Source organism: Syzygium oleosum, unplaced genomic scaffold (genome assembly GCF_021117445.2).
Source record: "Syzygium oleosum isolate NSW1041296 unplaced genomic scaffold, Sole_v2.1 Sole_v2.40, whole genome shotgun sequence".
NCBI lineage: Eukaryota > Viridiplantae > Streptophyta > Magnoliopsida > Myrtales > Myrtaceae > Syzygium > Syzygium oleosum.
The window spans coordinates 1007401-1078486 of NW_026607524.1; the positions used below are offsets into that span (position 1 = coordinate 1007401).

A 71086-nucleotide genomic window follows, 5' to 3' on the forward strand; every position below is an offset into this window, starting at 1 on the left:
TCACATTGTGAAAGTTCTTCGACCACAGTCTTACATTTGGTTTAAGTATTCGTAAGATAGTTTGTCTGTATGGCTTAATGCCATGTCTTTGGGACTGGGGTATTTTTAGACACTGCTCAGATTCTGCCCTAATGTCGCTGCTGAGGTAAAACAGCTTATTGATACTGAAATGGAAATATGAACCTGCCTCTTTGCTCAGGATGCTTCTGGATCTTGTGACCTCGTATTAATTTGTATGAATTCTCCACTCCTCCTCCAGGATTGTTCTATCATCCGTTTTTGGCCATCTGACTTGTAATTGCCTTGTCAATATCAGATGCTCCATTCAGAGATCAAGCAGTTTCCTGTGTTTCTTCAGTCATCTTTCTTTTTGTACTTTTCCGTTTTTCAGAGGTCACCAATGCAGATCACAACCTGCAGCCTCGAGAGGAATGGAACTTTAAATTCTTAAGAAGAGTTGTCCAACAACTTGAAATCCATATTAGTTGCTAAAGTTCAAGGACCTTGTTACTCTAGATGAATAGGAACTTGAAAACTCTCACTCATATTATCATGACATTGAAAGCAGACTAGAAGGGGAGTTCTTTCTGTAACAGGAGATGAAAAACATCCGTTTTCTTAATTGGATCTTTTAAAATGTTTTGGTCCGGCCAGCACATTCTGTGTGCATTTTGTATTGGAACTTGAATCTGATTATATAGAGTTGATATTTTCTAATATATCGTACGTCTCTGTCTCTGAATGCTCATAGGTTCTGCACAACTGGCCTTCCTAGCGATCTTGTTGTTGAGGTTGGAGAAATGTCCTTTCATCTTCACAAGGTGACGGTCCTTGCCGATATGATTATCTATTCAGTATTTCATTAGATGTGTGGACTGCATATTTAGTGCAAGGAACTCATGAAATGAGCATATAAGTAAGAAATACTAGTCAATAAGTTTTATGTTAAAAATTTGCCCATCATTTCTGTAAAGAACATGTTCAGCATTAATTTTTACCTGGTATGATGTACAAGCCTTTACCTCTCCTTTTGGTTTTTCAACATGCATCTGTTGATTCAGTCATCTGAAAGAAGAGACGATAAGCACGATTTCTTATACAATTATAGTTGGTCTTATTCATTCTATACGAGGTTTTATTCTTGTTGAGGTCATGAATAGGCAAACCGAGAGGGTGTGAGATCTTGTCTGGAATAAAACCGCCGCAAGCTTCTAGCATACCATTGAAATATGAGGCACCAATAAGGGCCTCTGTGAAGGGTGCCTATGTATGATATAGCAACGCTCTTCAGAATTCATGATGGGATTGGGTTCTGACTTCTTGGCGCAAGATTTTACCTTGTTCTGACCGAAAACAAGGAAATTGGCGTAACTGTGCTTTAAATTCACTGCAAAGAGTAGGCAACACAATGATTTAGCTCGTCCTTGTCTTCCTTTCTGTAGCTTTACTTGAGCGCTATTTTGACATATTCTCTCACATAATGAATGGATAAAATAATGCAGAAGTTCCACATAGCTCATGTTGTCTACGGTGGAAGTATATGGGACTTCAGAGGGATACCATCCGAGTAGTCTAGGAAATGTCTTGTTAGCAATTTACGTAACTCTGCTTCAAACAGGCCTTTTCCATTATGTTTAACTACATTCTTTCTATATCTTGATTATGTTTCAAGAACAACTTCTTAAACCTCTTATTTGCAGTTTCCACTGCTCTCTAGAAGTGCGGTCATGGAAAGAATGATTACAGAGGCATCTGAAGAGGGGGAAGAAAAATGTTCCCTAGTCCTTTCGGATATTCCTGGTGGTGCCAAGACATTCGAACTTATAGCTAAATTCTGTTACGGGATGAAACTTGAACTTACTGCCTCGAATGTCGTGCACCTCAGATGTGCAGCCGAGCATCTTGAAATGACCGAGGAGCTTGGGGAGGGTAATCTTATTATGAAGACTGACAATTTCCTTAACCAAGTAGTCCTTAGAAGCTGGAAAGATTCCCTAAAGGCACTCCTGACCTGTGTTGATCTTATTTCTTATGCTGACGAACTCAACATCACTAAACGCTGCATTGAGTCACTGGCCATCAAAGCATCGACTGACCCTAATCTATTTGGATGGCCTATCATGGAGCATGGCGGACCTTTGCAGAGTCCAGGTGGCGGTCTTTTATGGAACGGGATAAGCACTGGCGCGAGGCCTAAGAATCTAAGTTCAGATTGGTGGTACGAGGATGTGACGGTTTTGAGTTTTGCTCTGTACAAAATGTTGATTTCAGTAATGGAATCTCGTGGCATCAAACCAGAAATAATCGCCGGATCACTTTCTTTCTATGCCAAAAAGTACCTCCCTGGCCTGAACAGGCGTCGGGGTATTACCGAGTCTAGTTCTAACCTGTCTGCTGTTGGTCCGGCGGCTCTACCTTCCGAAGTGGACCAGAAGAGCTTAGTGGAAGATATTGATCGGTTACTTCCTATGCAGAAAAGCCTAGTATCAACTAAGTTCTTGTTTGGTCTACTCCGAACCGGTGTGATTCTTCAAGTAAGCCCCTCTTGCGTATCAAATTTGGAGAGAAGAATCGGGATGCAGCTTGATGAAGCTACTCTTGAAGATCTTTTAATGCCCAATCTATGTCATTCGACAGAGACACTCTATAACGTGGACTGCGTGCAGCGGATTCTTGAACACTTCCTCGTCATGGATCAAGCTACTGGTGGGGCCTCTCCATGTTCGGAGGACAATGGCGAGCTGATTGGATCGCCTTCACTGACTCCTATTACAATTGTCGCGAAACTTATCGATGGCTATCTCGCAGAGGTTGCCCCTGACATTAACTTGAAGCTCCCCAAGTTCCAGGCTCTTGCTGCTGCTGTTCCTGATTTTGCCAGACCCTTAGATGATGGTCTTTATCGTGCAATAGATATCTACCTCAAGGTAAGTCTGTCTAATAAAGAGTTGGAAGTTATTCTTGTCTTGTCTTCTCTAGCTGCATGTCGATGAAGAGAACAGAAGATGGATAGTGACTGACTATTGATAAGAATCTTAAAGAGTTTCCGACTAATCATAATGCCCTCAACAAATATTAATATTTGGTTCTGGTCTCGTAGAACCTGCACCCTAGTATGCGGGTCTACTTGTGTGAACCTGGTATGGACCGGTCTGAATTAAAGTGTTTGTTTTTGTCCATAGTTTCCAGGGTTTCCTTTTCGCTTTCGTCCTCTTTCTTTTTGCGTTTATTTATTTGTTGATAGTGGACCAACTTATCTCGTATTTCCTTTTCATATGATGACGAAATATGCTCTTGGGTCGTAAAATCCAGATGGCATTTCCACGCACTACATCTTCATTATTGCTATATAGTCTTTTCGTTTATGTTTCTTATGCAATGTTCCCATTCTGCAGTCACATCCATGGCTAGCAGAGTCCGATAAGGAGGAACTTTGCAGGCTGATGGACTGCCAGAAGTTGTCCCTTGAAGCTTGCACTCACGCCGCACAGAATGAAAGGTTGCCTTTAAGAATAGTGGTCCAAGTACTATTCTTCGAGCAGCTTCAGCTTAGGACTTCGATCGCCGGGTGCTTTTTAGTATCAGAAAATCTTGAGGGATCAAGGCAGTTGAGGGGTGGGTTTGGTGGGCCAGCCGAAGGAGGGTGGGATACAGCCGTGAGCGAAAACCAGGTCCTGAAAATCGGGATGGACAGCATGAGAATGCGGGTGTTTGAGCTCGAGAAGGAATGCTCTGAGATGAAACGGGAGATCGAGAAGTTGGGTCAGGCGAAGAGTTCAAGCATGTGGACGAAGAAATTCGGGTTCAAGATAAAGTCTCAGATGTGCAGCGCCGAAGAGAAATCTGTCAGCCGGAACAATGGAAATTCAACCGGTAAGATCGAGAAGCTGAAGGAAAGGCGTGGTTAACACAAGAAAAACTTATCTTTGGACGGATAAAGACCCTTTGCTTTCGTTACAGCCTTTTCCCATAAAATTCTTGCCTTTGGTTGTTCCACTTCAATCAATTTTACATGGTTTATCTAAAGCTCAATCTCCTCAACAGTGTACCAGATTTGACAACTTTGCTCATTTGTAGCCTTCCCATACTCGCTATGTATTGAACATAGCAAGAAACTTCGCCATTCAAATTGCGCCCATGGGCAGATAAATCCGTGCTTTTTGGTATGTTTATCTATCCTAATGCCTGTTAATGCAACTCTCCCATCTTCCTCAGGCTTCTATATTCTGGCTTCTGTAGTGTGGTCACGAACCCGTATCGATCGCGTATCTTTGCTCGTATGGCAATGTAGATGCTTCATCTCAGTGTGGAATTTCTCTTCTTCACCGCTTCTTGCTAGTGCTATTAGGATCGGACTGGTGCGAAAACTTGCTAGAAACGGCAATTCATGATCCAGACGCGGTCAATCAAACCGGTTAGGTCATAATCGACGGGCGGGGACAGACCGCTAGTATCTGTAGTATAGTACACAAGCGGACAGGATGGTCGCCTTGATGGAATGTTATCACTCGTATGGTGATCGACGGTGTATTCGAAGCACAATAGATATCACATGCCTAGATGGAATATGGCATGATGGTCGAGAATGCACCGGCTTCACCAAAGGCAGCCGATTATTGGACGTTGGTCTAACAATTTCACAATCGTTGCACATGCAACATGTCTAGGATCATGGTTCAAGTTAATTTTTCCATAAGTCGTAAAACTTCTACAAGAAATGTTGATCCAAATGTTTTTTGCTTTCCTGATCATTGTCATATATCTCTCTGTAAATAATCACAAAACACTTCTCAGATATTATTTTATCAAACAGTTATCCGAGAAATGAACAATACAACGGATGCCACCTACATAATCTCTAGAAAAGAAACCATGAATCAATATGAAGTAAACTTAGAACTTTCTTTCAAATGTACACCCAAACTGCAGTGCATCTTGTCTCAAATTCCTTCTTCAATCCTCTTCACCTGCATTTCCCCCTGATCCTTTCTCTCCGCAGCTTCCTTGGCGGTGTCATACGTTGCATGTAACCCGAACAGGAAGTAGTACAGCAACAGAAAGCCAGTCCAGATCGCGAACCGCATGAACGAATCCTTGTCGATGGATCCGAGTAGGAAGATGTTGATGGCGATGGAGGCCGACGGCAACCACGGGACTAAAGGCACTCCCCACAGTTTCGGATTGCGGGCATGAGGAACGAACAACCTCAATGCCACGGTCCCTATTAACCATAGGGGCACCGTGATCACGTATCCTATCCAACCTTCACTTAGGCCCCAGTAAGTGGCCGTTGCAATAGAAGACCCAATTATGAGGACGAGGCAGGCAACGAGCTTGTTGCGGTCTGCAGTTGTGGTCGTGCCACTGACGTAGTAGCGGCGGACGAGGAGCGCGACCGCCACAACCATGAAGATGAACAGGGTGGAGATGGAAAGGAGGTTGGACAGGATATCAAGCTTGGTAAAGAAGGCTATGACCGCTGTCGCAGAGAGCATGGTGACAGTGGCGTTCACCGGGGTCCCCGTCCTTTCGTTAACATGAGCGAACCAGGGCGGCATCATGTGGGTCCGGGCCATGTGCGTAAGGTACCGAGCCTGTCCGACAGCACTGACTAGCAGTACGGTCGTCATGCCCTTCAGCGCGCCGGCGGCGACAATGTACTTGGCCCAGTTCCACCCGACAGCCTGGAACGCAACTGAGAACGGCGCGTTCTCGTCGATCTCTTTGTAAGGCTGCATGAGGCAGAGTGTTACAGCCATCAGGCAATAGCAAGCGGTTGTGATGACCATTGAGCCTACTAAGCCAATGGGTATGTCCCGGGCTGGGTTCTTGGTCTCCTCGGCCATCGTCGAGACTGCGTCAAACCCAACATAGGCGAAGAAGAGCACTGCCGAAGCCTGGAAGATGCCGCGCGGTCCATTAGGAGCGAAATCAGAGTAGTTCTTCGGGTCGGCTTTGGTCAGGCCCGCGATGATGATGAAGAGAATGACCGCGACGTGGATGACCGAGGCGATGGAGTTAAAGATGGACGAGCCCTTGGTGCTTAGTACCGCGATGACACAGATCGCGGCGCAGACGGCAACAGCTATGGGGTCGAGCTGGTTGTAGCCCTCGGCGAGGCCGTGCGCCTTGATCAGGAAATCTGTGGGCTTGTGGTTGAAAAGGGTGGCGCAGTAGGACGTCCAGGAGCGCGAGACGGCGGCGCCGCCAATCACGTACTCAAGGAGGATGTTGCCCGCAGCAATGAACGCCACAAAGTCGCCGAGCTCCACTCTCAGGTATGCAAATGATCCACCTGAATATACCAATCTCAGGTTTATTGTCAGTGGCATAAAAATAAAACAAAAAAGTATGAAGTTCCGGTTCAAAACATGCATGGAATATCTCATCTTTTAGTCAAAGATCATATTTTTCTTCGAATTTTTATTCCTGGGACGCCCTCAAGAACTGGACAGTCCACATCAATGTTGATGGGTCTCTCTCCAGAAAAACTACATAAAAATTCAACCGTTTTCAATGGAAACAGTGCGTCCTCACTAGACATCATGAAGCTCATCTTAGAGATTTAGTGACAGTCGTTGTCAAGGAAGCGTGGAAACAATGATGATGGAATCGTTCGTTTTCGACACTCACCGGCCGAGGGTATCTCCACGGCGAACTCGGTGTAGCAGAAGACGGAGAGCAGGGCGGAGATGCCGGAGACGACGTAGGAGATCACCACGGCCGGGCCGGCGGTCTCCTTCGCCTCGAGGCCCGTGAGGACGAAGATGCCGGCGCCGATGACGGCCCCGATGCCGAACCAGATGAGGTCCCACCAGTTGAGGGTCCGCTTCATCTCGTGCTGGCTCCGCGCCCTGACCTCGTGGAGCTCCGTCGCGTCCAGCGACCGCGACACCACCCGGTCCCTCAGCCTGGCCGGCGTCTCCCGGAGGGCCCTCATGTAGTTCCCGAAGCTCGCGAAGGACTCCTCGGGGAGGAAGTCCTGCTTCGAGCAGCACCCTCTCCGGCGTACGGCCTCCCCCGCCATTTTTCGACCTGGACCATCAGGAAACACGACAGACGGAACCCGTCATGACCTCGTAAAAACAACAAACAAGGGAAAAACAAGACGCACGGATCATCGTACACACACACACACACCGATGACAACACGGAACACGTCCACGAGCGGGACCGCTTCACGACCCACCAACGAAACCGGATCGAAAGAACGCGAAAGGATCAAGAAAAAACGACGACGAGATCTGCCAAACGGAAGCGAATCTCTCGTGCCGCATCGCCGAAGGAGGGCAACCTCTCTCGCGAGGAACAAGAAACTAGGGCAAGAAAGAGAGAGAGAGAGAGAGAGAGAGAGTTCGAACGAACCATCGTGAACGGTACCTGGGTCAGGTGAGAACGGCGGCGTGGGCGGCGGCGGCGGCGGCGGGCGGCGGCGGAGAGGTGGACGGGGGAGGGCGGCGGGAGAAGCGATGCGGTTCCTCAAGAATCTGAGTGAATCTTGGGGATCTCCTCGGAAATATAAATAGTGGAATCGCGAGTGTAAATATAGGCACGTAAGCAAAAAAAAAAAAAGGAAAATTCAATGCATGGTCTGGAACGTTCGTGAGCTCACAGTGAATCCGACCCGTCGAATCACGGGGACCCGAGCGATCGGACGGCCGCTATCGGCTGGGAATCTGCCGACTCGGGGAGCGTTGACCAGCTGGCCGGCTGAGCTGGCGGTTGCGGGGGCCCGCCAGATTTAGGCAGGTTTACCCCAACGCATTTCCCCTTTTTTGGCCCCTTTTTTTGGGTGAATCTTAAATTACCAAAATTGATATTTCTCCCCCTTTTTTTGAAATTGATTAATTAATTAGTTAGTTAATATTTTGGTAAATTCGTGTGGCCTAGCTTTTTATGAACTTAGGTAATTGAGGGGTTGCGTTTTTTTTTTCATTCTGTCCTCCGTCGCTAATTAAAGGAAATTTCTTTTTCCGACGAGAATTTCTAATTGGTGAATTACCCGTGCAGGTAGCGCCAACATTTATTTAAATTATTGTAGACACTTTTCGTAAGAGTCCCTGATTTTTTTGCCATATCCGGACGTGAGATCTGAGTATAGCATTTTTATAATAATCCTTGCTAAAAAGAGGGATTTTCATGAGAATGGTATTTTATATGGTAATGATTTTATAATAATTTTATATTAATTGGATGGAATTATTCATAATTTGTATGCAAAAAAGGGCTTTTTTTTCCCTTGGAAATATCTTTCTTTCTATATTAGTGAGAAAGTTGGGGTTGGGGATCTTATTCATGGTGAATCGGAAAAAGTGCAAAAGCGTTCACATTTTTGTTCCCTTATTTTTATTTGCGTGCGCGGTTACTTCTGGCTTTTGGTTGGTTTTCATTTTTTAGGCTAGAAAATTAATTATTTGGAAGATATCTTTTTAAAATAATTACTCGTTTCGCTTAAAATAATTAGTAACTGAAAAATATTTTGATTATCGACAACAAGTTAGGACTCAACATTTACATGAATGATGAAATTTTTTTAATTAATTTTTATTTTTATAAGCAATACAAGCGATCATTTTTAGGAAAGTATTTTTTAAATCATTTATTTTCTACGAAACAAACACATTGGCTTTGAGAGGGCAACTTGTTAGGGTGCGTAGAACAATATCTGTTTAGAAATAATTTTTTCTATTACTATTCATTAGACGAGTTTCTGAGCAAAAGAACGCGTTTAGTAATTGCACAAAATTTGTATTCTAAAAATAGAAAAAGAACATAAATGTGTTTGGTACGACCTTAAAATTTTATATTTCCAATTTTTTCATTTAATTATAAAAATGTCAATGGAGACTTAACAATTCAGGATTGGATAAAAGTTGACTTTTGTAAGGACTTATTGATCAAGATATTCTAAGATAGCCTCAAAAAATCCAACGTAATAGTTAGTCAAATATGGATGACTAGAAATGGCAGTAGAGAGTTCCATAAGTTTATAACTTACAATATGAGGAGGTTGACACTAAATTTCTAGGCATTAAAATAAACTAGTGCATAGACCTTTATAGGGTGTAGGGTTTAGGATTTAAAAGTTTAGGGTGACAATAATTGAACAAAAGATGAGAATTGGTGTCTTTTATGGGTTTGCATGAAAAAAAAATGAGATTAAAAAGTTAAGATTATTGCAGGATTAAGTTAGCTATTTATCTATTAAAACTATGATTTTGCCTTTTTTTTATAATATTTGATGATAACTTAATTAATAGCGTTTGCATGGACTATTGGGCTCAAATTCCAATTCTACCTAACACTTTTTTCGTCTAAAAAAATTCAACTTTCACTCTAGTTCCAAATCTGCCCATACGACCAAAAATCGTCATTGATTTCTTCAAGATTATAAACATCGAGGCTAGTTAGAGGTTCATCATCAAAACTCATATCTTCATCAACACACACTTTTGTATGGAACAACAGCAGCCTTCCGATGTTAATAATTTTGACGAAATTAGTGGTGATTTTTGGACACTCGGCAAATTTGGGACTAGAGTGAAAGTTGTGATTTTTTTTTTCGACAAAACTAAAAGTTCGAGGCACAATTGGGATTGGACTTAAAGTCGAGATTTTCTTTTAGGGAATTAGGCCATAGGCTATCAAACTAGTTTCCATAAAAGTTTTTTATTAATGGGCATTTTGTTTTTAAAAAATTTCTACGCTCTATGTAAAATGATATGCATCATCAATAGATCGAAAAATCAGACAGAAATGTACCTCCGAAGTTACAAAGAAGGCTTCTAAGCTGACCATGATAGAACGAAAAATTAATTTAAAACGGTAAATTTCTTCACCTACTAAACAGGTCACATATTCTTATAGCGAAAAAATTTTATGCTTGTGCGAATATGTATTACACAGTAAATGTTACTTGTATTGCAGTAGAAATTTTAATTGAAAAGGAAAAATAATATCAAGAAAACTAAGAAACCGAACAAAAAGTCAATAATGTAAGTTTTTCTAAAAAGGTAGAATTACATATGTAAATTTTTAAGAAATAAAGATGGATAATAAATTACATATGTAACTCGTAAACACTAGCTTTTTACCAAGAACTTTCATTCACCGAAAACAACTTTCATGTACTAAGAACGACTTGCATTTACTGAGAACAAGGTATATTTAGGTTAGTAATAAATCTCGCGAAATACTACAAAGGGTCACGAAATTTTGTCGTAATATAATATAAAAATGTCTTGCTATTTATTATTTTAATTTTTGAATTTCAATGTTTTACAAAGACAAATGACTTGTTGCTGTAATCTAGTATTAAATGTTATGAATATTTAAATATCTAAATTTTTAATGTTGCACGACGTTTTGTAGAAGTTATGATATCACCTCGAGTGCGAACCATCATAAATGTTCAACTTTAATTATAATTTTACGGTATTACACTTGCAAATAGTATAGTTTTAAAGATGATTTTTTTTTGTGTTATCTTTTTTTTTTTGGTTATGTTGACAATATAAAGGTTTCACTTTTAATAGTTTTTCATACACACGTGTTGTATTTCATTTTAAATTTTAGCATCTGCTTACATTCATAAAATTTTGCACACGTAAAACAAACAACTTGCTAATGTATTATATGTCCAAAATAAAATTAAACTATTCTAAAAAATTTAGATTCATATATTTTTCGTTTGGATAATCGTGTAAAAGATCCTTGCCGTTTATTATGGCAAAGCATTAAAAAATAAACAGAGAATAAAAAAGAAGACAGCTTTTAAAAAAAGGCAACTTGTTATTATAGGTTAAGGTGAACGAGAACACGATTCACAGGAAATACTTTAACCTCATTTGCTTTTTTTTCTTTTTGGCTGACAATATTGAAAACGTCCCGTTTATGTAATACAAAAAAAAATATGATTACGAAAAAAGCCGGAATATGACGTGACATAATAATGCTTTTAACTCCGTATACAACAAGAATTGATACGAATTAACATGTTTCCATCGTAAGTTAATTTAACCCATCTCAATCTTTTTTTTCTTCCCCAAAATATCATCAATTAGCTATTTTATAAATATCGTATCATTGGACAAATGTTTAAATTAATCCTTCCATTCTATCTTTTATGTATTCCAGTTTTAAAATTTGAATCTTTTCTATTTTATAAACAATCTCATCAAGCAAAAAAAAATTTAAATATCAATTTTTCACCTGCACACAAAGCGATTATACTTTTATTACTGACATATATAATGAAAATTATGACATTTTCTGTAAGCACAGAGTATGAACATGCTTATGACAATTCGACAAAAATTGTCTCCCTATTTTCTAATTTAGTGTATAAAACAAAAAGACTCAGCCTGTTTCCCGAAGTGAGAGTTCCGAATATGAATAGTTGACTTTCATTTTGTCTGAAAACTTTTTGACGTGCTAAAACTTAGGGTGACCATGACTTTTCCATAAAGTAAGCATCCTCAGATTTTTACAAACATATCAATTTGCACGATAAGGGGTGAAAGGGTGTTGCACGGGGAAAAGTGTCAAAAAAGTCCTAAATCTTTTGTATTTGTGTCAATTTAGTCCTAAATCTTTTTTTGGTGCAAATTTAGTCCTAAACCTTTTACATTTGTGCCAATTTAGTCATAAACCTTTTTTTGGTGCCAATTAAGTCATAAACCTTTTGCATTGGTGCCAATTCAGTCATAAACCTTTTGCATTAGTGTCAATTGAGTCCTAAACCTTTTTTTGGTGCCAATTGAGTTCTAAACCTTTTGCATTTGTGCCAATTCAATCCTAAACCTTTTGCACGAGGACTATGGGTCGGAGAAGCGATTTGGTAAATAGGTGGAAGAGGATTATGGGTCGGAGATGCGAGTTGAAATCTAGCAAACAAAACTCATTAGAGGCTTTCATAAGTGAATATGCAGATTGATGTATCTGCACAAACATTAGGACATTCCCTTTAATAATTATTCGATCCATCTAAAGGAGCAAAAGGGTGATAACAATAGTCAAATTTGGATCAAGGGGGATCCTCTTTAAGATGGGTGGTTGGACCGAGACTAAGCCATATATAGTATGGACAGCTTTTGGTGGGTGGGTGATGTATACTACTATTGTAGGAGAGATTTTGCAGACGGATGAGGAGATGATGCAGTCAACCGCCTGGACCACACGTTTTAATATTTGCTTCGAATTGCGATAGTGTTAACAAATGGAACGTGCTAAGTCAAAACACCATCTTTTGATTGGATCTGGCACCAAAAGATTTGACCAAATATAGAGGCCACATGTGGTCATGTGGGTAAGATGCCTAAGCTTGCGTAAGGGAAAAAGGAGAACGGAATATACGCATTAAAGCATGCATAGTTCATAGGCTTCGTGACTTTTGTGATGGAATTGAACAAATTTGCTCTGCCAACATGACCCCATGTGATATGACCTGCATACACACCGCCATATAAAGGCAATGTCGAATTCACAAACCGCCCGATAAGCTGAATTGGACAAAAAGGAACCGGTATGATTTTTCATTTTAGGAGGGACACAACCAAATCTAATCATGGGTCTAGTGGTTCAGGACCCACAAGCGACCAAAGGCATCTTTGGGCAGGCCTGCACCCGAGCTAGACTCACCTGGCCCGCAACTCATCAAATGTACTTTTTATTGATGGGCAGACTGATGGGCTGTAATTTTGGTTCGACCGAAAGGCCAACGAGAATCTCATTTAGTATGCTTAATCAGTTACTTGACAAGCACTCGTTAAGAGAACTTTGACCTAAATCCATCTTCTCCTTTTAGCAAACTAGATCAAATTCGTGTCGGTAGCTAAGATTGACGAGACATTAATACCTTGTGACATGACTTCAAAATATATAATCATGAATACATCTCTCCGACAAAAGCATGCACCCCTCACCATAACAAACAAACAAAATAGGTTTCAAAGATAATGCCAATCTCCACAGTGCCGACAAAAGAACATCCGACATTCCCTCGGGTCATATGTATCACCACCGTACGTCACCATCAGAAATGAAAGAATATGAAAGCAGGGCAACGACCAATCAAAGTCAGCAGAAGAGCCACCAATCAAAAGGCAAACAAAAAGTCTCCCAAAGACACAGCTCCTTTAGGTACAGGCGAAATGATGGAATTCGTTCTCGGCGCTTGGCTTCCGGCGCCCCCGGAAGAACAGAAAGTCTTGTGCAGAAGGAAGGAAGGAACCGTTCGGAAAATTGAGCGAGACCCACAGGAGATCTTAATGGGATCTACGTATTGTAAATGGCGCGAATGCGTATTGGTAAACGTACTAGATTAGCTGAAGTTATCGCTCGGATTCGTGTCGCTAATGGAACTGAAAAAGATGGACAGAGAATGAGAACAAGCCATGCACTTCCTTTTTAGCCGTTCGTATGTTTTCCATCCCGTCCCCCTGATTGAAGCGCCGCCACACGATACACCGCGAGGCGATTGAAGATCATATATTGAAGAGAGAGACAGAGAGAGAAAGGGAGAGAGTGCTCTGGTAGCTAAATGTAAAGAATTATTGCTTCCAAAACTATGGTAAACCTTTAAATAAAGAAGTACAATGTGGCTAGAGCTGAGTACCTCAGTACATGAGGGCATAGTACAGGCATACAAGGGAAGTACGCTAATGTGAAGTAGCCGGTGAACGTACCGCATATGCATGCATGGCGAAGAATGGACGACGAGGACTTTGAACAGGACTCGGAGACTTCAGCTAACAGCCAAACCCAGCACCCACATGCACACTACTTTTCACTTGGTTTTAGATAGGAGAATAACTTAGGGGAGTGGCTTGGCTTACTATACTTTCAACCATCCCATTTTGCACCAGAGGAAGATTAGGCTGCTGCAACCACCTCTCAAACGTTCTGGTTTTGTTCCAACGGCAGATGAGAGATCCACGCTTATAAATGCCGAAGAGGCCCATGTACAAATCATTCTCGTCGTCGGCACCGTGATGTCTTCTCGTTTGCTTTTCATGGTGGTGCCGTTCTCGTCCCTTCTTCCGGTGGAAGGCCTCTTGCTCAAATGAGTATTCCATTTTATCATGACATGGCGGTGTTTCCCTAACGTCGTCGGAAATCAAAAATGGGATGCTCATTAGGGCACGATGCTTTGCATGGGAAGCCTCGCTTCGGCCATCAAGTCGCGACGTCCGCTTGTCGAGGACTTGAGGAGGTGATCTGCCCTTGAACTTGTCGAGCATTGTCTGCAAAACAGTTGTATATTTGCTGTGTGTTCGTGTGTGCACGTGACTTTCATCCATCTCAAACTTCAACTGTTCATCATCTGCTTTTCCCCATCCCGTCTCTCTGATTCATGGGAAATTTCACCGACCGCTCACTGTTTTTCCACCATTTCTTCTTCAATAACAATGATTTTTTTAAACTAGTCTACAAGAAGAGAATCTTGGCTTCCATCATGCTAAAAAATTGAAGACATCACCTACTTTGGCAAGTCCTGACTACTCTTTGACTGTACGTGCGCAATAAACAATCGATTTCTTTGATCTTTTTCTCTAGTTATTTTTATGATGTTGCTGCAAATTCGATTCCAAATACTGGGTAACGGATTCGGCGATCATACAGCCGAAATGGCAAAAAAATCATAAATCGGAGAAACGCATATGAGATCATGTAGCCCTTTTATTTGCACTCCCTGGTATGGGGTTGTGCTGAGATGTAGTCCACTTGCATCGCATTTGTTTTGAACAACGAAATGAAGCTTATATATCGACAAACATGAAAAAAAAAATTATGTGGGTCTATCATATCTTGCACACATATTACACGATTGACGAAGTGGAACTAATCAACCGCAATGTCAGCTTGATATGCATTCCAACTAACTATGCATCTGAATTTTAACTAAAAGCTCCCACCTGTAATGATTTGCTTGTTTCTTCACATGTGCTATTGTGACGGACCGGAGGTTTCAAGACCCGAGCGACAGAAGAGATGGTCGAAATGATCGGCAAGACTTGAAGTGTCTTGGGCTCCAAGGTTTTCATTAGAATCTTAAATTACTCTTAAGGACGGTATGGGAAATGTATATATGTATTCAAGATATTTCTTGTATTTAATGGTGTAGATAGCAATCTTGAATTTAACAGAGTAGACGGTAGTTGAGGAGAGTGGATCTCCACCGTTTGATCAAGGGATGATCAACAGTAGTAAGTGGAAGGCCTCATGTATAAATAGGAATGTTCTACCCCTCATTTATATCATCCAACCTTGAATAATACAAGTTATTCTCTCACAAAGCTTCTCTCTCTAAATACTTTCTCTCTCTACGATCCGGGTGAGTTAGTGAGCAAGCGAGCGATTGATCCATGGGAAAAAGGATTATAGCTTAGGCGACCCAACGAACCAAAGGCTTATAGCTTAGGCGAACCGTCTCAATTTCAAGTATCAACCCGTGGCACTATCATATGAGCTGTATCCGATGCTCAAAGCACCTTTGCATTATGCACACCACGTCGATGTTGGGAGCGCAGCAAAATTCCAGCAAGGAGTCAAAAGAGGAAACACAATCCCTAATCACACCCGTGTGACCTTTCATGATGTACAGCCCTTACATCTCAATGAAGATTATGTCAAAAACTCAATCCTCCGATTTGATTTGCAAGCACATACATCTATTGCGCTCGTACCAATTTGTACTTGTTTTTACATTCGGGTGATGTCCATATTGTAATTCGCCAATTAGAAACAAGGAAGTTTGGAAAATACAGCCATCTCTCTGCTTAGCCGAAATGTTGATGTTTATACATGTTCAGTGAAAAATGGGTTCATATTCTAAGAGCAGGGTTCGAGCTTATTATTTATAATAAACAAAAGGCTCGAGGATTTCTTAGATATGAATCTTTATCATCCTACTTCACTAATTTTTTTTACACATCGACTAATCTTGTTTAACATAAGTAGATAAATTTCTATAATCTGAAGTTCCTAAACACCTCAAAACTTTCTGAAATTTCTTACTCTCCATCTTAATTGTTAAATAGAAATCCACTGTTGCTATGATCTGCAGAATATTTGAAGCTGAAATCATTCATGTTTGAATCATGCAAACTAATTTTAAAAGCAAAAACATTCTAGTTGTTTCCTTTTGCGATTGCATTGTTCTCATCAATTATAAATTCAATACCGGAACTTAAGAAAAATCACGTGATTCCCTCTAGACAGCTCATATGATCATGTCTTGACTAACAAGACTCCATAGTGTAATTTCCATCGTTAAACTTGTGACCCAAGAAAAAGGAGAACCAAATCACTTCGTCTCATTTCGAAACTAGTTGACCCGACCCAAGCCGAAAGTTTTGGAGCCATATGGGAGTGATCTTATTTTACTTTTGTCAAAATTAAGTAAAGTCCGCCGGTACACTTTCCCTGAGTGGGTTCGGCCGAGTTCTCAAGATTTGGTTTTATCTTTGCCGAGTCATACTCAAAACCACAAAACAAATCAAATTCCAATGATATCTCCCGATGCAGATTGCAGAAGCAAAATGGAAGCAGTTGTCCACACAATGATAGAAATCAGCAAATAACTATTACTGTGAATCTTGTTGGAAAGATACACACCGACGTTCAGCAAATAACTTTTAATATGTGATCACTGTCACCAAATATACAACAGGGAGACCCTCACTCTTTAGTCAGTGCAAGACTACTAACACTAATTATAGACTCAAACGGCGATGCCAAGAAAATGGTAGGACATGAGAAGAAGAATTTTCACTCGAGCAAGACAGTTTTGCAAGTAACCTGACAATTTCTAAAGTCCAGCTAGATGTCACACCAAAGCAATGAACACTATACAGTCGTCCCTTACACTCATGTTTCTATTTTGAGTAGGGAGTTGAGAGATGTACTGTTGAAACGCTGCGCAAGACCCCGGATGACAAGGACTACTATATCTCGCAAGTGTCTGGACTGCACCATCAAATCTACTTCATGCTCACTATCAACTACGATCCTAAGACTATGTTGGTCACTGCGGAAAAGCTCCACCTGTCACAGAAAATGATGCCCTTAGTTATACAAGCAGAAGCATTGAGAAATCTAACATGCATGTGAGGAGGGAAAGCGATGTGACGGGTCTTTAATATTTTTTAATGAACTCGAAACTATTTCTTAATCTAAAGTATTAGAGAATCTAGAGATGGTATCTATCTATCATATGACAGTAATATGATTTGGATCATACTCTGTTGGTCTCTACTGTTTGGATGACTATATAGTCCGCATAGGGCTTTTACCTTGTTTTACGGAAAGAAACAAGATTTCACAAAATAGGTCAGTCTGGTGCGGCTGCTTAAAGAAAGACAGGAACCACAGCAAAGTATGGGCACTTCACTTGTTTCACAAGACAAATTGTGTTGAATACGACGTTAGGACACCACCTAAAACATTTTTTATAGCTGGATTAGCCTGGTCAGGGGAGTCAGAACTACACATGTTTACATATTCCACTATTACATTTCCAAGCAAATTTCAAGCGCCATATAACTTATTTATCATAAGCATCTCAGACCAATAGTGAACAGAAATCATTAAAATGGTACTCCCAGCAAATCGCAAACTGAAATTATCAATTCATTAGTGAGTGAAGGGTCACAAGCTGGTGGGTGGAAGGAATTATGTGATGAGATTTATGGGCCAGTTCTGATGCGAATATATGCTGTTACTCCATACTAGCATTCACACACTGAGACTTACGTGGAAAGGAGGAGCATAGCTTCCACGAATTTCTGTGGTTGGAAAAGAAGTCTTTGAACCAGGCTTAACAACTTTGACTCTTTTTCTATTGATCTCCAGTATTCTTCTCTCAAGATTTCCCTCACCAGGAACCTGTAACCGACAATCAAATAAGCGTCTAGCTTGAAAAATCTCTTTCCCATGAGAGACATCACATAAAAGCAAATATGATAACCTTTTTCGGGTTTCGGTCCTTGTCGCAGAGAACCTGCTTGCAAAGAGCTTAGTGTTATATCACCAAGATAAAGTGCAAAATGACAGTTCAATTATCAAGAGAAAACAGGGAGAGAAACGGCAGGGTTCTATGTTGTTTCACTTTGGATGGGTATCAGCTTGTCCCCAAACACATTTAACATGGCCATACTTAAAAAAGATGCATGCTGTTGTCAAATTAAGCACTAAAAACAAATTTATCACACTGAAATTTGAAATAAGAGGAAAGAGATGAAAATAAGAGAACATATGGTACACAATAGAAGTATGATGTTATCCTCATATAGATAGTATTTTCAAGCGCCAAACTGATACTTAATATGCTACTTAAAAAGCTACTACGAAAAATCTCGGTGACATCCAAGTTACAAATCATGATAACCTTTTGCCATACCATCAGACTTACACGAACTACAAGATTGAGGCAAAATGTTGCAGAACATTAACGAATTATAATTAGTTACTCTTTTTAGTAGAAGTTATGCTTTTGAGTTAGATAGACATGATTCTCAATTTGCTAAATGAATTCCATCAGTGAACTAAGTTCTAAGAAAGAACTGTTGCTCATCAATGCCCCGTAGCCAAAATGAACAGTACCTAGAATCTGGGACTAGGATGATGTTTTCAATACAAAAGGACCAATGAGCATTTACCCCAGTAGGACTGAGGTAAGTTTACAAGTCATGAATCATCATAAAGCTACAAGCATCACCTCAAATTTCACTGATCCAAGATCAAGCTTCTGCTTAACTTCTTTAAGGACATCAGGCTCTGCAATACAAAAGATATGGAAAATTCAGTATCAATTTGTAAACCAGATAGATAATAACTTTTGAAGATATTCTTAAAGACAGAAACCAAATGGCAACAAGCCAAAAGGAGACAAGGACGGATGTGAGGGGACCTGGGCCTCATCTTGTAGGCACATTACCTTTGTAAAAGTGCAAGAGTAATGATAGACATACTAAGACCAGTCTCATGAACTAATGTGCTAAGTGATGTGGCAGATTTTATCGGATGTTAAAAACGGATCACCTGCTCAAAGGCTCGATTATAGCTTGTCACATCACTTCGTATACAGTATGTGTAGTGTCTCAAAGTGTTATTATTAGTGAGCTTTCAAATAAAGCTTTTTAGAAGTCAAGGTTTTTTGGCCACCCAATTCTAATTTACTAAACAAGGAATATAATTCTTTATTAAACATGCATTTGGTATGCCATATGTCTTTATATCTTCACTAGCTAGGTCCATAGAGAAGTTCAGACGTTATATGAGGGGAACATGATACTCAAATTCAACTATGTTCTTTCATCTTTGGTTCTATGAGGGGAAAATCAGTAACGCTATCTAAATTTTGTCAAATGGTAATCCAATGGTTTTATATAGTGACATAGACTGTGATTAAAAGGACATAAGTAAGTAGGAGAATTTAGTTACTTTTGATAGATCACTCGAGAAAGGAAAACAATTAAAGTGCAGATGATCCAACCATATACAACTAACTCCAATGAAGGAAATATTATAACTTAGCCGCCACTTGCCATAACTCAAAACATCCCTGCATTAGCCATAATCTTCCTTGGATAAATTTTCTTTTTTCATTTTTCCCTGTTCCATGCCCTGAAGCAACGATTTAAAATCCATGTTCTTTGTTTCCACATAGACAAACTAATACACCACACTCTATAATCTTTCTTGCTTCCTAGGTAATAATCTCAACAGCAAAGTGAGGAATGGTGTCTATCTTCATATCTCCCTAATATGACTTTAATAGCTTTTTAGAGTCACTGTCATGTTTTATCTCATTTAAGTAGTTTCCTTTCTTAGTCATAAGCTCAATTATAATAGTTACTGAACTGTATGTATTCAAACCTTTACATTCATATGCCACAAATTACAAACTCAGTCAGCTATAATCTAGCGATTAGGACATCCGAATGAAGAAAAATCATGGTAATACCATCACAAAAACATATGCATACAATTGAAGACTTTGAAAAGGAAGAATAGCCCAAGAAGATCCGGAAAACTCAAAGAGGTAAAAGATCATTTTCAGCAATACTCATTTCAGTTAGACAGAAAAGGTGCAAACAAATAAGTTAGGGATTTTGATTTGTTTACCAACTGCAATAGGATCAGTAGATGCAGACACCGGTTGCCCCTCAACTCCATCGTCCCTTACAGGAGTGTAGATTACCACTAACCTGTAACCTACATCATCAACATTAGCTTCGTACATTCTTCCCGTCTCTCCTGCAACATAGTTTGACCTCCCAAATCACATACAGTAAAAGTGGATGCAATACGGGGATAAATAAAAAATTATCTACCTAAGCATGCACATAGCAATTCTCTTCTACATAAGGAGCAAATTCATGTAATTCAAGGTGCCCATGGCCAGACAGTGATGAAACTTTCAAGTTCATGAAATTGGCAAATAAAGGACTTGTATGCTTTAATTAGTTTCATGGATCTTCATTCTAAAGAGGGAAAACAAAATTCTTAAAAGCTAGCAGTTCTTTTGGCGAAAAAAAGCTTGCAGTCATAAAATCCAGTAAGTTAAAGTATGAGCTAATTTCAAGCAAAAAAAAAAAATATGAGCTTATGAGTGTCTCTCGAAACTTCATCTCAGCCATCAGTGGTCATGACTGGGGGAACTATTTCACAGACTTCACAAAATAACCACTTGACCAGAAACAAGGATATGGCACTACCATAGACGCATGTTTTAACTGAAGGAAGGGAAGTCACAAGTGAAGGATTGAGCGAAAGCAGAACAACTAAGAGTGGCACAGTTTATGGAAATGATGGAACCTCACAGAGACCCACAAGCATAAAACAGAGCAGTCCAAAACATCCAAGTGATAGTTGTTCGAGTTTTTTTTTTTTGGTAAGGTGATAGTTGTTCGAGTTTGAGTTTCCAAAAAGTAAGAAAACATGGATGAGACCAAAAGTATTCCAAATACACGTGTACATAAAGATAGAAGACAAATTGTGAAATCAAACTCTCGATGGAATTGAATTAAACCCAGACAAACAAATGGTCGAATTGAAACACCAGTCTCCACTGGGGGGAAGGGATCCAAACCCAAACACAATCAAACCCAAACTTAACAAATGTTGAATTGTATTATACCAGTCTCTACAGGGGGGGGGGGGGGGGGGGGAGAAGGGTTCCAAACCTCCCTAACCACAACCCACAAGGCTTTCAGTAGCGCCCATGGTGAGTCTAAGCTTTTCGAAGCACCCCATTTGTGGCCATGCAAATCGTTGAGGGTAGTTCTGGATCTTGATCAAGACGAACTATTGTAGGGGATCTATCAAAACCATTAAATTTAGAGGATGGGACCGCTACTAGTCTTTTCTTTTAGGAGAGTGCCACTCAAATAGAATCATCACCATGCCCAGACATGTCTGTTTGTAAGGATCTACCGAGCACAAAGATAGTATGCTTGGGAACAGTTCGTGGCAGGACTATTACAAAGAACAGCTGGTCACGAACCTTATCCAGTAGATGCTTTTTATTTGCATTCATGCCTTTTGAAAAGAGCCACTAAATTAAGTTCAAGACCAGAGGGTAAGGGAGAAAGCAAGGAAAGTATTATTCATTGAAGGTCCAATGTCCCCACCCATTCCCTTCCAAGTAGTGGATTTTTCATGCACACTTGAACCAGGTCCTCCACTTAAGAAAAGTTTCAATGTCATATCTGTTTCAGTCAGCTTATATTTTCTGTCAAAAAACAAAAACTTCTTCACTACTTACCAAACGAAAAGACAAAAGTTGACCCCTGTTAAACCTTTGATTGCCTTTTTTTCTTTTCAAAAATTTTGAATGATAAGGCGTCAAATGCAATGGTATGATCATGGAGTTTGTCTCAGAGTAAAGGTGATGCAAATTACCCATCGTTTTCAAGGAAATATTAACTCTACAGCTAATAAAAACACTAAATAATATCAGTACTTATAAAAAAAACAAGTGTTTATGGATAATTTTTTTAAGTTAACATTACAATCAGTTGTAATGTCCAAATTGCAATTTCTAAACATGCTAGCAATTTCTTATCCACACCCCGGTTCAGAAAAAATTATACGAACCTGCCCAACCTACTATAAAGCATAGCCCTTCAGTTTCCAGAGCCTTAAAGGCTTACCTCCATAAATCATACCATGCATTGCAGGCTATGTACAATGGAACCAAGAGTAATGTTGAAGTATTATCCCACATCGATTGACAACGGGTCCTAAATACTCTTTATATTCATGTGGTCTCCCTCCACCTAATAGCTTAAGCTTTTTGGTTGGACTTTCTAACATGGTATCAGAGCCAATGCTATCCCTTTCGCGAATGTGCGTGGTAAAAATTCCACATGAATGTGTGTAGTCAAAATTTCACATGCTACTCGTAATCTGGCTTGCACGTGAGTGAAGGTGTTGAAGTATTATCCCACATTGATTGACAACGGGTCCTAAATGCTCTTTATATTCATGTGGTCTCCCGCCACCTAATAGCTTAAGCTTTTGGGTTGGACTTTCTAACAAGTACATAGTGTATCTTTCTCTTAAAGTGCATCCTCCCCTAAAGCTAAGGCTTGCAACTTTATATGAAGAACAGATAAGGAAACCAGGTTTCTTCATGAGTAACCATAAGGGGACAAATAACATTTAATGCTCAATAGACTTAACCGTTAGTTTAGAAGTGAACACAAAGACCAAAAGAATTATTCATGGGGATGACATGCCTTGTATGGAGATAAGATCTGGACTTCCAACCATAGACCTAAGCCACTGAATCTTGCTTTTCCCTTCCTTCCCACCACTATAAATTCCTCGAACAGCATACAAATTTGTGTGGAAGCCCCTGCCCTCAATTTCCAGTCTATCTATTTTGGGAGAACCTGAAGAAAGATGGCAGATTATACAATAAGAGTTAGAGAAAGAACAAGATTTTCACATTGAAGAAAGATAGATGGCAGATTATCAAAAGATCTTCCCTTAACTTGGAAAGAAGAAAGTATAGAGACGAAAGAATCCCGCACTCTAAAAGAAGCCAAGACTTGTATAAATGGACGTAGTCTTTTTGTATATCACCAAATTGACCAGGGAAAGGTACCAGCAAAGCAGCTTTATAATCCTAACAAAGTATCTAAAGGACCATGGAAAATCGAAACAGGATTGACATTGTATCAACAATGCCAAGGTGCAGAATCCTTTTACTATAAAGAACCACCTATGTGCCTCAACATTAAATTCAAGACAACACCAGATCACTTCTCCCAGCCCACAACTCGTAACAAAAGCATCTAACAGACTCCATTGTACATTGAGAAACTGACAAAATATCCATTACTACGCAGTACTGATGATGTTCATATTGTTGACCCGGTGTTTCACAGCTCGGACAACTTTACCTGGCACAAATCACCATCTAGTCACTGTCAACAATTTCGGGTCTGTCTGCAGTAACCCATCTCTCTCGCTCGCTCGCTCCCACGCATACACATGCACACGCGTGGTCCAAGCGCAATGAGTGATGCAGCAATAAAGATCAGTACGTAGGTAAGATCCGCAGAACTATTGGGGGCTGGTAAGGCAGTGCAAGGAGCTGTGGAAGCTGCCTAATGTTATTACAAACATCTCTGATGAGACTTTTCATTTCACCGCTAAACCAGTGTGCATCGATATCCTTACCCGCAGATACCGTTAGAGGCCACTACTCCCCACATTTCAAAACCATGTTTTGGACCACTACATGATAAGCTGAAACCTAAGGATTTACTTTATTAATGGGAATATCACAGTACAGTATGCAACAATAGTCTATCAAAATATCAATGGAGGACCAGTGGAGCGTGACCAATGACAAAAAGGTGTGAGCCAAATACATTCAAAATCTCCACACGCTCAGTCCAGTTACTTTGGTGGAAATGTGAGGTACCTGGTAGAACAGGAGCAGTCTCAGCATATGCTGGTTCAGTTGATCTTCCGAAGATATCCGTTACTATGCATTCACATCTGAGGCATCGACCAATATCCTCAAATCGAACCTTGTAGGAGCAGGACCGTTGTGTAGTTAATGGTTCAAATAAGTCTTGATCTACTGCCGATGAACAGAACCTATAGAAAATGGGAATAAGTAAACAATATACGATTACCCTAACTCAATCGTACCAAACATTAGTAACTTGGAGAGGATTCTTTGCATCCATGAGAAATGACCACTGGGATATATGCAAAGCGATAATAAAATTTTAAACTGGAATTCACTTTACCAATTAGAGCTTCAAACTAAAATTTCAATTCACAAGTGTCCTGTTTTGTTCAACAAAAGGTTTGGATTGGTACGGCTCTTTATATTATTCATATTGCAATAGAGAATCAAAATTCCTCTGAGTATACTTCGTTTAGAAGGATTCCTCTCCAGCAGGAATTAAATTCTCTTAAGAAAGTTCCAATTGTGGGACTTAAACGCATATTGAGACATTTTTTCTATAAATAGGACAGGACACCACTTTCTAATCTACGATAGAATCATTGATTAATCAACAGCACTAAATAAGTAAATTTGGGGAGAGAAGAGAGTGAATACCATTGATATTTGACATCCTTCTTGTATGTGCTCCATAAATGTTGTTGGGTTTCATTTTCTGGAATCACTTCGACAGCCGTGAGTACATCGCGTTCGATGGCCTTCCCAGTGAGAGCAAGCATCTCTACTTTCAGATCCTCTGACATAAAAAATTGACAAATTTAAATTTGAATAAACTAGTTAAGGTATCATTCAGTTGCAATTCAACTCTCATTGTTTCAACTAATTTCAACACCAATGACCCCAGCATCAAATGATCAAGATTTAGCGCTCCCAAAAATCAGATGTCGATGACATCAAAGTATTATAATAGAACATATTCATGTAATGCTTACACAAATTCAGTGTCAGGTAGTGACTTCAGAAATGCAGTGTCTATGACATCAGAATCTCTTTTCTTTTTTTTTTTTGAGTAATTCAACTACCTGACAATTTCGACGAAAAAAAAAAACACCTGACGTCATCCCACATTCGGAGAAATTACGCTCTGTGCTCTCTTTACCCTTTCACAAACAACCAACAATCCACTCTGTAATTGCAACGTTATTGCAATGTACTTTTATATGTCAAATACGCAGTTACATCGCAGCCTCTGATTCTTATAAAAACTATGCTCCTTTGCTCAGATTTCACTATCAAGATGAATATCTCCCAGTCCAATATTGAATGCTCATCCGTTACCAAGTCAATAGAACTTTGAACTGCAATGAGATAATCTGCTTTTGACGGACAGAATACTCGAAATAAGAAGCACTTTACAGGCAAATGCTTCTGTAATTCCTTACTAGTGGTCCTTCTCTTTCTTTTTTATAGGAAAAAAACTAGTGGTCCTTCTCATTGTCCAATCTAGATATAAGCGGAATGGCTCACCAGGGAAGATAATGTCTGTCCGCTCAGACAATCTGAGTTCCCCAACAACAGAATCAGAACGAACTGGCATATATCTGTCAGACACAATTTCAAGATCAAGAATCAGACAAGAATTAATAAATTTGTAAGCATAGCACTACATACTGCTTAGATTAGCTTATTACTAAAGAAATTGCTCCTTACAAAAACCCAATAGAAAATCATGATAAACACCCTAGTCTCAAGACAGCAATCGATAGTTCTTCTTAAAATTAACCCTTGGCAAACAATAATCAGTGTCATAGAACCAAATAAAATGAGTTAAACTGTTTATCAAACTGTGACACAGATGTTTCTCAACTTTTGGATGAGTCACAAGACTACAATTTGACTTAACTGTTTGCATAAAGCTATATCCCTTAAAACTTCCATTATGTAGGCATTTCAGTCGTACTTGGAGGCAAGGCAAAGATTGATTATTAACAAATGAACACTTTCAAGCTTATATTGTTGCCTAAAATGCATCAATGCAGAAAGACCAATAACTTCAAGGTCATTTGAGAGACAGAAGCACAAGGCACAGTTTCTAAGACTCAGGAACAGCAGTGTCTGCATCTTTCTTTTATGCATTTAGGCAGGGCATCACTAGAATATGAATCTAGTGCAAAATATCAAGAAACAGTCAACTTTTTTCGTAGTTTAATATGCACAACTAAAATTTTTCGAAGATTCACTGGATACTTTATCCTTGTAAGACACTTGCAAAATAACATTATACGGAAGAGGATTTGCTGAAAATTCTACAATTAAGAAGTACTAAAATTATCCCACTTTCAGTGAACAACAATCTTTTACAAAATCAATGGAGACACTAAGAAAATGTCCAATAAAGAATACAACTTGCAATGTACACCACATTAAATATTAAACCACATCTTTTAATATTTTAAGCTTTTAAATTGAAAATGGTCCACAAAATATTACATGCTATCAAAGCATGAGGTCCTGAAGTCAAATCCTGCCTACAAGTGAGGTGAGTGATACCATATTTAAATATTAAACTTTGCTTTTATTTAATAGCTTAAGCTTTTATAACAATATTAGTCCCACAAATTTTATGGTAACCCTTTTGTCTGGCTCAAACAAAATCTTTGGCTACCAAGAATTGAGAAAATTTGGTCAAGTACTGATTTCCAAAGTTTCAGGTGAAAAGTATAACACTTACCTTAGTTTTCATTGATAAGGCAAGTTAGCAAAATAGGTGTCAGCAAGAAACTTACCCGAATAATAAACGGCAATTGTAATCTGAATCCGACACTTCATAGGTTTTAGAATTTGCACCATTTATGCGGTTGATTGTTCCCTCTGCATCTTCTCTATACCAACTATACAGACTCAACCCCTCATGTCCACCAAAATAGTCTCCTTCTCCAGAATAAATACTCGAAGATAATTTCTTTATGCAAACATTAGACACCGCGGGCGAAGCTGGCATAACAATTTGCAAGAAGATGTTTAGAAGGGATGTCCCATCAAACTGATGAAATAAACATTGTCATATTGTGGGTAAGACTGACACAAGAGGGGACCTTTATTGTACATTGTCACTCAGAAAAGTATCAGTACCATTGGTCTGTTTCCATTTCCAATAACACTAAGGAAAATAGCATATCATATGCTTATGCAAACTAAAAGAAAAGAATTGCAATTTAATCCTAAGTCCAAAATTGTTGTAAGAACATCAGACGGGTGGAAAAGAGAAAAAAGAAAAATGACTTGCTGCAGGGGGTTGAGACCAGCACTTTGCATATCTTAACATATATAAGAATATTACTGGATGATCTCCTACCAGGGGAAACTGGAGAGGTGGAAATTGCAACTAAGGGATTTCCACATTTCCCGTCTGCGCGAGTAGGAAGCCAGTAGAGGGCCAAATATTCACCTACGTCTGAAATTGATGGAGTGTAGGTTCTGTACAGGAGTAGATCCATGATCAATACCTACTCTACCAAATGAAATTCTGGAAGCACAACATTAATCACAGATTGCTGAGTCTTGGAACTTACAAGGCTCTACCACATTCAATAACACCTTCATGAATATTAACAATATCCAATAGTTCAGGCTCATGCAACTTGTCCTTGACCCGGAACCAGATATACTCCCCAAGACCTTGCATGCCGCCAAAATAAGATTTTTTCGGGACTACTTCCTCATTCTCACAGCAATCAGGAATTAAAAGCTCCATCCCAACAGGATCCGCTGTTACACCAAAATGCCAACAAGCAATACATGGGAGACTCGATCAGTTACATACGTCTCTGACTAGCTTTCCTCAGTGGGCAGTTATTACTCAAATTATTTGAAGCAATGAACAAACAGCTATGCTCACCAGGTCCAACAATATCAGACAGCAAGCCACTCGGATCGCCTTTCATTCCATCAATCCGCACAGGAGTGTAAACAAGTTCAATGCAAGTTCCCACATCCGCCAGTGTCAAATCAAGGAAATCTGTAAAAAGTAAAAGAATATCTGACTGCATAACCTTAAAGGGAAACGTAGATAGCACACACTGCAAAAATATAACTCACCTTCAGTGCTTAATTTCTCCTTAGCACCGTTACCTCTCAACCTGAACCATTCAAATACGCACTGGCCTCTCTCCCTGAAAAAAATAATGGTTCTGTTTCAGGACTAAAATAAATAACAACAACAACAAACCAAGCATATCCCACTAAATATGGGTAGCTAAATGGATTCTATTATTTCCTTGTGCTTTATCCTATGAAATTACTGACAGATTCTCATGTATCATACCCTCCACTATAGGAAACTGCAACACTTAAGCGTTGTCCTTCTATCAATGATCCAACGAACTCTAGAGAATGACAAGTTGGGGGACCTGCATCAAAACATTAATGCAAGATTATTGTCAACTCCAATAAAATCCTTGGTACGTTGGAAGAATAATCCCAACATAAAATATTAAAAGACACCAATCTAGCAAAAAGTATCTCACAAGACACGGACAAATTCAAGAACATAGAATGTAAGAACTTAACTAACCCGGTGCAACTGGGCCAATTTGTTCAGAAAGAACAATTGGCCCTCGAGCCCAGTCAGCTCTGACCGGCTCACAGGAAACAGAGACGAAGCAACCAATTTCATCGAATGAGGGCATGTACGATGAAGAAGTTGCACCTCTAATTTCATACGGTGTGCCATCTGGGCTTGTCTGCATTAATTTTACTACTGTTACATAATAAGAATAAAAAGCTCTATACCAGGGATCATGCAAAAAAAATTGAGATGATAATCTGTTGACTATGAAAGAAAGTTAATAGCATTTTATTTATCAAAAGTACCCGGAACCATCTAAATATGGAGTCTCCTTCTTCGCCACCCCAATATCTCTTATCAACACTTAACAGATTTCCTTCAACTGCGTCTCCAACTATTTGCAAAGAAAGCAATTTGGGACTTCCTGCATGGCAAAGCAGCATTGAGAATAACAGATAACAAAAGCATAAATAATAACACCTCCTTACATTGAACTATATAAGTTCACTAAATTCAAATGGTAAATGTTGAATGCTGCATTGAATTTGGATGATAATAATGAGAACAAGACAAACATATATTTCTTATATTTACTTGTAAGTAATGATGAGTCAAAGGTTATACCATTATTCATCTGCATATAATAATCTTTTAAAACAGAAAATTTTTCTTTTCATGTTCAAAAATATGAAGGGAAATTCATAAATGCTTAAAAAAGGTTGAGCCAAACAAGCTCTTACAGATTCATTTTCAAGAGACAGTATTATGATATTATATTAAAAGTCTTACATCTGTTCATATATCATGCATTGTAGATCCTCTGCCAATCTAAAGTAGTTTAACAGCCTTGGCAAGAGCTCCACATAGAAAGAGATTGGTAATTTCCTCATTCTCTTAAAAGCGCTTTGTTAAAGCGGGAGGATACCAGTGAAAGAATCTGAACTTTTGAACGTGATCAAAAAGGACTATAGGCTGATGTGTTTTTGGAAAGAAGTAGCAGTGCTGGATAAATAACTCTTCCCACCCTTAAAAGGTTAGACAAAAACCCAGGTGCTGCATCCGATGTGCAAATATTGGATGATGAAGGATTCTGTCCCAGGTCAAATATTGAAATTGGATAGCATTGGAAATTTAAGGATGTGAAATTGATATTCGCTCCATCTGTCTTTGAGCAGAAGTAGGAGCGCAAGTACCGGGTGATGAAGGATTCTGTTGCTAGTCAAATGTTGCAATTGGATAACATAGGAACATTAAGGATACGAAATAGATAGGACTATTCACTTTATCTATCATTGAGCCGGAAGATGCTGCATACCGTATGCAAATATTGGTGATGAAGGATTGTGTCGCTGGTCAAATATTGCTTTACGAAGACATGAAAATTGTGGATTTTTAGATGGAGAGAAACTCTTATTCTCATTCTCACATTCTGCTGCTTTACAGTATTATATTTATAAGCTAATACACAGAGAAATCCTAGCAAACAAAATAGGAAACAAAGCCTAAATAGGTTAACAGCTACAATCCCACGATTTGTGGGATTTGACCAGAATCAAAAAACTTCTTAAATAGGAAAACCCTACTCCTAAATCAGTCAGTTTTCCTACATATTTACAGCCAGATAATCTGGCTATTTACAGCTCAACAAAAACATTAAGAATGGACAATTGAAAGAATTTTGCACTGTCTTTGAGGAGAAGTACATGGACGTAAAACCAACTTCACATGAAAAAGGATCCAGACACAAGACAACCATTACTGATGCATGCTTAGAGTGCTTTATTTGGGTTACTGCACAAGCTTCTCATGTCAAGTCACCACCTCTTTATGTATTAGACTGTTTACACAAATTCTAACTTGTTCTGTTTAAGGGGACGGTACCCTTTGGTCCATGAAATAGGTTTGTTGATCAGAATGATACATTGAGATGATTTTCCATGATTAGAGATGACAACCTACCAGGACGTGTGCGTTCCTGTCCCATGCAAGTTCTTGGTTCACCAATGACACCATCATCACGCACTGGTGTACATTGAAAGGAAATGAACTTGCCAATTGCATCTTTCGATATGCAATATTGAAGAAGCCCTGAGACCTCAGCTACTAAAGCACCAGAGTCAGACTCCGCCTGCAGATTGCCAGGTACATGTTAGCCCCAAGCAGCATTACACATACTAAAGGCGAAGAAGATGTACTATAATTGAATGACACATTCTCTCACTAAATTCCATTCAGAAAAAGGGAAGTTTCCTGATATTAGCAATTTCCAATTTCATGTTCAACTGCCATATCATGAAGCCTCAAACAGCAAAACAAATAGCAAAAAACAAAAGTAAGAGGTTTCTGCAAATTCTCTAATGACAGTATAGACTAAAGTTCAGTAAATACTAAACCAACGGCCTCAAAGAAAGAATTTGTTTTCTTAAGCTACATGATGACAATGAGGCCAAATATGTATAACGATTACCTAATCTTTCTCCATATCTTAATAGCCTCGAAAGGTATTCTTTTGGTGTAAACTACAATGACACCCCTCAAATTTTCTGGAATTGCTATTGCACCCCTCATCTTTTACAAAGATTGAATCTGTCGCCCTACGAGAAGTTATTGGATCCCAAATGATTAAATTATGCTGACTTTTTTAGGTTTAGCTAGACTACAGTGGTCGATATGAAATATAATGAGTCAATGACAAGGTTAAATGCATTGGTGAATGGATTGTGGTCAATCTAACTAAAATACAAGTGATTATAATCAATTTATACTATAACAAAGTGCCAAATATTTGACAAGGACATCAACTAGAGCCCACAGACTTCAAAAGGATTAACTAAAGCATCCTCCACATATTTAACTATTTTGAGGTCCAGCGATTACTGAAATGGATGTGATTGTCAATTCCTCTATTTATTACAAACACCGGGCATCATTATAGTTTTCTAATAAAATAGGGGTCACCTTGCAGTTTACCGAATACTAGAGGAATGCTACATAGACTTGCTAAATAGGGCATGGCAAGTCGGAGATAGAGCCTAACTTTGTTAACAAAGTCTCGCCACTAGCAAAAATATGCATATTAATTTCAGGGTAGGGCGGACCAGCAGGCCAAGTCAGACTTTCATATGTAAAATACTTTCCCAAGCCCATCCATTCACACTTTTAGCTTGGAAAGGCTGAGCAGCAGCATACTGGTCCAATCCGAGAAAAACCAGCAAATTTCAAATATGAGTGTCAAAATACAGTATGCAGTTCGGAAGGTCTTTTAGAACGAACCTCCTCTTTCCACTGAGAACCACACAAGCGCAACACTATGAATCATTTAATTATGTTTTCCTGTTTCATAGTAGTTGTCATCACATATTTCAATTTGATGGAAACATACACACTAACTGAAAGAATCTGTCACTGCACAATTAGTTAAGTTGATTAACTTCAAAGAGTCTGTAATACAATGGAAGTCTGGCTGCCAAAAAGCAGCCATTAAATATGGAGTAAACTTAAGTCAAGAGAATGTTGCTTGTTTGCTACTGTTCCTCCAGCAAATTTTTTGACATATTAGAGGGGTAAAATTTCGAGGGATTTTGAGAGTCATGAACCCAAGGGTCTATTTGTGGCTATGAGAGGAAAAACCTAAAGACCACTTTACCCTTTATACTTCTAACAGTGGCAACTTTGGCTTTACCAAGACTCATACATTTTTGTTAGTGTTGATGATTGAATTTATTTAATACTAAAAACCTCAAATCTTTAAAATTAAATAAGTATAAACATTTTCCTAATTATTTAAAATTAAAACATTTTTTCATTTTGGTGGGAAATTCAACAGTAAAAGACCATAATTTATTAATGTGAAGACAGATAGTTACAACTTTTGAGGTTTCGGTTTACAGAAAACCACTCTCCAATTTGGATTATTGTTTGACTTTGTAACCCTCCTTCACCATCTCCTCCCCTCCCCCCCCCCTTTTCCCTCGCCCTACTCTCAGGCCAAGAAATTGACTGGAAACGAGCATGAAATGGTATCCAAATGGAACCTTACTTGTAGAAACTTCCCTTTATAGCTTATATAGGTGTGTGCGTGCATGCTCTAAACATAAATGCAATTAAAACGTTTTCCTACAAAGTTCCTACAGACAAAATAATTTAATCAATTACAAATGGAAAGTGTTCAAGTATTATCCTACATTGATTGACAACGGGTCCTAAATGCTCTTTATATTCATGTGGTCTCCCTCCACCTAATAGCTTAAGCTTTTGGGTTGGACTTTCTAACATGGTATCAGAGTCAATGCTGTCCCTTTCGCAAATGTGAGTGGTAAAAAATTCCATGCGAATGTGCGTAGTCAAAATTTCACATGATGCTCGTAATCTGACTTGCACGTGAGTGGGGGTGTTGAAGTATTATCCCACATCGATTGACAACGGGTCCTAAATGCTCTTTATATTTATGAGGTCTCCCTCCACCTAATAGCTTAAGCTTTTGGGTTGAACTTTCTAACAAAAAGGCACCTCTCACGCATGGTAAATACGTAAGCTATTATCAAACTCTATCAATTCTTGATTTAACTTCATTATATGTGGATTATAATATTCTATACTGCAGATTTATAGTACGAAGACATTTCTAATTAGCAACTCAAACTATCAGAATGGAATTGTTATCATTTCCATCTATCTTTTCTTCTTAAAGATCACAAAGAACTTTAATTTATTAATCATTGCATCAGTCAAATTGAAGTTTCAACATAGTTCACGCCTTGGAAAAAGTTCACACTCAAAAGGCACTTTGCGGATATACTGTGTCAGCTGACTATTAGCTAGCAATTTGTAATTTTGACCTCATAGTAAGACAACCATCTGTTCATTAGTTTATTGTTACTATGATAGGTCTTAGTACAGTCAGGATCGAAACATTCTAGGATTTATGTAATAGTGCATATTCAAGTGGTTCAACCATATCATCCGCTTTACAGGTGATTGGTTTCCCATTGACCGGTCACTATTTAGCGTCGGTCAAAAGACTGTCGTGCATAATATAATTTTCCTTCTTTTCACAGATGGGTTTTGCAATGGATATTACACATTTCTTTTGAATGTTATGATTCACTATTAGTGTGATTGAGCCAGCCATGATCTGAATCTGCACTAAACTCAATTAACTGATAGACAACTTAATGAAAATATGTTCATGTATATTCCAGAGAGAACACAGATGCTAGGAGAAATCAGCTTACTGCACCAAATACGGAACTTCCACAAACACGGAAGTGAAGTACCACTCACAAGCAAGACAAGATTTACCTCATGAAGATACCACTTGTAGATACTTTTTCCTTCATGGCCGCCAATATAACCATATGATGCTGTCAGTATCCCACCTTCCATATATTCACCAGTGATAGACAGAAAATTCAAGCTAGGAGGAAGATCTGTAGTAAATATAACAATAATCAGGCATGTTGGTAGAGTAAAGTTGCTGAAGAGTTAGAAAGGAAATTCTAACCAGACTACATAACCAATATATCCAATATTGAAGCAGACTATGTAATGCCATCTGACCTTAAAAAAGTAGACAAGGTAAATCAATCAAAAGCTGGCTTTTTGCTCTTCAATAAAGCAACCTCCTTGTCACCTCATTGTAAAATCATTTTAGTAATCCATAAAAATATATGGTTGTGCAGAAAACCTGGTAAATACTATCACAAACAAATATGATTGTGCAGATTTTCTAAGATCAATCAATTTGATAGCTCAAAGACTTACTTATTAGGGCATGCTGGTTATGGAATAGATGATAATGAACCATAAAATAGGTTGAGACAACTAAAGGCACTTCCATCCCCTTAAAACAAATTTAATTTTGAAGTGCTCAGCAATAGATGTAGCACCATGAGATCAAATACAACCAGAAGAACGATATCTACTGAAGACAGATAAGTACATTCATCTTTTAAGAAAACAAAACAGAACTGAAATAAGCCAACAAAACCATTTTTATATTATATCTTCTGTATTGAGACAATGCTAAGTCAAGATGGAGAGACATAAAACTTACTCTCAACGGCTCTTTCAGACACAACATAAGCTGGTTGACCAGATTCACCATCTGGAGTCATGGGAATGTATTTTGCGACTATGTGATATCCAACAGCCCCCAAAGGTATGCGGAGTGCCTAGAAACAGGAAAAGCAAAAGTAAGAATTTTCATTGAATAACCAACAAAACAGACTTATAAACACATCCAAATTAATCATACATATGATCTCTCCAAACGAAGAACAATTTACCTTGGCAGTTTTTGAAGCGCTCAATGCTTCTAGACCATTTTCTCCATCCAAAATTGGAGAACTTGTTTTAAACCATTGCACTCTACTGGAGGCTTCAGTTCCTCCAGTAACATAGCCAGTAACTGTAATCTTACTGTTCTCTCTCAAATCACCAATTATTTTCACTTGTGCCACTTTGGGGGGAGCTGAAATTTAGTCAAGGTAGAAGCATTAGAAATGAAGGAAGCCAACAGAATGGTGTAGAACAACATCAGCTCCATTGAGAACATACTAGCACGGGGGTCGAGAAAGAAGGTTGTTTTCAAAAATTTACACATGGACATCGACCAGCTACAAAGACAATACTTAGAAGCCCATGTCCACAAAATTCGACTAGAGATAAAATAAGTCCCAGACACTTCACATAAAAGAGGTGGGCACCTCAAAACACCGCTGTTGGTATTAGCTCGATAACTCCAGATGAAAAACTTCCTAATGGGTGATGGACAAAACTTGCTGAACTATGCAAGAAAAGAGAATCACTGTCGGCTGCCTAACATAAGACACATAAGACTTCCACAATCTTCATTTATTGGCACCTATTGAGCGCAGTGATACATCTATGGATGTACACACCTTCAAACTCATCATGCCTGCCAATTGCATCTAGTTGTTGTTCTTGGATCCATAAGTCCTAGAATAACTATGAGGCACAATATGGTACAAGACCTGTTTATTTTCTCCATAGTCCAGAAAAGGAATAGTTATTGTTCAAGTCCAACTACACAAAGTCATCCGTTAAGCTATTAGAATCATATATGTGCACTGTTCATAAAAATTAGTCCAGGATTGAGGTTTCATCGTCACAAGGACACATAGTTGATGGTTCTTGCAAGCAAATAAATGTTATCATGATATAGCTGGGTCTCAACAGTCAACAGCTGGCCAAGGATTCATTGGGACAACATTGTTAACAGCCTTATCAGATGTACCGTGACAGATGGTATAACTAAAACAAAAATATCATTAGGAGAGAAAGAACATACAACAACATATCTCTTAAGTATTAGAGCAAATCAAAGTTACCTCGTTTTACTTTAGGAGACAACACAGAAACCGATTCCCCTTCTTGTCCTGAAAATTAGCAACTGCTTTGTCAGAAAAAGAAGAAATAAAAAGCTTTAAAATGAGTAAAGATCATAACAATTATATACTACAGTCGCAAGTGGACCAACCCTCAAAATTTATCGGAATATAGACAAAATTTAGTCTTCGCCCAACATCGTCCTTGGTCAATGTATACTCAGATGTTCCTCTGGACACCAACACAAAATCTCTGGGAAAAAGATGCAAATGAAACAGATTATGTCAGAATCATTTCTAGAATTATGTAGCATGCACAATGACAGCACAGTTAGACTAACTTCAAACTTTTAACATAGTTTTTGGTGCCATAAAATTTAGGTTTGGCTATGCAGTGATATTCTCGTGCCTCTTCACGGTGTTGGGAAGTTGTAACCATCCAAAACATTCTGACTATAGGTTTATATGGAGAAGTGCGAAATTAGCGGCAAACCATGCTTTAAGATGAATTGGCATGGCCCATATTCAGGCGTTAAGATCTGTACAGCTCTCTTTTGTCTCCCCATCAATAGTCACTTTTACACTTTAGTCTCAAGCCAAATCCTAATTGCGCATCAAGGGGATCATAATAGCATTTAAATATTAAATCACAACTCGTTCTATGACCTTAATTTATTGAACATATTGTCAGTGGTACAGCTTAATTTCAACAAAAAGAAACAAGTATGAGCATATGTATGTCCTTACACAATATTTGGCGTACTTCCAATAACAAACCTTAGAATTTGCCAAGTAGTGACTAAAACTTTCAAGGAAATAGAGTACAGTACAAATTTTTATAATCATGTTTGATATTTTAATAACCATACAAGGACTTTAATGCTACTATGAAGAAAACATATGTAGAAGAAGATGAAAAAAATAATAAAAATGCAATGCTAAAAACACAATAAGTAACAGATCTAACCCAAAATTTCAAAAAGAGATGATTAAAATGGTGTAGCAAATTCAGAAATTTTTCTAGCCAAAGGGGAATACACGCAAGAACGGAATGGTTATACTAACCTGTTGTCAATGTTCTCACGAAGCCACTCAAACATACTCGGACCCTCACGTCCTCCAAAGTAGTCTCCAACTCCCTTTATTGTATTCCCTTCAACAACCTCTCCAATGATTTGAACATTATTCACCGATGGAAAAGCTGTTAGAAGCAAGTACTGGGATCATTGCCACATATCATAAAGATTTCTATTCGCTCACATGAAAAGTACAAAGACCAACAGAAGAACTGGAAGAGATATTGTGACTAATGGAAAACTAAGAACTTCAAACGCAGACACATGATAAAAGAGCAAGAAAAACACTAAACCACCAATGGTATCTAGAGAGAAGCGAAATAGCTCTTATTATATGTCACGTGCAAATTATCTGGTACCTAAGGAAAGAAAGGAGGATAAAAGGGAATAAAATTAACCACTCAGACAGATTCATGAGAATACAAGAGGGACTTTATATCCTTCATGCAAATGCTATCAGGACAATTTCAGTTGTAAAATGAGAGTGGATTTTTCAGGTCAATCAAGTTGGAAAGTGTTTCACAAGCATAGACCTTTTTCCTTTTCTTTAATCGTATTGTTTTTACTTCTCCTCAGTGGGGGAAGTAAGATCTAAGAAAATGAGCATTTAAAACAAGTAAAAAATTAGGAATATGCTGTTGATTGTAAAGAACAGCATAATCAGGTCCATGACTGCTAAAAGACCAATCTTCAGGGCAGGATGGTCCATTTTTAAGACGGAAAACTACAGACTTATACAAGCAACACTTCCTCTTATTTTTAGCGATACTGCTAGAAATGATCGACAATGGTAATTTCCTCTTTAATCAATACTTGTAATCAAATTGTTATTTCTTTGTAGAAGTAACTGCTTTTGCCGTACTATATTATTTGTCAATGAAAGAACATCAAAATAAGAGTAAAAACGAGAAACGTTATTGATGAATGTGACTCGCGCATAGGTTTAATTGATCGATCAAAATGCTCCATCCCTCAACAAAAAAAGTTCCTTAACGTGGCATCCTCATCCTTTAAAGATGCCACACAAACGTGCAGATTCAGGATAAAAATCAAAATCAAATGTCAGTTCAAATAAAGCATCCTTGTCGAAAAAGTAAATCAAACAAAGCATGGCAAGATCTTATGACAAAATAAGTTCTAAGACCAGAACTTATAAGTTCTACGAAAACAACTATAATCATTTCCACCTGCTTTGATGAAGTCAGTGTACTTATACTGTGGCTCTCCTTTGGCACCTTCCTCTGTTACCGGTGTGTACATAAAAACCAGACTTGTGTCAATGTCATCCAGGGTCAACTGATATTCCTCCTCCTCTGCCCCAGGTATAACTGTTGGACTGCTGTTCCACTTTCTTCTTAACCAACTGAAAGATTAAACATTATTTTCTTCAGATACTATCAAGCAGACATGCACACACAACAAATCCTGCATGCATTCAAGAAGCAAACCCACCTGGCAACACCTTTTCCCGGGATTCCACCACACCAAGCAACCTTTGCATGGCCCCTAATTACATTTCCTTCCACCAACTCACCATGCACTTCAAGGTTAACAACCTTTGGGATTTTACATCCTATTGAAAGGACACAATCAGGAAGGGAGAACCTTAACATGCTAGATATATTAAATGAATCTATCATTCTTGAGTAGCTGAACATTCTTCATTTCCCAGGTAAGACAGGACACAGTTCCTCAGAGAAGAGGAAAAAAGGAAAAACAGATGTAAATGGCCATCAATGTTCCAACCAGAATCGAAACACAAAATAGAAGAGTTGTAGACATTAGGAGAAAATGCATGTCCTGATTTAACACAGCAAAATTTATGTCCGAAAGAAGCTGTATGAGATAATAGAAAGAGGTAGAGTCATGCCAACAACATTTCACCAAAGAGGATTCATTAATCGTAAGGGAAAGCTAAGCAGTTAACTTCAAATATTCACTGTAACAATTGAAAAACACGCCATTGGAAGATATCTCAGTTCTTTCATGAACATCCTGGCAGGAAAAGGAAAAAGGAAAAAGAGGTCCCATGTGCAATTGATCAATATTTCATTTGGTTTCCGAAATTAAAAACTGAGTGAAACAGTGAGAGGGGGACCAAGGAATTTGTCTTGCAAGTGCACTAAAAGTGAAATTTAATCATACTTGCCATTCCCAAAATGATGGGTTCCAAACAAATGTTACACAGTTTACCTGGTGAGACTGGTGAGGATATGGCAAAAATAGGAGGATATTCAGTTTCCCCCAACACAGGAGTGCACTCCACTTTCAGTATTTTACCAATGTCCTCATTCTTTGGCAAATAAACCTGACCAGTTATAGAAAGAGCTTAGAAAGGAAAGAATGAGAATACCATCAGCCAGTATTAAGAAGCTTAATAAATACAACACCTCCTCAGTAGCATCAGGAACCATGGTAAAATTCGATGGTGTTCTCTCTCCAACAAACCACTGATATTTCAATCCTAACTGCTGGTCAACAGTCACAGTGCTGTCTTGAACAAAGGTGAAATGGCAGCGGCAAACATCTTCTTCGAATGGTCGATCAACAGAGGCTTCTTTGAGCAGGTAGCCCGGAGGAAACTGATCCTTCCATTGCTCCAACAGAAACCGAAATGTTGAATCTGCTTATGGGAAAATACACTTCATGAAGAATTAATGGTTGCATGAAACTAAGAAAATCCAAGATTAAGTGCATTGAACAATATGCACTAGCAATAAAAATGTAGAAACAACCAACTTATTTGTCTTGTTCCATCTTGACATCACTATAAATGCAAATTTAGATACAAAATTAATCATCACTGATGATTCATCCTCTTATAGGAAGGACGGCGATTGGATCCTTTCACAACCATTCCCAAGGATAGGGTCAATTAGAGAGAAGAAACTAGTATCTGAGTAGAACAAGGCCACTTTCTTTACTAGGAAAATAGCATACAACAAAATCTGGATTCCACAATTTGAGAGAGAAACTAAAGTCGAAAAACAGCCTTTGTTAAGGCCAAAGAATCAACAAGTCCCTATCATTATGCAAGTGGAGAGGCATATGGACAAGGAAATTCATCAATGGGAATTTGACAGATGCCAATCAGAAGGGCAGTCCTAGATTTGCATAGAAATGTGGAATGGGTCTCAAAGCAAAGACATTTCCATTATCTTACACAATTATCTTTTTGTTTGGTGTGGCAGGAAGTGACTGGAGAAACTACAAGGAAATTGAATTGTTTTACTGTTACCAAGCTCACTAGGCGCACAAGAATAACACACAAAGAGACTCCATGAAAGAACATCCCTAATAGATCCGTGGTTCACAAGTTTAATCAGCAGATAGTTTAGTCTGCAATAATAATAATAGAGTGCAATACTCATAGTTAATAGGTATGGAAATTTATTTCAGTATACTAGTTAACATTCACTTAATGTCTTACAACAATTTAGAGAGAGAGAGAGAGAGAGAGAGAGAGAGAGAGAGGGAGAAGGAACCTATTGCCATATCTCATATTTAATATATAGGAACATCTTCAGTTGCGAACCAAAATGTCATCCACACGAAGCAAGAATATGTAAAGAAACATACAAATGCCATCCAAGGAAAACATGTACTTTAGATGGATAATTACGTCTATCTTGCAAAGCCATTCACCAGGTTCGCTAATATCAAAGCCACGGTTAGAAAAGGATGGTACTGAAGACTGAATATCGTATGTATTTTATTGGTATATCTTGTAAGTGAAGACATGCGTGCACTTAACTACCTTATTAGCTCTTCAATAAACCTTCAGGAATCTAGATATGCTTAGAGAGCGATCCAACAAATTGAGAGGTTTTACTTTTTACATAAAAGCTCAATCCAAAGCCAACATGTGTTTACAATAATCAATTCAACTGACGTTTTTCAGCACAAGATCTGCAAAAAGGATGGTATAAAGAAGCCATACCAGCCGCATGATCTGAGCGGCAGAACTCCCATCCATCTCTGATGCACAAAGCTGCGACTTTGGGATAACGCTTTGCAAGTGCCACCTCCTCACGTGAAAGATCTATTGCCAAATTGTATAAATCAGTACAACGGGAAAATTAAGAAATTCAGCACCTAAAGCATTGGCTAGTTGATCCTGGCCAATAATGAACTTACTGAGCTGAATGAAAATTTAACTTACAGGATCTACCCTAACCCAAAATCTATTTAAAATGACTTAAAATTGGGTTGAATTGAATGCTAAGGTTGAGCCGCCTGTTGCCCAACCACCGACTCCCTTCCAGTATCTCCAATATTTCTTACACTTGACTGACTATAAAAGGAGCCTTAATTGCATTGATTTAAATATAAACAAAGTAGCAATTACATAAATGTCACCTAGATGTAAAACTTCTTATCTTAGACATGGAAAACTGCAGTTACCTCTGTCATTGAACTTTTTCAGAGTAGGACCCACAAGTAAGATTGAAGCAGCTTCCAGATGAGGCATTTTAAGTATGGGATTCTCCTCTAGTCGTAGATGCTACATCACAAGACAGAAACAACAAAATTAAAAGCAAACCTGCCCAGTTATCATTAATGTTCCTTGGATTTACTGTTGGAGTTCAAAGAAACAGACTCAAGACATATTTCTGCCAAAATATAGAGACGTTATCTCAAGGCTTTCTAGTAGTTGAGCCATAACGCTCATCATACAGTACACTAAGCAGTGTCCATAACCAAATATTGAAACAAAACTACAGTTATTGGTCTGGTCAGCAGTCGATTAGTTAGAGTCGGCCTGCGGGAAGAAGAGATATTAGTCAACTCCCCCGGATTGGGCCAGGTAAGTTAAGTTTCCCAGTCTTCCATTCCACAATCATGGATTTTTTAAGATTTCACAAACCACTGAATCCCTCCGACCGGAAAGAGGAGGAGCTACAATCAAATCTATTATCAACTATCCTAAGACATTCTTAACCTCGCCCACCACACTTTGGGGTGAACACCCATCCAAACAAGGGTCAATAGTTCAGCATTTAGGCCGTAACATCTAGCTACCTTCCCCTAATCTCCTAGGCTAACACATATCCGTTTTCTTGCTTTAAAGAGTTCCTTATTCACAAGTAGCACTGTTAGAAAGGAAAGAAGATATGTGTTTAATATAGATATCACCCAACCTTTAAGTTTAGTTGGGAAGGGAGGTACTTAATACTTGAAAACCCGCTCAATCCTCATGCATATTGTCAATTCTATTGCCAAAGACAATGATATCTGTTGAAGAATTATCCCACATCGATTGACAATGGGTCCTAAATGGTCTTTACATTCATGCGGTCTCCCTCCACCAAATAGCTTAAGCTTTTGGATTGGACTTTCTAACATGGTATCAGAGCCAATGCTATCACTTTCGCGAATGTGCGGGGTAAAAATTCCATGTGAATGTGCGATGTCAAAATTTCACGTGCTGCTCGTAATCCGGCTTGCACGTGAGTGGGGGTGTTGAAGAATTATCCCACATCGATTGACAACAGGTCCTAAATGCTCTTTATATTCATGTGGTCTTCCTCCACCTAATAGCTTAAGCTTTTGGGGTGGACTTTCTAACAATATCGAAAAGCGTGGCAAATACTCGAGACAATCAAAAAAGAGATTTAAAAGGATGCTAAAGACTCTGGCCATTTAAACCAAATTGCAAGAAATAAGACTGACATTTTGAAGAAAACAGGATATGTAACAATTGGGGGCTGGGAGTTATTTAAGTAGCTAGTGAGGTTTGTATGTAACCGTTAAATGGCTAAATAAGTGTGAAGCATATTGGCTTCTTGATTCAGAGCACGAAACATACAGCTGCCGCAGTAAAAATATGGATCGACTTGTACTTATTATAGAACACAGAAAAACTGAAGACATAAGTATGCCGATTGCCAACCCACCTCAAGTACAGGCAAATGTGGGAACCCCTTTAGAGTGGAAATTTTGTTCTTGCTAGCAGCTAAAACCTGCATGAAAGATATATAAGAAACAATCCAGTATGAGCTGCTTAAGAAGAAGGAATGGGGTGGTGCTATTGGCAATACAATCACATAAACTTGTACCTACCTGTAGGCGTGGTTGACTTGCCATTGCCAACGACTTGAGCTTATTTTGAGCAACAGAGAGAAACTAGAGGAAGATAGAAACACAAATAAGTAAATGTGAGTTCAAACATCAGCAAAAAAAAAAAAATAATTGCAACCATTGATCACAAGATAAAGTAATGTTCCAATGAATTACCTCTAAATTAGGGAACTGAGGAAGACTTGCTAGGGAAGTGATTTGATTTCCAGCCAAATAAAGTTGCTGCACAGATTACATCTCTATCATGACAAAGGACATTAACCTCCAGAGCAGCCAACAGATTAAATACTGAAAAACATGCCTGTAAAGCCTTGCAATTTCCAAGCGGTTCAAAGCCAGGCCCTTTAAAATCATTGAAACTCAAATCAAGAACCTGAAAAGAAAACTTAAAATGCTTAGTATTTGCTGATTAACTCACCTAAAGGCCCATTTGCAAGGAAGATGTAACCAACCACAGTAAAAATGAGGAGACAATTTGCTCGAACTTTTAAAGATTGTTAATATTGCCGAACAGAATCAAGTAGCTTGAAGCACGATGACAGACCTTGACGCGGCTGAGTATCTCAACCCCTTCAAGTGTGGATAAAAGATTGTCTCTGAGGTAAACAAACTGCAAAAGAGGATTGTAAGTTGTACAACAAAAGAAGTAAAACCTCTTTCTAGTGCTAGAGCTTATATTTATCTACAAACTGGAAATCTTACTATTGAAATATCAAGAAAAAAACAATAAGAAGCAAATGTTAATAGAATTTTGTTGAACCTTCAGAACGAAAGAAGTCGATGTTGAGGACATTAAATGTCATGGATGAATAGGAATAGCATCATCCATTCAAGAAATGTGCCATCCAAAATTCAAATTCAAAGGGAAATCAAAAGATCATGTATAGAAAATGAGATCCGACCATGAACCAAACCAGTTACCCAAAGTTCATCAGACATATCGGAGAATAACACAAGATGTGCTCATACCTGCTAAATCATGATTATACAAACTTCTTCTGATTAATATCAGAATTTAGTGCCAAGAATAATTTGGATGCCAATGAGAGGAAATACGTGGTTCAAGTGTGAAGGGGAATATCTCTTGATTAGTATAAGTGAATATTTAGTGTACAGTAGCATACTTGTGATGTAAACAGTCATTCAGTCTTTAGAACAAACAAATAAGTAGCTGCACAGAAAATATACCAATTCAGTCTCAAATCTTTTTCTTGTCTCACTTTGGCATGAAATTAGAGCCATGGCTTTTAACATAACATGACAATAGATCTAAATTTAATTGCCATCATGCCACCCCCCCCCCCCCCCAAGCACAAATTTTACAAGTGCTTCTTGTTTATCTCATTTCCTGCTCTTCATCAAGGTTGCACGTGATGGTGGGTCTTAAATTTATCTCACAATGTTTAAGGGAACTTATTCTGGCCTTTTCTACGTTTTATTTCCTCCACCTAATAGCTAAAGCTTTATAATTAGATCATTTACCATAATATAGCATCAACCATTTGATGCGGAGTGCAAAACCAAAAAACAAAGCTCTGGCTTTTACTACATGCTATCCGTGCAAATATAACATTGTCTAAGAAGTCAGGATTCAAACACGCGGCGTCTGTATTGACAATGTGTGATCATTATTAGGCTGCATAACACAAAACTCCCAATTCAGTATTCTACAAAAAAAAATATTGACTCCACTTCATTAGAGAGAAGTTGGCTCTTGGTGAAATTGCACAAGCCTTCATGAACTTGCTAATTTCTTAATTATCCTCTAGTAAATTTCATTGGTTACAAGCTGAGTTTAGTTGATATATATGCTCCAGCCATAAGGACACGTGTTTAGGATATGTTTATGAAAGGATGTGTATATGAAGCTGATTCTGTAAATAGTCATACTTTGTTTATCAGGGATGAGCTAAAATTTTATGGAATTACTTTGAGAGCAGATGTAAGCTTCATTTGGTTCAACCAGGTATATCTTGGGAATGGAACCATGATTTATTTATAACGTGATATCTTGTTGGGTGTCCAAAAAGCACGACCAACCTGACAAATCAAACCAAAGTGAAAAGTTTTGATTACATTACCATCCAAATCAAACTCGAGTTCATAAAAGTTTCAATTCAGTCATTTTACACCACCACCCTCCCTTCCCCTGATGTCGCATGTCATTTTGCCAACACAGCCAAAATCATACTTCAAAGCTCTCTACTTGCTAGATTAAAACATTTTAGTTCCAACTGAGGTCTGGTCTCTCAAAGTGATCCACGATCCACCAAGTGTAAGCTTGAGTATTAGCACATATTATTTCGAAACCAAATCCTTTTGAAGTTACAGAGCAGATAATCAGCTTTTAACAGCCTCACATTCCCACACCCTCTCTAACATCCTTTTACCATTAAGAATCACCAGTAGATGAACAAAACTCTCCACCTAACTTAAATAACTTTATCTTTAAGACAACACTATCACAAGTACGTGCGCTAGGCAACAAACAGATGCTAAAATTAAACAGGATCTTATCGAAAATTATTGTCAAAAACATTGTACAGTTAGTTTACAATTTATCAACCAGAAGCTCAGAGCCATCCAGGAGTCACCACTAAGAGAAGCCAAGTCAAAGGGATAGTAAATTCTTTAATAAACACCAGTAAATTGTGACTACAGTATCCAAAAACTCGAGTGAAAGAAAATCTTTTACCTCTAAATTTGCTGTCAAGTTCAGGCCACCAGCACTGAGAGTACGCACTTTGTGACCCCTTAGATCCAATCTCTAACAGGAAAACAGAGGATGTTATATAGATGATGACTCGTATACAAAAACAATACTTCATGGTCAATTCAGTGGAAAATATTAGGTCATTCCAAGTTTGGGGCTGGGCGTGTCTGAAAGGATATGGGTTGTGGAGAACAAGGAGGGGCAAGGGGTTTGATTTATCAAATTTACTGCATGCTTAGCATTTTAAAATAATAACAAAACATAAAATAACCAGGCAAAACATACTCGAGCATAATCTAATTAAGCACCCAAATACCAACTCTCTTGCAAACACTTAGTTTCCCCGCTTTTCTTTCTTAATTTTGATGACACAGGGTATTGAACCTTTCAGCTAGACTAATCCCCACGAATGCACACAACATGCATTCTTCACAAATTTGTCTCCCTTTTTTCACAACAAAGGCCTTACGAGGGCTAATTTCCACACACAGATGACTCTTAGGGAAGGGCACGGGAGGTTTGCCCCACAACATCAATGCATTTAAAATTCTGTAACTCTTGTATGTGATAATCAAGCGTCTATTTTTGGTTTCAAGCCATTCAATGCCCGTGTCTGTTGAGAGTTGTGCTTTCTCACTGGCCTTACATTTTGATCAGTCTTCCTCAGAAGGAAAAAGAAATGAATACCTAAGCAACCAGACCGGTCTATGCTAAGAAGGAAAGTTATGATAACATCTGTTCCAATTACGATCTATTAAGGGCCTGTATGTTTGCCATTAATCAAAAGCAAGAAGTTCTTTGTTTTACTAACCCGCAGAAATTTAAATTGTTATCTAAATCTCGAAAAAAGTCATTCGAGATTATATGTTAATTAACATGTCAACATTCATATGTTGTGAAAGAGTCAAGTATTTTAAATTAAAATAATTCAAAGTGTGTAAGCCGCAACATTTTGATTGAGCAAAAAGTAAAAAGTAAAAGTCAATCTAGTCACGCCTAAATCATCAAGACATAAGAATCATTAATCAAATGAGTTCAATTTCATATCATCAGCCAAATCAGAGTTGCTTATGTGCATATGCATAAAACAAAGTTTACAAAGCTTCAGCAGAGACAATGGACTTCCAGGATGCATAAAACTGAAAGGAGGCATTTTACCAAATAGTATAATCAGAACATGGAGAATGGATAGTGAATTTAAAAGAAGCTTTCATGATAAATAACGTCAAGCTCCCAGATGACAATGCCACATACTACTAGCAGCTCGGGAAGACAAAAGATAATATCATTATTTTTCTCACCCTGGCTATGAGTATGATGTACATCAAAGTTCATCCCGAAAAACTGATGGCACGTTTGTAATTAAATAATTATTATGCTAAAATAGAATAGAACTGCAGTAGCTATTATGTGATTGGTTCAAGTAATGGAATATCACTATTTGTTGGCTTGACAATGTAATAGCAAACATATAGAGATGAATATCAAAAGGGCCTTTACTCTCTTGTTGGTGGCAAGGAGGCTTTTCCTTAGAATGCTATTTGTAAAGCAAGAGCGCCAACTAGAGTTTCATTTTTTGTTTGGGAACATATTCTTTCCTTAGACAATTTGCAAAATAGAGGGATCGTGCTTGTCAACAGATGCTCTTTTTGCCAAGAGAGGCAAAGACAGTGAGAAGTCTCCTCCTTCGCTCTCTGTGGACAAGATTGATCTAGGTGGCCACTTATGTGTGCACTGCACTATCTTGGGTTGTTGGAGGATCTATTGAACAAGAATTATGGACTTGGCAAGGTCTTCTTTTGCCTTGTGCTAAGAAAAGGAGAATTTCTTCAATCCCTGTTGCTGTTTTTGGTAGCGGAATAAGAGAGTTTTCATCGAAGAGGAGACACCTGTTTCTGTAATTATTGAAAGTTGGTTGAAAGTCTTGGACTTTTGGTTCAGTGGAAAGTTATGTCTGGATGTAAATGCTTTAATGGACATTGTAGATGATTTGTCTAGTAATTGAGCTCTTTTGGTTCTGAACTACTTTTGTATATGGGTTCGCACCCCCTTGGTGCCCTATAGTAATCTTTTTCTTTTACCTATCAAAAAAATGGCCTTCGCTCTCTGGTAAAATAATAACTTTACTTGTATGCAATAATCATATCACAAAATTAAGGTCATATTTATTGTTTTAAGTAATTGCATAAGCATTAATAATGTTTATCATCATACTACGAGATTATGAATAAGATATTTTTGTATTTTATGTTGTTATGGCGAATTATAATACAGTATAGTATACTGCTAAAATAAAACAATTATTATTAAAAAATATTATACATATGAAGCTGTACCGGACACATAATAGCTACTATATAAGGGTCCTATAGCAGGGACTCTGCTTTGGTTGCAATAGGGATTGAAGCGCAATAACAATTACCTCAAATGAACACCTAATAAGTAATAGGGCTGCAGTAGCTAGTCATTACTGCAACCAAAAGTGCTATGCATGTTATGACCAGACAAATGCAAGAGCTAAAAGTTACTAAAAGTTGTTACTAACAAATTGATGACACCAATCATAATAACTTTAAATGAATGTAACCTATACACGATGAAAACATATGTTTGAAATGTAATGAAATAGTCTTTTCTTCGGCCTAAACCAGTCGAAGGACAATAAAGTATGTAAAATGCTATGTAGCCAGATGAGGAAACACATTGATGAACGAAAATTTACTACTCAAAGCTCCTGAGAATTGTCAACGTGACCTCCAAGAATTTCCAACGCAGCATGAAAGTCCAAACAATTGTGGGGCACTATTTTCCTTCCATGAACATCATAAAGCAAAAGGCTTACCACATCATTGCTAGCTTTAAGCTCCACTTGAGGAAGCATCATAAACTTCGAATCCTTACTATCTGGTGTCAACATTCTCCGCCGGCCTGATAAACTAGAACTCCTATCCATAGATGAGGACAAGGAACCCATTTTAAGTCCACTAGAGCTAGAAGGTGTTCGGGCAGATGGGGACGAAACCTTTGAAACTGTTTTCCTGGTCCCACCACTGCCCACGCTATCCACAGAAGTAGAAGCAACTCTCCTTACAGAAGGTGATGAAGCTGGCACAGCTCCCTTGACTGCAGACTGTTTCATGGTTCCTTGCTTTGTTCCCTCGGCTCCTGTTATTGCTCTTGAACCGCGTCCAACCGGTGATTCCACAACTGCACTCTTGGTATTGGAAACACTTGCTCTGCTGGCTGTGGGCTTAGTCACTACAGAGGGCAATGAGGTCCTCCTTAGTTCTGGGAGAGATCGCCTCACCGCTTCTGGAGCTGAAGGAGATGCAGCCTTCTTGCCTCCAGCTGTTCCCACATTGCTCTTCAGGGGAGAAGTCTTTCGGGTCAAACCTCCCGTGCTGTTTCTTCTAGTCGCGGGAACTAAATTTGAAGTCTTCCCTGAGGGAGTACCAGCTGGCTTGCTTATGCTGGAATCTGAATCCGAGACACTTCTCGGGTCCATTTTCTTCCTACTAGACTCGGTGGGTCTTGCGAACCCCGCAGTTCCTACAGAAATAGCTTTCACACTTCTCGCGACAGATTTCGGAGTATCGCTCGGAGTAAGAGACGACTGTTTCTCCGAACTCGCGGAGTTTTCCACTGCACGCTCACTAAATTCTCCTTCTGGATCGTCCATTTCGGCTCAGCACAAAGCAGTTAAACGAAGTAAGGGGCTGAATCAATCCAAGACAACCAACGTGAATGACTTCCCTACTCAGCAGAAGTAGAATTGTTTCTTAAACTTAGAAAACAAGCAAACCCATTATCCCATCTGCTCGACTAAATATCAGATGGGTCACGTCCCCATATCCTAAACGCACAAGCTACACTCAAATTTAATACTCCCTTAACCTGAATCGTCAAAGCTACCACTCAAAGTAGCTCAGCCGAAACCGCATTCTCGTTCTCGAGCACTCAATCCACAAGAAAACGAACAACCAAACCAACCGACGAGTTCCGGGAACTTACCAAAAAGGAAGAAAAAAAAAAAACACGCGGGGGCCGTACTAAACCGCCGGGGACCGCAGCGGCGGGCACATCGCGGCCCGGATCTAGCGCGAAATGCTGCTCCGTCCACCGCCCGCCGGGCAACCTACACGATCCGTAGCCACGGAGCGCCGCGTCAAGGGCCCCGCCGGACGAACCGGCGACGGCGGAGCGGCGGCCGCGACGGGGGAGGAGGGAGAGGGGAGCAGAGAGCAATGCGGCCAGATCTAAGGGGGGGCAAGCGAGGGTTTGCGAGAGAGCACTGCGAGAGCAGCGACAGGAGTTAGTGAGAGAGAGAGGGAGGGACGAAGGGAGGCTGCTTGCTTCTTCTTCTTCGCAGCTTTCGTTCGGACCAGACAGGAAAAAAGCGAAAAAGTAAGAGAGAGAAAGTAAGAGAGAGAGAGAGAGAGAGAGGGAGGACTGTTGGAGAAGATGAGTTTTTTAAAGTACGGTGGAGTGAGGTTTAAGAAATTGGTCCTTTCTTTCTTTCTCTTTTTTCCTTTTTTTTTTCCTTTCTTTTTTTGGGGACTTTTTTTATTTTATTTTTTTAAAAAAAAAAGGGAGGTTTCTTTTGTCGGGTTATTAAAAAAAAAAAAACAAAAGAGAAGGGGGTTAGGTTGTCAGTAGTCATCAGAAGAGAAGGAATTTCGAATTAAAATAATGAAACGATTTTTTATTTTATTTTTTTTTGAAATGGCGGAAAACGGTCGGGGGCAGTGGAGTGGAGGGACGAAAATTTTGGCGTCTGTGTTTTTTTGAAACCACTGTTTGAATGATGATTGGCATGACTGTGACGCGTGCGGTGGATTGGCGGCCAACGCCTGTTTGACTTCATTTTGTGTTTTAGGTAGTAATTAAACCACTTTTGCTTGTCGATTATATTCGCAGCTCAGCTGGCCGCCGGGGAGGCGATCGGCACGCCCGCTGGGCGAGGCTCGGCCTCGCGCGCGAGGCCGACCTCGCGGGGCGGCCGACAGGAGCCTCGCGGATGGCTCGGCCGCCCGGCAGCTGGCGAGAGTGTGCCGGCCGGGTCGGCTCGCCGACGCGAGCGGCCGAGCCTCGCCCGCAACGGGCCGAGCCTCGCCGGATGCGAGGCCTCGCCAACGGGGCGAGGGCGAGGCTCGGCCAGCGCCGCCGGCGAGGCTCGGCCTCGCGTCTTAGGGCGGCCGAGCGCAGGGGCGACCTGCCGACCTCGCCTGGGCAGCCCGGCGTGCCACGGAGGGTGAAAAAATAAAAGAAAAGAAAAGAAAAAGAAAAAAATTCGAAAAATAATATTAAAAAATTGAATGAATAGTAAACGGGGTAGATTTGGGACAAAAGTAAAAGTTTGGGGTTTTTATGAGACAAAGTTTGGGATATAATTGGGACAAAGGCTAAAGTTTGGGGTTTTTTATGGAATTGGGCCTTTTAGGTAGGGATGTGCAAAAAATCCAGGACCGCCCAGGATCGTCCCGGACCGGTGGTTCCCAAGAGGATCGGTCCGGTTCCCGATTCCAATTTTTTGGAATTGGTGGGTATCGGTCCGGTTTCCGGTGTAAAACCGTCCACCCGGATCGGACCGGACCGGTAATATAATAATATATTTATTTTTTAAAATTTTAATTAAACAAATCTGACCCAAAAAAAATTTTAAAAAAAAAGAAACACGTAACTAGACACTCATAACTCTCTGCTCTCTTATCTCTGGACACTCATTTGATGGGTACCCACTTGATTTATGGATGATGTGGTTAATAGAACCGATCATAGTATAGGAATTGTATGGAAAGTTATGTTCTTTTCTTTTTGTTCCGTTGATCCGATGTTGGTCCACATATTTTTTTTTTATTTGTTAAGGAAAACTTGGTGGGACCGGTTCCATGGACCCGCCCGGGAACCGGACCGGACATGCGATCCGATTCCCGGGCGGGTCCATGGAACCGACGGGCGGTACGCGGTCCCAAAATTGAGGACCAACACTGTGCGGATTAGTCCTAGGGTTAGGGGGTGGACCGGCCCAACCCGGACCATGCTCACCCCTAGTTTTAGGGCCTCTCGTCGCCAGTACCGCGAAATCAAGTGATACCACCGACAAAGATCGTTCGCCACCGCGAAATTCACATTCGGCAGTCGTTGCCGCCGCCGCTGCCCCGGACCGCTGGACTTGTCGGCCGCCGCCATAAACATTGCCAAGCATAACGGTCGGCACCATTATGCTCTCTTATTGGGAGGGGGAGGTGAAAGACGGGTTCAAATCCTGGTTCGGATGGAAAATCCATGCCGCGGTCGATACCGCGCTCCCGAAAATGCTTGAAAAGTTCGAGGTCTCGGTTCATCCAGCCAGGTCTTTGTAGTCTCGAGATATGGACAAACGTGACCGGTCCAACCTACTCAGCTCACGTGAATTTATAAGATATTAAAAAGAAAAAAACATTGGAAATTTTAACGAGTTTTGCTCGGACGTCAGGAGGAGAAATCGAATCGGGTCCATCTTCCGTTGTCCGAGAAAAGATTCACATTGTTTGTCGATAAGGAGTGGGTCGAGGATGGGGTTTGAAGAGCCAAAAAAAGGTGAGAGAGACATTACTAGAACGGGAAGAGGAGAACCGTCGCGAGATGTGTCGATCCTACAAAGGAGACAAGGAGCTGGTGAATCCAACCTACTCAAATTTCACGTACTCTCAATCCCGAACACAAAATCAAATCAAGAAAACACACCGGCCGTCGATCCAAGAACCCAAGAGAATTCACCTTGTTACCGGTGACTCCAAAAAATCTCGTACCCACACTGTTGGCCAACAACCTCGTCGCTCTTGTAATTGCTCGAAAGAACCCTAAAAACAAGAACCCCGCCATATGATGTGCCTTTCACTCTGCTAAGATTGGACATACGACAAATGATTACCCCATATTCAAACACTAAGTCCAGGAAAAATTACCTAATCAGTCCTAAACCTATTAGCCAAAGGACTACATTAAAATTTCGCGCAAAGATTTAGGACTGAATCGGCGAAATCGAAAAGTTTATGACTGAATCATCATCCGTACAATAAGTTTATAACTGATTAAACAATTTCCTCCCAAATCTGAGACTTGCTCGAAATAGCCTAATATTAGATAAAACCTTCCTAAAACGAAAAAAATCTCGCAAAAGTTTGGAACAAAAAGCTTCTTGTTTCTTCCAAAAAAAAAAAGACGGGCATGAGACCTAATAACATAAGACGTTGCGACGTCCACGCACGCAAGAACTCGCGGCCTCAAGGCCGAGTTTAGTCGAGACACCACGAGAAATCTCTATTATGTGCATTTGCTACTCTTTAAGTCATCGAGTTCTTCCGCGCTCCCGCATTCAAATTTCCTCAGTTCACCTACCATACGAAACATTTCTAAGGCGACCAGCGATGCGACGTCGTTTCGCGTGGGGGAGGGAGTCGTTTTCTTTCCCGACTTCCAGATTCTACATGGAAATGGGAACTTAGGGGACAAAGTTTGGAAGTTGGTAGCCTATTCCAATGAAAAAAAATTGGGAATGATTTGGACGTCGCACCTAAGCATCTCACGGGGCATGTGTGTTGACAGGACTTGCTGGGGGCCAATTCTGTCCCTATCAAAACCATTTCCCGGTATCCCTCGTGATCGGGAAAATTACCAAAAATAGTCATAAACTTATTGCACGAATGTCGATTCAATATTGAACTTTTTCAATTTGGCCAATTTAGTGGTAATCCTTTTAACGATTTGCCAATATAGTTCTTCCGGCCAAAATTGGCAAGAAAATTGCTGACGTGGACGTCGACCGTGTCGGTCTCACGCGGTGGTACATCCAGCTTCGATGTGGACACTTTTTGCAATTTCTTTTATTTTTCTAAGTTTCTCTGCAAAAAAAATTTTAAATTGGGTGAGGGCCACGACGCCTTCGCTGGCCACAACGAGGGCTCGCGCAGTTCTGGATTAGGCGAGGACACTGCCATGAAAAAAAGAAAATAAAGAAAATAATTTGGAAATTTATTTGTAAAAATTATACATGTCGACGCCGACGGTCCACGTGGGACGGCCTGTGTCCAAGTTTATAGTTTCCTGTCAAAATTGACCGAATTGATTATATTTACAAATCATCAAAATATTTATAACTAAATTAGCATCTAACTCTTTTAATGATTAGCCCCTCATAATTGTTTCCGTATGATGAAGGCAGCGACCGCTAACCACAATGCTTCACACTTCAATGGATCGCTTCACGCATTAATTCCTGGTCGTTGCGTCTCGTTCGCTTTTTGCTTACACCGACCCTCGACCTCTCTCGTTATCCATTGCTCGTGCCGCTTGTGTTTTTGAAGTACTCATAGGTCTGAGGTTCTCTCATCTTTGCATATAAGAGAAAAAGAAGGAAGAATGAAGAGAAGAGGGCGCAATGAGAAATGGGGTCCTAATCGCACTCGCTCTTGAAAAGGCCAAAAAAGAGATTCGAGATCCGACTCTAGAGATGCTTTCGATGGAAGGACGAATCTTCGAAACAAATGGAACTGGAAACGATCGCTCTGAACAAGGGTCGTCTTCGACTGGTGTCATCGACCGAACTCGAAATGTGGCTCCCCGGCGATTTTGCCTTCTCGTGAGTTCCTTCAGGTCATGTAGCCATGCCCCGAGACGAGAACTGACGGCCGGCGAAATTTTCCGAGAAGACAAATCGTTGTAGCTACGTGACAGTCATCGAGACGAGGAACGGCACTTCACAATCCCGAGCACATTTTCAATTATGGCCAAGCCAAATTGAGCTCACATAGCTTTTATCATTAGGTGTTATGTGCATTTACCACGGGAGTGATAACGTCCTTTTCTCTAAACCGAATCGACGACGGTCACACCTTACACCGGGGCGGGGAGTCATAAGGTGTTTGAAGGCACAAAAAACCAAGTGCCGCGTAAAAGTAAGAACGATCTTATATGCAATGCTAAATAGAAGTTCGAGCTCAAATGACTAGTGGAGTTCCAGCAGGGTTCGCAGTGGAAGTACCAAAGGCGTCCGCTTAGCCTCGGGGCAAGCCCCGTTCTAATCGAGGATCGCGCATGACTGAACACATTTTCGAACCTTGAGCTAAGCAGAAGGGATCCCCTCTTCATTTCGCAATTCCGAAAGGAAAGTTACTAAAGAAGTCCTTAACCTATTATACGGATGCCAATTCGATCATAAACTTTTCAATTTTTTTGCAATGTAGTCATTCCGGCTAATTCTGGCCGACAATTGTTGACATGGGCGCCGGCCGTCTTACGTGACATAGCTGACGGTCTAGTCATCGCCGACTGTCCAGCGTGACACCAAAAACTGGTCAGAATGACTGCATTGGAAATTCTCGCAAAGGTTTAAGACTAAATTGGTAAAATTAAAAAGTTTATCGACTGAATTGGAATTCGGACGATAGATGTAAGACTGATTCGACAATTTCCCGACAGAAGAACCATATTTTGACTTGTCATGTGCGCGTGCTTCTGGTTATTACATCATTCGCATGTAATTGCATGATTGCGTCTCCTCAACGTGTTCTTTGTTTGTCACGTCATTTAAATTGCGCCTATGTTGTTTTCCATGCATTTGTGTCACGGGTCCTTAAACGATATGAGCATCTTCTTGCACGTTTATTTGAACGATGACTGGTGATGATTCACATGCTCGATCCATCTACTGCTGCACGATCGAGTGGATGATCTGACGATCCCATGTTTTGAGCGTTCTTTGCACTATTCCTAACTTGATCAATGATTGAATGGGCTAAATTTGACTATTATGATATGATGATAAAATGTGATTCTTGATGATTTTCCAGTGCTTTGCACGCCTTCCGATGTCTTTTCGAAATGATTGATGCGGACCAAAAAACTGAACTTCAGCTGAATGCGTGCCCGACGAATTCCAAAATTTATAAATCTCGGCGCCTCGCGTGCCTCTCGATGATTTTTCAAAATATTATGATCACGATGTCGAATCAATTAAGACCTCTCCCGCCCCTTCGCTCAATCAATTAGGACCTCCGGGACCCGGTTTCCTATCGTCCTTCGTTTTATCGTTCGGGATTTCTAAGGGTCGAATCTCTACCTATTTTCATTTAACCAATTCGGACCTCTAGGCCAACAGGCATGCGGCCCTACAGATAAAGGGATTCGGGGGTGAGCCCAGAGAGCATTAGGTTCGGAATTCGATTCTCGTGAGCACCGCACTCGCACGTACGTAAAAGAGAGGAATGAGATGAAAAAAAGGAATTAGGAACTCTAGGAGCCGAATCCCTACCATCCTCCACCTAAATCAAGTAGGGCCTCTAGGAATAAAAAATTCCCACAGCCCTCTAGCTTCTGCTTGTAGTTTAAGTTTTGAAATGATGATTTTAGCGATGCAACATGGATGGTTCAAATCATGACTCCTTTGAAGAATTCTGAAAGCCGATGATAGGGGGAAGGCCCGCCTTTTGTGTTTAAAATTTGGATAAGTGCATTGGAAGTTCTAAAATTTGTCACAAAAGTACAATCGAGTCATAAATTTTTTTTAAAAATGCAATAAAGTCCTAAAATTTGTCACGAAAGTGCAATCGGCCTTAAAACATTCAAAAAGCGCAATCAATCGAAAAACTTGATTGGACCAATTTGATAAGTTTTAGAACTTGGTTACATTTTTTAAAAGTTTGAGTACTCAATTTCACTTTTGCGACAAGTTTTAAGACTTGATTACACTTTTTGAAAGTTTTAGTACTCGATTGCACTTTTGTGATAAATTTTAAGGCTTAATTGCACTTTTTGAAAGTTTTAGGACTTGATTGCACCTTCGTGATAAGTTTTAGAACTTCTAATGCACTTATCTCAAAAAATTTCCCCTCATGGTCATCGGGCACTTGGGATGCATGTTTGATCAATAGTTTCAAAAAATATTTTATCGGCTTAAAGTTGGGACATATGCTCAATAACCGATTTTAATGGTCTTTGCTTAATTAACTCGCACATGACGCGCATTTAAGACATCTATGTATGACTATCTACTTGCCTTGAACTACATGTATACGTATCGACCAAAAAAACAAACACAACTACATGTATGCGCATGGCATGATATCGGTCGTCGCATCATTAAAAGAAATCATCTAGCAACGAAAATAGCAACGAAGGAATGAGAAGATTGAGAGAGAGAGAGAGAGGGGGGTGGAAGGCCGAGTGGCCGCGGCGATGCCCCCTAGAACCGGTGACGATCTGGTGTGCCTCGATCGGCTTAGGTGTAAGCGCTATCGTCGCGGCCGCCTCGTCAAACATATGAGAGAAATGGAAGAAACCTAAGTTTGCATACTCGAAAAGCATGCTACAAGGGATCCTCTCCTCTTGGCACCTCATGCCAAAGATGATTGTCAAAGCTAATGAGTTCTATGGCGTGTGCGGGAAGGAAATGGACCTTGATGTTCTGATCTTCTTTCCACTTGGCCCCTCTTCTCCTCCTCTTCCTCCTCTCTCTCTCTCTCTCTATCTCGAGGATTTATTTTTTTTTGGATAAGCGCACTGCAGGTCTTAAATTTTATATTGTGCAATGGAGTTCTGAAACTTTCACAAAGTGTAGTTAAGTCATGAAATTTGTCAAATTAATAGAATTAAGTCTCCGTCAACTTTATCCAACTCAGTTAATGAAAAATATTGATGTGGTTTTTTTTTTATTTTCTCTCTTACATGGCAATAAGCATGGAGGATAAGGCTAAAACGATATAGTTTTGATTCAAATCCTAATTTTTTTAGCACATATTTTGGTTAAATTACAATTTTTAAAAATAAAAAGGCAAAAAGTAAAAAAAAAAAAGAAAGGAAAAAAGCCCACAAGACATGCCTCTCCTATGGGGTGTCGCCACGGCCCCACCATCACCGAATAGGATTAGCGGGGCCATTGAGATGGCCAGCGACACTCGCCGATCACAGGTGAGGGTTAGTGTGTGGGCCAAATCGCTAGTTCTAAGATAGGGTCGTGACCCTCACTCACATGTTTATTTTTTTTAGAGGTTAACATTATGAAAAACCCCAAACTGATATATCTTTGATAAATTTACTTAAAATCACCGAAAATCCCAAACTCGTACTCTAAAAATAAATTTATCATCCATTAGTTTCCGTTAAATTTTACCGTCAGAGTTGAATGACACGTGCCTTGGGGTTTTACTCTCCGTTTATCACAGGTGTATCGATTTATAGTTTTTCGCGATGTAAATCAAATTTAACGGAAATTAACAATGGGTAAATTTATTACAAATGTACCAGTTTGAGAGTTTTAATTTGACGTAAATTTGGCATAGGTTTTTCGTGGTATTAACTTTTCCTTTTTTCAATGATTTCCCACAAAATTGCCCAAACGGATTCGTGCGAAATGCGCACGTGCGACGAGCCTGTACTAATTTTTCCACCGGCGATCGCAGTAGCGGCGGTGCGCAAGCTGTGTCGGAGCTTAAACCCTACACAAAAAAGCCTGCGAACCTCTCCCCCCAAACCGCCATCTCCTTCGCCTCCGATGGCCGCGGCCCGCTCGCTCCGCCGCCTCATCGGAACCCTAGCCGGCCCGCCGTCGCGCCTCCCGAGGCCTCCGGTGGTGCAGCGGCGTCGGCAGCAGCAGCACCACAGGTCTCTCCACTCGTCCCCTCCTCGCGCGCCGTCGGAGAGGCACCCGCCGCCTCCCGGTCGCGCCCGTCGGGCGCCATCTCGATCCTACATCTCGGATATGCGCAAGTCCGCCTTCGAAGGCAACATCCTCAGGCTCCTAAGGAACGAGATCCAGTGCGAGCTCGAACGCGCGCCTTCTGCCAAGGTAGTAAGTGCACTCGTGCCTTTTTTTTCCTTTTTCTTTTTTTTGGGTTTTTGATTTCGTTCTTTGCTGGTGTGGTGTAGATGTTTGATTTTGGTCCGTTTGCGCGGTAACGGCGAAATTGTTCATACAACTTGTCTTAAATGTGAAGAAGCTGGCCAATTTGATGTTTTGGGGATTTCTGTGTGCGCGCGCGCGCGCAAGAGGAAGATAGTGTAGTTGTTTCTGGATTCAGCTGCTGAATTTGATCGAGGAAGTCGGGCTCCGTTGCGGAGCGTGTAGAATTCGTGCGGGGTTTATGCAGCTTTCGCTCTTTGATTAGTACAGTTGATGGGAGACTCTCTGCAGGATTGGCCGAGGGTATATCTATGTACCACTACTAGGCTGATGTGCTTTCTTGGGAAAGACCTAGATGGGTTGGTTAGGACAATATCTCATATCGTCAATGTTCAATGGACTGGATAGAGTCAGTTCAAAGCTAATTTCTCTTGTTTAAGAGTAAGGTTTCGAAAGATCCTTTCAAGAATGTGGAGGTTGGGCTTTCTTGAAACGAGAGTAGGAGACAATCTGTCTTGGGGAATTGGTCGTGTCGGTTCCTTTCACTGTTGAGGGGATTGGATTTATACAACTGATATCTTCCGGGGTGGTCCTTTACTAAAAGTTTTGAATGTATTACTTAGCAATTAGCACACCAATGCGAAAGAAAACGTCACTCCATGTGGACTGCAATCAACTTTATTCAGCCTTTTGTATAATTTAGCTTATCTTCTAGTTGCCCTTATGCTTCTCTCTTCATGGGAGAATTGAGGTTTGAATCTAGATTCTTTGGAAGCTTATCTGTTTCCTGATCTACAGCAGGACATGTTCATCGTACATTAAAATACCCATCTTTTTCCTTATGAATGGGACTTTTGCAATTTGACCTCCTATTTGGGAGGATTTGTACCTTAAACTGACTTGCATCAATGGTTAAATAATTGAATTTAGATCTTGGGTTCTTAGGTTGATTGGAACACTGAATACTTAGCCAGACATGGTATCTCATGTTTGGTCTCAAAACAAGGGAGCCTCTTCCTTGTCATATTTGTCCTTGCTTATCTGTTCGCTAGATGATTCAAGAACCAATGTGTATTAAGGCTTGCTCGTAGTTGCAATTACCCTAAAGCATGACTAATGTTTTCAATCAATAACAGGAGATTTTTTAAGATGCACCAGATTTACGATTTTATGATTGATTTCAATGGCAATGTAGTTTTTGCTTTGGCGTTCAATCCTCTAGTCTTTGGTAAGCTGTCATTGAATTGGCTGACCAATTTGACAACCATTTCATTTTATCGAAGGATTAAATGGTGGCGACTTGTCCTAAATTTGGCGTAAATTTAAATGACATCTCTTACGTTTTTATTATTCTGAGATAACTCATGACAAGTGACAACGATTATCAGAATAATCCTGAGATATCCAAGAGATTAATCCGCAATTTTGGTCTAAAGTCAATGGGGTTTCTTGATAACTGGCCCTTTCTGAAGTCACTTCTGGAACTGTACATGCTCTAAGAAACTCTGGACTGTCTGATAAATGACAGATGTTCTTTCTTTTGAAAGATAGTGGGGAGGGAAGACTCTATTTCTGATTCGGGTCTAACATGAGTTCCTTTTCCACAGCCAGTGGATAGATTTGGGCCCTTCACAGTTGATGACCGGCCGGGAGAGCAATGGATTAGATTGAAAAGAAAATTTGGGGGGAATGAAGATATCAACATTGAAGCCACCATGTTTGATGGAGCTATTCCTGCCTCGAAAACTGCTGGCGGCCTTGGAGAAGATGTGGAACTCCATATTTCTTTCGTTGTCAATATCACGAAGGACAAAGGCAGTAATGTCTTGGAGATCATGTGCTCTGCCTGGCCCGATAGTATCGAGATAAACAAACTTCTTGTCCGTGGTTGTCAAAGAATGCCATCTGGCTTGTATACTGGTCCTGGATTCAAGTATGTCAATTTCTTTCTTCTTATTTTATTTAGTTCTGAATTGCAAATTCTATATGGAAGGAGAAGGAATTTTGGCAATGCTGTCATTTGTTGGCTTGAATAAGAATTTGCTTGTGTTGTCTTTGAAAAGTTTGATTTTGTGATCTATCAGGTCAGTGATTATTTCAATTTGCAGGGAATTGGATGATGAGTTGCAGGATGCACTTTATGATTTCCTGGAAGAGAGAGGAGTAGATGATGAACTTGCAGTTTTCATGCATCAGTACATGGCGAATAAAGATAAAACCGAGTTTATCAAGTGGATGGATACGGTGAAACATTTTGTTGAGAAAAAAACAATATGATCAAATATTATTTGACGGACACAGTTCATCATATTGTATTCAATCATGATCTTATTGGCGGGTATCAGTCTTTAGGGCATTTGAGCAAATGCAATGGTTGAATGAGTACGTGGATACATCAAGCAGCCAAGTTGGCTTAACTTGACAGTTGAATTGCTGTGTGGTCGAAGTTTTTTCCTTGGACTTTGCTGCCATGCTAAAAGAACTTGATAAAGGATCGGGACGTTTCGAGAAGTATGAGGTTCGACTGTAATCTCTTGAGATCTAGTCACGAGGACATAATTCCATTCGGTTTGACATAGAGAGCTTGTCTTTGATTGGATTGAGGATGCGCGGTTATCATCATCTTGACGGTAATGCTTGGGAGAGAATACTCTCATTCTGCTTTATCTGGGGATTTTTCATTTTATTTTAGTTTCCCTTAGCATAGTAGGAGGGAAGGAGCAGTTTCCCAAGGAACATATGCCTGATAAAAGAGCAAGAGCCACAGGTGGGGGCATCTTTCACAAAAGCAAGCAGCATCTGATATTGACGATGTTGCTTTTCTTCTTTCTCTTATCTTGTCTTTTCTTTATCGTAGGGAACATTCGAGCAAGTCCATGTTGATGCTGAAAAGGTATACAAACCTTTTGCTGGAACTTAATTCCTAATTTACACCCTTATTTGGGTATACTTTTGCTTTTCATTTTTTACTTAATTCGAATCTTATTGCGAATGCACTCGGGCTTTTTCGTGACTCAAAAATACTTGCACGTGAATTTACATATACTTTTAATATACTCTCTCGAAATTTAGATGAAAATTCGAGTTTTCGGCGGACAACCGAAGAATTGTTTTCAACGTTTGAAGCGCATACAAACATGCCCGAAATATTTTGAACTTTGCCCTGTTGTAAATGAGAAAGGTATAGTTCCCTCTCTTCGCATGGCATGTTCGTTTTCAGAAGCCATATAAAGAAGGTCCAGTACTCTTCTTGTTGTACAAAGACAAATCTGTCCAATGATTAGCAAGTTCATCCAATTTCTTCTACGTTTTATTTGATCAAATGGAAGTGTAGGTAAGGCAACAAAGACTAACTTCGTAAACGTAATTGTACCGAGTTAAAAATGAAATTGTTTTCCCGTGGGTGAAAAGCAATTTATGGAAAAAAATGTGGTCTCTAATTGTTTAAGGTATCTTTAAATTACCGTTCACGAAACCAATTTGAAAAAGTAATTCAATTCATAATCTTAGGAAGATGACCTCAACGAAATGTAATTCGCACTTCTCATTTCGTCTTAATCAAACCCCTCCATCCCTCCCCCCCATCAATCGTGGTCGGCTCGTTGCCGGTAGTCAACCACTGCGCACCGGAGGATGCCTCCATCAGCACCGATTGACCTGCGGACCACATTTGGTCCACTGCCCGAGTATCGATGTTGTCGCCATCGCCCGTAGTTACCTTGGCCCAACATTTGGCGCCATCGGTCGCTTCCATTGCCATCGATAACCGAGTGCCATGATCAAGATTCGCCTCGCCGAGGCCACCGCCCGCTGTTGGCGGTTGCCGCCTCTTCTAAGCGACCGCCCTTGCCTGTCGATCGTTTAATATTCATTACTTTAGAAACCCTTCAAACAGTTAGGTAATATGTTTCCAATTCAAATCCCAAAAGACACGACATTGTTAAGGAAGAAGATGGCACTAATGATTCGGTCCTTTGTCGTTAGAAGACATAAAATTTAGGGTTAATACCACGTAAAAACTCAAACTGAAATATTTATAACAATTTTACCCCGAATTAATTTTTTGATTACAAAACCGCAAACTGGTACACATGTGATAAATTTACCTCAAACTAATTTTTTGACCACGAAAACCCCAAATTAGTACATTTCTGACAATTTTACCATGACCTAATTTTTTAACCACCAAAATCAAAAATTGGTATAATTGTGATAAATGTACACTCCGTTAAATTATATTAATGTCACGAAAAATCACAAATTCGTAAACTTGTGACAAACATAAGGGTAAAACCTCAAGTGGTACACCGTCCAACTATTACGTGTCATCAAACTCAGCAATTTGACCATAAAATTTAACGGAAACTAACGGAGGGTAAAATTGTCACATGCGTCTTAGTTTAGGATTTTTGGTTGTCAAAAAATTAGTTCAGTGAATTATCGTGAGTGTCTGGAGTTTTGGATTTTTCGTGGTCAAAACATTAGTGCGTGTAAAATTGTTACATGTCTTAGGTTTGAGATTTTTCGTGATCAAAAAATTAGTTTGGGATAAATTTATCGCAGATATATCGTTTGGGTTTTTCGTGGTATTATCCTAAATTTATATAAAATCGACAAGACCAATCGATCGAGTGACGTCACGCGAGAACCACCCTTTTTCTCCTTCGCCTAACATCGTCGTCATAATCGCACCAGCGACGACTCCGAATTTAGAGAGAGAGAGAGAGAGAGAGAGAGAGAGAGAGAGAGCTGTGCTCCGGTTGGAATCGCCCGTTCCGATCAAATGGCCGAGCTCGGCGGCGGCGACGACGACAGGCCGCTGAGGAAGATCGGGCGGTCGTTCAAGGAGCTCGCGGCGGCCGTGGACTCCCAGGCGGCGGCGGCGGCGGCGGGCGGCGTCGGCGTCGAGGTCGCGCCCTTCTCCACCGCCTGCTCCCTCGTGTCCCCGCTCTTCGGCTGCCTCGGCATCGCTTTCAAGTTCGCCGAGATGGACTACGTCGCCAAGGTATCATCGCCCGATCCCGAGGGCTGCGACTTAAATGCGTGTTAGATTCATTTCCCCGGCTCCCTCGCAATCATCGAGGTTGAAATTCGTTAGGTTGTGGAACCGTATGGCATCAGGGTTTGACGGCTGAGCTGATAGTTGATGAAGGACTTATGATCGAACGAATGAATTCTAATGGCCTGCGAATACTCTTGCTTTGTTAACGTAAGGAGCTGGTCCTAATGACTGGCTTCAGGCATCTTCCTGCGATTCTGTAACTCTTCTCCTGAAGAATGATATTCACTAGAGGTGATTTTTGGGGTTTGAATGGGGATTTGCTGATCACCCTTCTTTGGATTTTGCAAATTACACCGTTTGCCTTTTCAAGTTTTAATCTTTTGATTGACCATTTATGTGATGGATGATCATCTTGCTGTTGGTGCCCCCTTATTGCAATTTTTTTTCCTTTTCCGGTGAAAAAACAGGTTCATGATCTGGCGGACGCATCCAAGTCGATCGTGACCTTGCAGGCTTTGCTGGATCATGATATGGAAAGGGACTGCGTCAGGAAAGCCGGTAGCCATTCGAGAAATCTTCTGAGGGTGAAGCGCGGCCTGGACATGGTCAGGGTACTCTTTGAACAAATTCTCGTATCAGAGTATGTTAACAAAGTTTAAGTTTCTCCATGAGACTTCTTTGCACGCAAATGAGACCAGTTAGCAAATGTGTGTTTCCTGAACTGTTAATGATATTAAGTAGCGGGGGAAGGAAAACTGAAATTGTGTTATATCATTTGCTCAATTTTTCATTGTCCTTGTTGATTCCATATTCAACTTGTTTCAAGTGAACATGATTTCATGAAGCCCAGAAGGGCACCTCCTAACAACCCATTGACCCCCGTTCCAAAAGAATTTTTATAGGATAGGGACTTTTGTGGAGCAAGAGAGGAGACAAAGTTCACTACGTTGAGAATGGGATGGGAGGGGCTCATTTAAAGTGGTTTATACACCGGATATGTCTAGTCAATATGCCTCTACAAAATGTAGTTCTACAATGGGGACACTACAATGAGAGGAGGATGAGGAAGACATGAGATAGAGAAGGATGTCGGTTTATGGAGTTCAGGAAGGATTAAAACTAAATAGGGGGTGAAAATGTTTTGGATCTGTTTGCTTATTCCATCTTATTTCCAGTAATGCACTTGACATTGCTTTTTTATGTTGTTATGGGTGATCTTTATGGTTTGTTAATCTTTTTGGTAGGGGGAATTCCTTAAGGGATCCAGCCTCCAAGGCTTACGCACAGGTTTTTGCTCCTCACCATGGGTGGGCTATTAGGAAAGCTGTAGCTGCAGGGATGTATGCCCTTCCCACAAAGGCACAGTTATTGAAGAAACTCAGTGAGGATGGTGAGTTTGTATGTATTTATAGCACTGTTTATTTCATTCCTCCCTCCTCTCTTCTTTTTTTTTTGTCGGAACAATTAGGAAAATTGCCCAGAGATACGTAAACCATGTTTTCTGGAGTGCTGGTTAGCTCCTCTGTTTCTGACATTCTGTTTCTAACATCAATTATCTTTATGCCAATCCATTGATTTTGGAGCCATTCTACTATTTGCAGTACACTATCTGGGTAGAGGAAGAAAAGTAGGTACATAGAATCATTATCAACGTATCATCTGCTCTGATCAATTATTAAGTGCTTAAAGGAATAAATGTCAATATAGAATAGATGCATGATCAGCTTTAAAATTCTCTGGCTCATTATTTGCAAGTCTCGGCAATGATGTTTTATTTTGGAAAAATCAAGAAGGTATATGATGCGAAAGTGTGGATTACCATTGGAAGCTGTAGCATCCAGGGCAAGTATGTCGTTACTCCTAAACTGTAAGATGCATAGCTAGAAAACAAATTTGACAATCATATATTAATGTAGTAAGCGTGGATTAATCCTTGCATCAGTTGTCAATTTCATACGAAGGAATGAGCCACTATATTTAGTACAGGGGTCTGGGTGACACCATTTAAATATCTTGTAAAGCAGGGACGGCTTCAATGAATGACATTATGCTTTATTTGTTCTAGTGCTGAGCATCAGTCTCTGTCATTGGATCAGCAAATTTGCCAGTGTGGCGTTATACCAAATTGGTGTTATTTGTCCTATAAAATAAAAAGACTTCTGGATCATCTGAGGCATAGAAAATGATGATTTTTCATGTCATCAAAGGCTCTAAGAATTTCGTTGATCCTACGGGGAGAACGCTGATTTTTAAAAGACAAAACATCTCCTCTGGATTTTTGTTTCCCCATGTCTTTTCTCTGTTGGAAATCCTATATGCCCTTGGCCTTGTCTAAGTGCTTTTCTTTTTTGGGAAAACCCTGGAACATGTCCACATGTAGCTTTGAACCCGCTTCTTGTTGTTGCAAACAAGAAGCTTTGCCACTTTGGCAAAATTTGATCCCTTGTCCATGTGTGTGAGAATTGAAAGTAAATTAAATACAACCTTTTAAAGAACTCCGGGTCTTGTTAAAAAAGGAGAAAATGGTGGCCATGTGGACTTGAATCTGTAGGTGCATTCTCTGAAGAAAATGCTTTGTTGCTGCCATTTTCACCAGACCCAAACTTCCAACTATGTGGAGGCTTCTTTTGATACTTGATAATGGAGCTGGAATAAGTATAATCTTTTAGTTGCATAAAAGAAGATAGATGTAATAGTATGTTTGAACATAGCTGAAAGAAATTAGAAACTTGTTAACAAGTTTAATTTCTGGAGATAGAATTTCGATACAGATAATATATAGAAGGCAACATGTACTCCAGATTGACTATGTTTGAGGAGTAGTGTGATGGTTTTCATGTTAGTAAGGGCCAGATAGAGTGAATGAAGATAACTAATAAAATTTTTGAATGAAGATATGAGATTGTAGTAAGTTTATTCAGAGATGTGATGCTGCCCTACTGCTTGAGTTTGTATGACTGGATTCAATAATGGTGGCTTTCTTCTCAAACACGATTCTTCTCGCAGAGAACTCGGCGAAGACTCATATGCAGGATTACATTGTTGCTTCAGAACCCGTCATTCTTTACATCAACAGACTCTTTCTTTCAAGAGAACTGGGGATTGATTGGTAAAACCATGGTGGGAATTTGCAGATTATTTTCTGATTTATTTGTGATCATGTGTTCAATAGAAGAAACGTAACCGACACCTGATGTATCAGTATTTTCTTTACGAATCAAATAATGTAAAGTTTCTTGGTAGATTAGAATTGCTCGGAGTGCTATTCAAGATAATCTCTTTTAGTTGCTTGAAAGCTGCCTTGTCCTATTTTTGCAAGTTCTGTTTCTCTTACGACTTGCGAAACATACTATACGTATACGGCTGTATTCGTACATCTATGATTGCATAGTTGACTCGAGCTTGTCCGAGTGGTGAAGTGGCGGTGAATGGTGATCAATCGGGTCAGTGTTCTGAGAGGGTATTGGGGTGGCTCTTTGGCTGGAGTGTCTGTTTTTAGGCTTCAGGTTTGAAGTAGAAATATGTATTAGAATTGTAAGATTTAAATCGTATGTAACATATGGACATTACGTACTTTAACCTGTTTTTTTTTTCCGTAAAAATCACACGTGAATAATTCGTGCAACTGGCCTGTTTGGTTCTCGTAATTTTTCGAGTTTTCATATTCGTTTGAGAATTATGAGGTTTTGAAGATGGGGTTTTGCAGCATTTTGAAACTATTTTCGAACAAAATTAAGGAGTTTTGTTCAAAGTTAAAAGTAATCGACGACCATTCTTTGATGCTTTTAATTATTTTGGTTCCAAAAGAAAACACAGGAGTTTGGGATATCAAATAAAGTCTCTTTTGTATTATCCATTGAGTATAAATCATATGCTTACAATTTTTAATGTCGATGCAAAATTTGCATTTTCATTGACCAGATATGTTTTTTAAGAAAAAAAATGAAAATAAAAACTATTTTCATTTCACGATATAGATACTGAAAAAGGTTCTTTTTTATATGAACAAACTGCAATTTTTTACGGTTACTTTTATTTAATTGGAACAAACAGCCCACGATTGCCAATCGTGCCAATATTTCAAAAATACAGGAAAAATTGTCTCAAAAGTTGTAAATCTACTGTAATTCATTTTAAACTTTTCAATTGTGTTAATTGAAACTTAAACCTTTTTACCTTTTGTCAATTGAGTTTATTCGGCTAATTTTGATTGGAAATCGTTGACGTGGGCATTGACCGTTCGACATGACATGATTGGAGTTAATGCGGACATTTTTTAATGATTTTTGAATTTTTTTATAATTTTTTTTGTTTCTTTACTTTTTATTTGGATTCCCGTTAGCACTAGGCGAGGGCGTCGCGGTCCTTGCCGGCTTTGGGCGAGGGCCGTGACACCCTCTCGTGGCCTCAAGCTCCTCCTGTGTTCTTCCTTTTTTTCTTTTTTCTTTTTAAACTTTAGCTATTTTTCTTTTTTGATTTTTTTATGGAAAGAAAAAAATAGAAAAGAAAAAAGGAAATAGATCAAAAAAATTAAAAAACGAAAATGCTCTTGACCCCGATGAGGTGAGGCCCTTTTTTGAGAATGGCCACTTTAAACTCTTATTTGAAATTAAATTCGTTTCATGCCCTTATTTAAAAAAAAAAAAAAGAGAGTCAACTCCATGTCTTTATTTAAGAAAATTAATGTATTTTGGATTTTTATTTGAAATTTTCTTAAATGTAAATTGAAATATCAACGTGGACCGTCATGTCAGTGTCAAATCATCGTTAGTAGGATAATTTCTGTCATTTGGATTAAAATATTAGCAATATGAAACAAACCCAGAAGAGAGGGGAGGGGCGGTTTGTGTGGCACCCAAGCAATATAAAATATTGCTTGCCTTTGGCCCACGACGGCATGACAGCCGCCACCTTCGATCAAAGCACAAACACATACAGAGGCAGAGGGCGATAGAGTTAGAGAAAGAAGTAACGGTAGTACCCCCTGAACTTGGCTTGCTAGGGTTGAGCAACCCTAGCCAAGCGATTGCTGTGGTCGTTCGACCCCGGGCCCGGCTGTCATCGGGGTCATGCAACCCCGACAAGACCGATCTCGCCTGAGGTTGTGTGACCCCAGCCGCCACCGGATCGTGGCCACCGACCCCAACGAGTGAAGCAAGTGCTTGTTGGGTTTAGCAATCTCTTTCTCTCTCGGTTTCTTTTTCATTTTTCCCGTTTCTGGAATTTTAATTGATGGGTTTTGTTTTATATTATTTTGATTTTCTTTAAAAGTCATGTAAAATGTAACATCAGCACCATGTCATCACATACCAGCGGTTAAACAGCCATGTCATACTTTTTCAAAGGAAGAACTAACTTGAATTAAAAAAAAAAATTGTTCAGAGCTCGCATTGGCGAAAGAAAAATATATATATGGATGAGATTGAACAAATAACAAAAGCACGGGGAGTAACGATGCCATTATCCCCTCTTTCCCAAATACAAAAATAAGTAAGGTGATTTATTTCATTAGTAAAGGAAGAGTGGATGGTGGACAAAAACAGGATAGGATAACTTACTTATTAACATTTTTTTAAGCAGGGATAGCTTTGAAAAGAGGAAGAAAGTGCGATAAAATAGTGTTTTCCCCTCAAATGCAGAAGAGGCTTAAACAATAGAAAGATGTAATTAAAGCAACCACTCGACAAATAACCAGAAACTTATAAAGATATAATGTTGTCATTCGCTATGCTCACTTTTTATCCATTTACCTATAAAACTCACTTAATATTTTTTTTAGAGATTATTATCATTCGAATCTGAAAGCTGAATTTCTCGTGGCTAGTTTTATTGCCGGTGCATTGCACGCATTTCTTTTGAAATTATTAGCCAAATAAAAGAAAATGGCCTTTTAACAAACTAAATAAATATATGGGTAATTCTTTTTATCAATTGATTTCGCAGTCCGACATCAATTAGCATAATTTTATAGTAAACAAGAATAAATTAATCAACAGAAATTATCGGAAGAGTACAACTTTGGGAGGATTGAAAAAGAGAATTTAGTTGGGTCGGCAGAGAACATTTGTCAAGATTTATACTCATTTTTATGCATTGAACATGGTAATGATAGAAAGTCCAGGAATCGGTGATTTCTTTGTTAGTGAGAAATATTTATCAGTTTTTTCTCGTTGTAATTTACAAGGTTCAAGTTTAATTTGGAAGAGACGCAACTCTTCACAAATGAACTCTTTAATTCATTTTGCTGGAGCTATAAAAATTTCAAAAATTCGGAAACAATCAGATGATTATTATGGCTCCCCTTGTTATATTACTTTTATGCATTGTTTTTCAAATTCGAGCTCAAAATTTAAGAAAACTTATCGCGTTCGTATTATGCATGTAACCTAGAAGTAGTATTTCTGCTTAAGCCGTTCGAATGGTGGCCGGAAACAACTATATAACTTCCTACAAGGTTTCTTGCCTCAATTTGATTATCCTATAATTTATTCTTTCGATTTCCTTTACTCCACATAAGGTGGGACGACTGCTCTTTTGAGAGTTATCATAAGAATCTCACACTTACTATGAAATGCTTGATTTGAGCAATGGTAAAGAAATCTCGCTATATGAAGTAACAAATGCACAGGCGCAAGTTGGCCATGGATTTTACTTACGACATGATTTGAACCTGTGAACTCGTGCCACTGGGCTACCATGTTCAGTCCATGCATGTCTACCTCCTCTTCGAATACGATAAGGACAAGGGAAAACAAAAATATTGAAAAAAAACAAGAAAAAAATATAGATGTTGGTATTTTTACCCACAGAATAGGCTTTTGAAACGCAGAGGGCTAATTAAGTAGTTGCAAGAGTCCCACACAAGGGATTCACCCATGGGAGAAGACCTTTCTAACTATTTAATGAAGACGTAATCTCGAAAGCATTTCTGCCCGGCGAATTTGGCTGCGATAGGTCTTTTGAGGATTTGAGCAACCAATTTGATTGATGACTTGAACCAGAGAACAACTTGAACCCCAGCTAAATAATTTGATTGATGACTACGTATATTCTTCATTGTGTTTACACCATCGAATTGTTGAGATGGACAAGCATGTGCTTACGGCACGAGCATTAGTCACTTGAATAACATGTGAACATTGTTACACATGTGACATCCGGCGATCATGGAGACTAACGGTCGATGCTGATACATATCCTGGTACATATTTGGTTGTCGATATACGACAATGAATAACTAGTACTTAGTAGCTATTGATATAGATAGGCGAATAGTAAAATGCCAATAAAGTCCTTTGAAAGCATGAAAAACATAGGAGTTCAGTCACCGGTCAAGACAAAGCAATTAGGATGATGGAGCCACTAGCAGATGTCTACTTGAAGAACATCGAAATGTGACCACAAAGTTCAAAATTAGCAAAGTAGTTGAGATTAAGAAGAAATGAGCTGACACTTTCGGAGGGAATAGTTTCTGCTTGAAGATAGG

General features: G+C 39.5%; 5 protein-coding genes and 1 long non-coding RNA gene across 7 annotated transcripts in view; 4 read left to right on the plus strand and 2 right to left on the minus strand.

Annotated features, from left to right (window-relative positions):
- LOC115684160 (BTB/POZ domain-containing protein At1g30440-like) overlaps positions 1 to 4222 on the plus strand; it is a 6333-nt gene extending 2111 nt beyond the window's left edge. The window contains exons 2-4 of the mRNA XM_030608859.2: positions 752 to 821; positions 1701 to 2927; positions 3396 to 4222. Of these exons, the coding sequence (XP_030464719.2) occupies positions 752 to 821; positions 1701 to 2927; positions 3396 to 3908 (1810 nt within the window). The 3' untranslated portion in view covers positions 3909 to 4222. The remainder of the gene's footprint in view (positions 1 to 751; positions 822 to 1700; positions 2928 to 3395) is intronic.
- A 551-nt stretch (positions 4223 to 4773) lies between these two features.
- Positions 4774 to 7470, minus strand: LOC115684133 (cationic amino acid transporter 1-like). Its single transcript, XM_056305907.1, has 3 exons — positions 7381 to 7470; positions 6634 to 7035; positions 4774 to 6295 (listed from the first exon to the last, which is right to left on the minus strand). The coding sequence occupies exons 2-3, from the start codon at positions 7025 to 7027 to the stop codon at positions 4941 to 4943; spliced, it is 1749 nt and encodes a 582-aa protein (XP_056161882.1). The 5' UTR covers positions 7028 to 7035; positions 7381 to 7470; the 3' UTR covers positions 4774 to 4940.
- A 5664-nt stretch (positions 7471 to 13134) lies between these two features.
- LOC130135959 (uncharacterized) lies at positions 13135 to 15296 on the plus strand. Its single transcript, XR_008815090.1, has 2 exons — positions 13135 to 15036; positions 15125 to 15296. It is a non-coding gene; the product is annotated as an uncharacterized LOC130135959 (long non-coding RNA).
- A 1267-nt stretch (positions 15297 to 16563) lies between these two features.
- On the minus strand, positions 16564 to 49745 carry LOC115684166 (187-kDa microtubule-associated protein AIR9). The gene is made up of 37 exons (XM_030608868.2): positions 48564 to 49745; positions 45704 to 45775; positions 43553 to 43618; positions 43310 to 43381; positions 43165 to 43230; positions 42991 to 43053; positions 42825 to 42890; positions 41332 to 41431; positions 40868 to 40969; positions 39318 to 39550; positions 39121 to 39235; positions 38380 to 38500; positions 38115 to 38290; positions 36917 to 37052; positions 36004 to 36104; positions 35855 to 35902; positions 34790 to 34974; positions 34558 to 34675; positions 33804 to 33931; positions 30462 to 30630; positions 28808 to 28926; positions 28509 to 28677; positions 28260 to 28344; positions 28034 to 28107; positions 27834 to 27953; positions 27508 to 27703; positions 27291 to 27412; positions 26722 to 26929; positions 25463 to 25536; positions 24593 to 24731; positions 23942 to 24120; positions 22746 to 22901; positions 20128 to 20259; positions 18719 to 18777; positions 17969 to 18001; positions 17755 to 17886; positions 16564 to 17046 (listed from the first exon to the last, which is right to left on the minus strand). The coding sequence occupies exons 1-37, from the start codon at positions 49398 to 49400 to the stop codon at positions 16870 to 16872; spliced, it is 5148 nt and encodes a 1715-aa protein (XP_030464728.2). The 5' UTR covers positions 49401 to 49745; the 3' UTR covers positions 16564 to 16869.
- Positions 49746 to 58149: 8404 nt separating this feature from the next.
- LOC115684167 (uncharacterized protein At2g39795, mitochondrial-like) lies at positions 58150 to 61560 on the plus strand. 2 transcript variants are annotated; one of them, XM_056305972.1, is made up of 3 exons: positions 58150 to 58544; positions 60206 to 60531; positions 60683 to 61560. In XM_056305972.1, the coding sequence occupies exons 1-3, from the start codon at positions 58251 to 58253 to the stop codon at positions 60873 to 60875; spliced, it is 813 nt and encodes a 270-aa protein (XP_056161947.1). In that variant the 5' UTR covers positions 58150 to 58250; the 3' UTR covers positions 60876 to 61560. The 2 variants fall into 2 exon arrangements, with proteins under 2 accessions (XP_056161947.1, XP_030464729.2); XM_030608869.2 differs by having other exon boundaries at positions 58151 to 58544; positions 60707 to 61560.
- A 1732-nt stretch (positions 61561 to 63292) lies between these two features.
- LOC115684168 (accelerated cell death 11) lies at positions 63293 to 66875 on the plus strand. The gene is made up of 4 exons (XM_030608870.2): positions 63293 to 63603; positions 64068 to 64240; positions 64845 to 64990; positions 66607 to 66875. Exons 1-4 carry the CDS (start codon positions 63382 to 63384, stop codon positions 66711 to 66713), a joined length of 648 nt encoding a protein of 215 aa, XP_030464730.2. The 5' UTR covers positions 63293 to 63381; the 3' UTR covers positions 66714 to 66875.
- The last annotated feature ends 4211 nt before the right edge of the window (positions 66876 to 71086 follow it).

Excerpts from the sequence above, each read along its gene's own strand:
- LOC115684133 (XM_056305907.1), bottom strand. The coding sequence starts at position 7,027 with ATGGCGGGGGAGGCCGTACGCCGGAGAGGGTGCTGCTCGAAGCAGGAC. Across the intron at positions 6,296-6,633 it reads CGTGGAGATACCCTCGGCCG|GTGGATCATTTGCATACCTG; the intron begins GTGAGTGTCGAA and ends TGGTATATTCAG.
- LOC115684166 (XM_030608868.2), bottom strand. The coding sequence starts at position 49,400 with ATGGACGATCCAGAAGGAGAATTTAGTGAGCGTGCAGTGGAAAACTCC. Across the intron at positions 45,776-48,563 it reads TTAAAGCTAGCAATGATGTG|AGATTGGATCTAAGGGGTCA; the intron begins GTAAGCCTTTTG and ends TTTTCCTGTTAG. Across the intron at positions 39,236-39,317 it reads TTCCTGATGCTACTGAGGAG|GTTTATTTGCCAAAGAATGA; the intron begins GTGTTGTATTTA and ends ATAACTGGTCAG.
- LOC115684168 (XM_030608870.2), top strand. The coding sequence starts at position 63,382 with ATGGCCGAGCTCGGCGGCGGCGACGACGACAGGCCGCTGAGGAAGATC. Across the intron at positions 63,604-64,067 it reads AGATGGACTACGTCGCCAAG|GTTCATGATCTGGCGGACGC; the intron begins GTATCATCGCCC and ends GTGAAAAAACAG. Across the intron at positions 64,241-64,844 it reads GAACAAATTCTCGTATCAGA|GGGGAATTCCTTAAGGGATC; the intron begins GTATGTTAACAA and ends TCTTTTTGGTAG.
- LOC115684167 (XM_056305972.1), top strand. The coding sequence starts at position 58,251 with ATGGCCGCGGCCCGCTCGCTCCGCCGCCTCATCGGAACCCTAGCCGGC. Across the intron at positions 58,545-60,205 it reads AACGCGCGCCTTCTGCCAAG|CCAGTGGATAGATTTGGGCC; the intron begins GTAGTAAGTGCA and ends CCTTTTCCACAG. Across the intron at positions 60,532-60,682 it reads TATACTGGTCCTGGATTCAA|GTCAGTGATTATTTCAATTT; the intron begins GTATGTCAATTT and ends GTGATCTATCAG.